Source organism: Lissotriton helveticus, chromosome 12, assembly GCF_964261635.1.
Source record: "Lissotriton helveticus chromosome 12, aLisHel1.1, whole genome shotgun sequence".
NCBI classification, from domain to species: Eukaryota; Metazoa; Chordata; class Amphibia; order Caudata; family Salamandridae; genus Lissotriton; species Lissotriton helveticus.
In genome coordinates, this window is record NC_136073.1 from 493,639,651 (window position 1) to 493,711,739 (window position 72,089).

Here is a 72,089-nt window from a genome sequence, read left to right on the forward strand (position 1 = left end):
CCCCCGAGAAAAGCAAAGCTTACAAAATTACAGCGAAAGGGACATTTCGTATAAGATACCGGCAAATCCAGAATACCCTGGCAGAACTTGAACTAAAGACAGAATAGTGGACCACCTTTTGCCTAAAATTAATAATCAAAGGGAGTACAGTGAGATAAAAAAGGTATCAGAGGGACGGCTTCCCAACATTATTAAAAATGGATAAAGAACAAAGATAAGATGTATAAACAGACCAGGATGAAAATTTGATCGTTCACGCAAGAAAAACCATGAAATCCTGTAGTATGTGAACAGGAGGTCTATACCACCGGCAACCAACCAGTGCCAAATGTAGGAGAGACTCATTAATATAGTCTTGACAAAGATGGTAACACATCAATAAAAACCATCGAAACGCGTCAACGCCCGTCTGCACGATCAAGGGATTAAAAACCTAGCCTGTAGACAAAGAATTATATATGTCCAGGACTGTGTTTATGCTAAATCTCAAAAACGTGCAAAATTTATTGACAAATTTTATGTCTTTGTATGTCTCTCCTTTCTCTGTATCTCCTAGTTTAACAAATGCTAAATGCAAATTGATTATATTGTTTTATTTTTGTTTTCAATTTATGTGTAGTAGAAATTGTATTTTATGAATTTGTCTATGAGATTTTAATATAGGCTCGCAATGAGTTGTTTTTAACACAAAACTGTATTTGTATGAATATTTTTATAACAATAAATAATGAACTACATTACTGTTGTACAAGTGTATTAGATAGTGAAGGGATCTATTAGGCCTAAATTGGGTTGGCCGAGATAACCACCTTGGGTTGTTTTATGTAAGAACGGTTTGCCAAAGGAAAAACTTTCTTCACTGTTCAAGTACCCTATTCCCCTGGTTGTAAGGGGGTCTCTCTCTAATTTGAAACAACCTCTCCAACATGCATGTCTGTTTCCGGATAACAGGTTGGAAGTTTGTTGAAATGTCTATATCCCTTTCTTTGTTTTGGTATCACCTTTAACACCCAGTCTATGTAAATCAAAAATGAGGACTCAGATGCACTAACACACACGAGTGATCCTGCACTGTGTATACTAATCCGCTGGCGCTTTCACACTATACAGACATACCATTTAGCTGTGACAGAACCTTCTGGTGACAGTTACAACATACCTTCAATCAGTTACACGAAAGCATTTTCTCCCTATTTACATAGCGGTCATTTAAGTAACCACCAGAGTGTCGAGCTACTCTTTACGTGACCCCTATATTTCGAGCATAGTTACTCTCTGTTCAACACATCGTATGCTACTCACAGTACCCTAGGGGCAGTCAATTGGCCCAAATGTTTGAGTTTTTTAAGGAGTATTTACACAGGACTACAATTCCCACCACCCTTATTCCAAGTGCCACGTTCTTCGCGCAGTGGAACTCTTTTATTTATGTATGGTAACCTTCCGCGCACCAAGGTCACACATCGGAGACTGAAGAGCAATTCGGATGCGCGCAGTACGGTTGCATTAATAAGCGTAGAAATTACACAACAGGTATGTTAGTTATCTAGGAGGCAGCGGTCTTGCTACTCTGCCGGCCATTATTTTGTAGTACAGAGCAGTAATACGGCATTCTTATCACTTGCAGGAGTACCGTGGTCTATATATTCCACGGTCAGATTTGTATTTAGATTGTATCCGGATCGATTGAACTTAGACGTACAGCATGAACAAGGTACGCAGGAGCTAAATTACATGCATGCACGTTATATTTCGGTCTTTTGAATGGCACAGTAGCATCTCATCGTTATTTCTTACAGCTGAACAGAGTGTCTTTATTAATTCTCCCTCTGCACCGACCATTGCATTGAATATCAGAAGACACTTAAGCTACTCTCCGCAAGGTGCGTGACCCTTTGCAATTATACTCATGATTATGAGCCTGTGATACGTTTTGTTTGTTTTTGGGAAAATATTACATTATTACACTTTGGTCTTCACCCATCGACCAGTCTCAGTAGGAGTCAATGTATCTCACTAAGACGTGACTGTTATCTATTTAAGGCCTACGACCACGTTGTTGTAAGACTGGCTATTTGTTTAGTACAATTCTGGTGACTTTGGGACCGCCACTAATACTCAGGTACTATCGGGTATTTTTGTGATTAGTTACAAGCATCTTCCATCATTCATGATGGTTAATCAATGAAAGATAGCACAACACCATTAGGAATAGTTACCTCTCTATTAAGGAATCAGTACCTACTGGTAACCATGCGATTTACTTTTCGTTAGGCGTTCACCGCTTTGTGCAGCAACGCTGGTATTGTGCAGTTCATACACAGCAGTGCATGGGAGGAGGTTTTTAGCACTATGCAGGCACATGCACATATATTCCTAGATTGGCGTCTCAGTTCTCACTGGTGGCAAGTTGTCTTGTTCCTTCTATCTATTTTACAATTGTGCGCACAGTTCAATCACTCTATCTTTGATCTTTGATCTGATTAATCTGCCTGATCTAGTGCTCCGTGATACACACTTACAATGCATGGATTCCCCCGCTAGTTTCTAGTTTTGTATTACTACTGTACAGACAGATACATATCTATTAATTTTATGTTTTAGGAAACCGCCCCTGACGAAGGGAAACTTAATTCCCGAAATGCATTGGGCTCCGGATTCTATGAAATTAATAATTACATGATTATTTTACTTTGTGTACTGATGTAATTTCTGGTATCATCGGAAATATGTTTATGTTATAATGACAAGATAACAAGATATACAAATGTATAAACTTATATGGACATATGGTTAGCGAGAATACATGTATGTTTACAAATATGTACTATATATGCAGAAACAATGATGTAATTGTTGGACTTACGTAAATTGTGTTTTGAAACAAAAGTAAAAAGTTAATACAGTTATTTATCAAGTGGAATATAGTTTTCCAGGGAACAGTGCACACTGCTTATAGGCCGGTGCCTGCAACTTTTTCATTAAAAACTTATTCTCCCATAATGTATTGTGTTTACATTAGACATTCATAATGTTGCTTCCTCTCTCCCAATGCATTTCGGCTTTATAAGCCTTCGTCAGGGGAATTTCTAGAGAACAATGTTATTTCCTTTAAACCTGGCTGTATACGCAGCCCTTCGTACCTGTGCCTAGGGAGACAGCCTAAGTGATCTTGGGACTGCTACTTCATTGATAATCATTTACACTCCAGAGTAAGGAGTGATTACCTGGAGCACGGCCCATTGGTAAATAGAAAAAAAACACTAGCCGTGCACGATCCATACTGTATTGTGATGTCTCATTCCTAGAGTCACAGTGGAAGAAATGTCTAAAATTTGAGAGGACATTAATAACCAACTTCATAAACACTCCAAAGAAGTCAACGAAAGGAAAATAGGAAAATATCAAAGAGATACTATTGATTACAAAGTAGAGGAAGTATACACATGGGCGGACATTTATATAAAAAAAAAGGCAAAGTAAACCCTACACAACTAACACAGACACATCATCAACGGATAGTGATGCCTCTACAAGAAATGTACAACGGAATAAGAATACCCAAGGACAATAAAACAATGCAAGTACATTATCCACTGTTCCTTCTTTAGGAGTAGGCTGCGAAGAAGGGGAAGACCCCGGCGGGGAAAGAGAAAAAGAAAAGGAGAAAGAAAAAGGATCCCCCCAAACGAGGGACGTCACTGCAAAGAAGGACAAAACCAAGAAATGAATCCAGATAATAAATTAGTTATCAACATTTCTGACTGCCATTTTAATGAAGAACAAATACGGGTATTACAGAAGGGAACATCATTCGTACCTACGGCTCACACAAACTCGTTGGATCTAAATGTTAGTCTCTTTAAATTAATGAGAAAACTAAGATTGCGCCATTTTTTTGACAATGTCATAACAGAACAAAGGACAGAAAAAGAAGATCAGCTAAACGGATTAAGACCAACTAGTACTTATATGGCCCTGATAAGTCATAACACTCTAGATTTGTTTGAACAGCTAGTAAAACAAGATTTATCCAAACTAAACGTTCACAAGAAAAACAAATAAAGAAATCTCACGGCCAAAGAATTTGGGATTTTACCATCTATTGCTAACAATAAAGAAGTAATCTGTCACAAAGCAGACAAATAGGGAGCCCTAGTATTATTAAACACCTCATATTATGTGGAACAAGTGAAAAGTCATCTTGAGGATGATAACATTTATATGAAATTGGATTTTAATCCAACCATGGAAATCAAAACTACATTGGAAAGGATCATTCAGAAAATAAAATATGAAGGTCTCAATAATGAGAAGGTTAAGAAATACCTTATTCAGAACAATCCCATAAGTCCAAGTTCTTATATGGGACCCAAAGTTCACAAGGACCCTCTCAGACCGCCATGTCGACCTATCGTAGCAACTAGAAGAAGTCTGCATGAACCAGTGGGGACGTTTTTGGACAGACACCTGCAACCTTAGTGATGAAGATGAGATCGTTCCTTAAAGACACTACAGATTTCCTCAACAAACTCAACACCATTACCATTACAGAAGACACCCAACAGTATTATGCACGATTGATGTCAAGTTGCTGTATACATCAATCCCCCACCAACAAGGCATTGAAGCAGTAGAAAAGGCATTACTACATACAGAATACAAGGACAAAATGAAAGTATTCTTGATGGAGTTACTAGAATTCAGATTGATGCATAGCTACTTCAAATGGGACAACAACTGGTACTTACAAAAGAGTGGAACATCTATGGGCAATTATGCGGCACCAACATACGTGAATATCTTTATGAGTGATTTTGAAGAAAAACATATTCTAGACAATGTAGCATGGAAAGAACAAACACTACTATATTTATGCTTCATAGATGATATTTTAATAATATGGAGAGGACCAAAAGACACATTAACAACTCAAATCACACAATTGAACACTATAGACGAGAGGATTCAATTCACCTTTGACATTCAGGAATGCATCATCAACTTTTTGGATGTAGAGATCACTAAATAAACAACAGGTTTTGAAACAAATCTCTATAGGAAACCAACAGACAGAATCATCATCTTAATGTATGAAAGTTTTCACCCTCAACCACTCAAACAGCACCTGCCCTATTCTCAACTATTAAGGGTTAAAAGGGTTGTCTCTGAACCCAACAAGCAAATAGAAAAACTGAGCAAATGTTAACTCGCTTCAAACAACGAGGATATCCAGATGATTTACTGAAACAAGCCACCAACCGAATAGTCAATAAAACAAGAGGAGAACTCCTGACAACTCAGCTTAAGATCAAGTTTGACAGGATAACCTGTGTGAGCAAGTATTGAAGCATGAGCCAACACTACAAGAAAGTAATCAAAAAACATTGGAGACTACTAAAAATGGAACCAGACTTCAAAAACATCTTTGACCAAGAACCACTGTTCGTACACACTAGATCTAAAAACATGGGAGAAATGTTAAGACATCCAACTAGAAACATTGACACAAAACAATATAGTCATACCACTCCCTGTTGGAACTGTAATAACTGTCACAATATAATCAGAGGAGGTTTTATCACACACCCTATGAAAGGACACATAATTCGTTTACAAGTTAATGCCACATGTGACACAACTAACATCATTTACATGCTCAAATGCCCATGTGGGAAAACATACGTAGGTCAAACCGAACGTAAACTGAAAACCAGACTTAATGAACACAAAAGTAACATAAAAACAAAAGTCATGAAGTCCACGAAAACATCTCATTTTATAGAGGCTCAACATCACATAAGCCAACTAAAAGCATGTTTTCCAGAAATAGAAGAAAGGACTGAAGGAGTTGACCATAGGAATACCTTCCTGAAAAGAGAGATCTATTGGATTTATCATCTGAACACTTTGAAGCCTCACAGTTTGAATGAAAGGGTAGAATTTTTATGTTATTTGTAAACTGAAGCATTTTGCAATATGGATTGATTTCTAGATTAGGAAGTACCAATCGGACTACTGGCATGAATTAATGAGGTCAAATAGTAATGTGGTTACTTATATCAACATATACTTAACTTATGTTTTATTTCACAAGTTTCATGGTTTAACGTTCAATGCTATAGTAGCGCATCAATATGTATTTCACCGTTATGAACTATCTCTGCGAACATGAGAAATGATACCGTCACTTTTATTTCATTGAAATCGAGCGTTTTTTCACCTTCATAACTTTATTGACTAACGAAATCAGAAAGTTATTCTAACACACACGTCAGACTCACTCGTACGTAATGACACATGCTTACGTTTTAAAGTAACAATCAACACGATAGCCGGCACATATGACTAACGAAAGAGAGACACATCCTCCAGTTCGGGATTCCGGTAAGCCATAAATCTAACCTGTTTCTATCGTCCGGTTCTAAGCATGGTTGTCGTTAAGCCTAGCACTTATTAACCATCGAACTCCAAGTGTGCTAAGCGTTTATTAACTATTGCACGTACATAGTCTATAGCACCGTTTGTAACTCAGACGCACATTCACATTATAGATGGCCGCATTTTAACTGACGATTAACACACAGGGAGCACAGAGCTAACATAGTGTGCACATTAGAAACAACGGTCTAACTTTCTTACTGCGAGGAAGGACAACACTAGATTAACTTTTTCCTTTACCTCACTTGACCATGTGGTGGTGATTAATAATTGGTGGTTCAACTTTGCAAGATAGTGAACATGTTAAGTTTGATTTGTTCTGTAGACATTCCCCTGACGAAGGCTTGTGAAGCCGAAATGCATTGGGAGGGAGGAAGCAACATTATGAACGTCTAATGTAAACACAATGCATTACGGGAAAAGACGTTTTTACTCATATATGGAGAAATATGGTGTGAATAAAACACGTTGAATGAGTAAAACAAAGCCATTGGATGAGTAAAGAAGTATTATTTCCTTTAAACTTGGCTGTATACACAGCACTTCGTACCTGTGCCTAGGGAGACAGCCTAAGTGATCTTGGGACTGCTACTTAATTGAACTTTCTGATGTACTCATGCCATGTTTCCTTTTTGGGTGGGAGGGTGGGTGGGGCTGCTCTACTCATGTAGCAGGTGAGGAGGGGTATGCGACTCAAAAGCGCAATAACTGTTTAGTCGTATCTCTCGGACCTCCCAATTCAGTCATTTGCATATCCCTGTTCACAATGCAGGCTGCATTACAGCCTGCATTGAGAACATGCCCACCCCCAGATGCTCAAGAACAATCACAACACTGCTTTGCAGCATCGTGATTGGCTTAGAGGTGGGAGCCTGGCTGCCTACTTCCTGTTCCTGGAAGCAGACTCAGGAGAGCAGGAGCACAGAAGACGAGGGACCCAGCCTCGAGGTAAGAATTTTTTTACAATATATTTCAATCCCAGCTCACCCCTGCGTCTCCTCCCCCTCCAGTGTCCTTTCTCATGTTACCCACCTCCAAGCTGTCCAGTCTCCCTGCAGCACTACATAATGGCGGCCACTGTGCGGCCATGCGCAGCGGGTGTACCATTGGTGTGCCAAAGCCAAGCCCGCCTGCTGCCGTCCGCCCCTGGACCGCACCGAGCACTAACGATCCTTCCTCTCGGACACTCAACCACTATGTTGCCCCAATCTTCCTCGTCATCATCCCTGGATGCCACACCACCTGCCATCTAGCAACACTGTAGAATTCTCTTGTACCCGGCACCTGTCGAAACTGCACATGCACCTTCTGCCACATCAACACACCAGCTCCTCCTGCTGCCCAGCCGACCAACAGCTCAGCAGACCGGCTCAACTGCATCCTCCTCAATGTGTTGTCCCTCCGCAAACATGCAACACAAATCTGGGACTTACCCGACTTTACCTCTTCAGACATTGCCTTCTTCATGTAAACCTGGACCAACCTCTGCTCTGGAACGGATATCGCCATCACCATTCACAACTACTACAAATTCCCCCTCAGGGACCTCCCTGAGCGGCCAGGATGAGTGTTAAACTTGGCAGCATTGGCGTGGGTCTCCCTTCCATTTTTTGCTGTTGCCTCATGTATTTTTGCTGGTGTCAGATGCTTTGGGCACTGTGCCACTGCTGTCCAGTGCCACAGTGCGAGTGCTCCCTACTGTAAATTGATGTACTGATTAGTGGTTCCATGATTGGATGTTTGGTTAACTTGTCATACCCTAGTACAGTGCACTGAGTGTGCCCAGGGCAGGTAAATCCAAATGCTGCTAGTGGGCTTGCAGCACTGGTTGTGCCACCCACAGAAGCGGCCTTGTAAAACGTGTCTAACGTCTGCCATTGCAGAGACTGCGTGCAGTCTGATACTGTCATGATGACTGGGCAAGTGCACCCACTTACCAGTCCCTAAACCTTCCCTTTTCCTCATATTAATCACCCCTATGGTAGGCCCAAGTGCAGGGTGCATTGTAAGTATAAGGAAGGACAAGCCCTGATGTGTGTGGCATGTCCTAATAGTGAATTACAGCCATTTTCGTTTTTCACTATTTCAAGGCTACCTGTTCTCCATAGGCCAGAATGGGCTGCTGGATTGTTACATGTTTATAATCCTAGCAGATTCAGAGAACATGGTAGAAATTCGAGTTTAGTATGCCTGGACTCAGAACAATAAAATACATCTTTTGGTGAAGTTTATTTTAATATTCTGTGTTTGCAAATATCACTTTTAGAAAGTAGGTGTTTGCTTACCTAACCATTTAAGCCTGCCTCTGTGAGGTTGTGTATTCCCTTGTCTGGGTTTGTGTGTGACAGGGCTGGGGAATTCCAGGAGACAGGCTGAGGCTGCCTGGTGGTGAATAGGGAGAACTGCATCCAGATGGGAGGGAGGAGTTGCACCTGGGACCTGAATAGGGCTGGGCCTTCCCGCTACAATGCTGGCTCCACCCCCTGTGGTGCGTCTGATGTCTCTACCCTGCACACTGAAAGAAGAGGAGGAAGACGGTCAACAAATTGCTCCAGGACTGTATTTGCCTTCCACAATGCTGGCTCCACCTCCTGTGGGGCGTCTGATGTGCCTGCCCTGTGCTGTGAAAGGGAAGGAGAAGTCTGGTAAACAGAGTGCTTCAGAACTGGCTTGAACTGAGCACAGGCCCCTCTCACCTCAGAGAACAAAGGATTTTGGGGTATAAGTCTTAGGACCCTGATCCCATGAAATTAGATCACTCTGGACTTACAAGACAAAACCTCTGCTGAGGAGAAGGAACCTGAAGAAACTGAGGAGAGACTACTCCCAAGCTGAAGTGCTGCTAGGGGGATTGACCTGCAGTGGTTGCCTGACTGCCAAAGAGAAGAGAAAGAACGTTGGACTTTTCTTTCAACTTGTGCAAAGATCTCCAAGGGCTTGGAAGTGAGCTTGCCCCCTGACCAAAGTCCCAGGACCAGTGGACTTCACCAGCCTTTGTGAATTGCTGCTGGAAACAAGTGGCTACAGAGGCGGGGAGCTGTGACCGACTCTCACGACCGGCCCGGTTTCCTGTAGGCACCGCACCAAGCAACGTCCGCCTTGAACAACGCAAGCTCTGCGCTCACCGACTCCATCTTCAACGAACCGTAGCCTGCACCGCGACTGGAAGAACACCGCGACGTGCAACGCCTCGCTACACCGAATTGAACTGGTCTGATCGAAGCTGTCACTGCTGCTGTTTTCGAGTCCTGTGACCGCACCGGATTTGGGCACCGCCTCGTACGCTTTGCGACGCACTGCCCGACTCGCACCGCTGTCCGGACTGATAAACGCCAGATCCCGAACTCCGGCTCGTTCGCTGCACCGTAAAGCTGGAAGCACCTCAACGAGCAACGTCCGCCTTGAACAACGCAAGCTCTGAGCTCACAGACTCCGTCAACAAGCCGTAGCCTGCACCGCAACTGGAAGGACACTGTGAGCTGCAATGCTTTCGTTTTCTACACCGCAAGGAACCCCGGAACTGGGTCGCACATCTGTGCCGGCCGCCTCAAGGAAAAGGTACTGTGACTGAGTCTGTCGACATTTGAGGGGGCCCGGACCGCCGTGGTCCGCTGGATTTGTTAGACTCTGTGTTCTTTTCAGCAACGCTGTAGCCGGACAAGGCTACCGACTCGCACAGAACCTTGAATTAAGCCTTTTTAAACCTGAACTCTTGCAACTTAATAGTACTGTGGATTCTTTTTTATCGTTTATTGGTCTTGTGATAACTCTATATAAAGTATACTTATTTTTAGGTCTCGTGACCTACAATGCGCGCAAGCGCATTGAGGGAGCGAGAATTCAAGTGCTCAAAATCCTCGTGAAACCACAGGCTTTTTGCTGCGGTTTTCATGAAGTTCACGTGGCCACAGGCACGCGCTTTTGGGCCATAAACTTGCATTTCTCCTCCCCCTCCCCAGCCAGCTTCCCCCAGGCCGTAGCAGCACTCCTCCCACTGCACTCGGCCCCTGCTGCTTCACACCGTGTCGCATTTCTCCTCCCCCTCCTCTTCTCTGCCTTCCCTCCGTCTTTGGATTGTTGGCACCGAGCTGCTCCGCTGCCACACAGATGCTTAGTGTTCGGCTGATCTAATTAAGCTGTGCAGGTTGGGATTGTAGTTTGCATCAGCAGCGTCCGGTGCGAACTCTTAGATAAGAAAGCGCCACTTTCTGCATCATGTGTGTTAGCTCTGGCTCCTTGAGAAACCAGCGGCCATTTGTCACTGCCAGATTAAAAATAGACCCAACTCTCAGCCTTGCACGATTTATATTTAAAATGGCACGCATAACTCTGCGGGTTAATTACATTGCCGCAGCATTGTATGAAACTGCACAGGGCGGGCTTGTTACTCAATCATCTCCCAGGATTCGTTTTGCCAACAGCCACTTCATGCACGCCCCACTCCCCCTACTCCTCCCTCAAAGCAAGACTTTTCCCAAAGCCACTTCACGCGCTCCGCAGGTCATAAACCGGCCCATCTGCTCGTGAATCAGCCCCCCTCCCAGTGCTGCCTGTCCTTCTTCAAAGGCAGCTTGTAACCCGAGCTGCCTTCTGCCATTGCATTCTGAATTCTTTTTAAACACTCAATCATGCCACCACCCCGTCTTGTGCGCTGGTCGCCCTTCATGTTTTATGCACTTTTGTTTTAATTTCCCCCCCTTACTTTTGTACCACCACTTCAAAGTTGTCAGAATGCTGACTCGAATCCAGTTCCCCTGCATCAAAGTCGCCCGCTCCAGCCATTATGCCAGAGCCTCTTCATTGCCCAGTTCTGCCTGATCAACCCCCCACCCCCTCCCAAATCACAGGCATAACGGGATCAGCATTTTCGTGAAGGTCACTTTATCCACTGTACAAGGAGGAAGCTCTTCAGATGGGCGGAGTTGTGAATAGTTCAACTCATTGCCCGCGGACCACTGATCAGCTGTCTACTCCTCATGACCAGGGAACCGTGCTTAATGTTTCAGCTTAGCGCCCGTTTTTATGTAAACACAGGTAATACAAACAATGGCAGCTGTAGCATTATTTTCACAGCAGGCACCCGCTCCCATAACTCGTTTTTTAAAATTTACATTAAATCATGGCTGCAGGAGTCTTCTTGTGCGCCGCTGAACCAAGTCGTTTTTTTAATACAAAATCATGGTAGCACCGTCTTGTACGCTGGTCGCCTTTCATGTTTTATGCACTTTGTTTTAATTTCCCCCCTTACTTTTGTACCACCACTTCAAAGTTGTCAGAAGGCTGACTCGAATCCAGTTCCCCTGCATCAAAGTCGCCCGCTCCAGCCATTATGCCAGAGCCTCTTCATTGCCCAGTTCTGCCTGATCAACCCCCCACCCCCTCCCAAATCACAGGCATAACGGGATCAGCATTTTCGTGAAGGTCACTTTATCCACTGTATAAGGAGGGAGCGAGAATTCAAGTGCTCAAAATCCTCGTGAAACCACGGGCTTTTTGCTGCGGTTTTCATGAAGTTCACGTGGCCACAGGCACGCGCTTTTGGGCCATAAACTTGCATTTCTCCTCCCCCTCCCCAGCCAGCTTCCCCCAGGCCGTAGCAGCACTCCTCCCACTGCAATAGGCCCCTGCTGCTTCACACCGTGTCGCATTTCTCCTCCCCCCTCCCCTTCTCTGCCTTCCCTCCGTCTTTGGATTGTTGGCACCGAGCTGCTCCGCTGCCACACAGATGCTTAGTGTTCGGCTGATCTAATTAAGCTGTGCAGGTTGGGATTGTAGTTTGCATCAGCAGCGTCCGGTGCGAACTCTTAGATAAGAAAGCGCCACTTTCTGCATCATGTATGTTAGCTCTGGCTCCTTGAGAAACCAGCGGCCATTTGTCACTGCCAGATTAAAAATAGACCCAACTCTCAGCCTTGCACAATTTATATTTAAAAAGGCACGCATAACTCTGCGGGTTAATTACATTGCCGCAGCATTGTATGAAACTGCACAGGGCGGGCTTGTTACTCAATCATCTCCCAGGATTTGTTTTGCCAACAGCCACTTCATGCACGCCCCAGTCCCCCTACTCCTCCCTCAATGCAAGACATTTCCCAAAGCCACTTCACGCGCTACGCAGGTCATAAACCGGCCCATCTGCTCGTGAATCAGCCCCCCTCCCAGTGCTGCCTGTCCTTCTTCAAAGGCAGCTTGTAACCCGAGCTGCCTTCTGCCATTGCATTCTGAACTCTTTTTAAACACTCAATCATGCCACCACCCCGTCTTGTGCGCTGGTCGCCCTTCATGTTTTATGCACTTTTGTTTTAATTTCCCCCCCTTACTTTTGTACCACCACTTCAAAGTTGTCAGAATGCTGACTCGAATCCAGTTCCCCTGCATCAAAGTCGCCCGCTCCAGCCATTACGCCAGAGCCTCTTCATTGCCCAGTTCTGCCTGATCAAACCCCCACCCCCTCCCAAATCACAGGCATAACAGGATCAGCATTTTCGTGAAGGTCACTTTATCCACTGTACAAGGAGAAAGCTCTTCAGATGGGCGGAGTTGTGAATAGTTCAACTCATTGCCCGCGGACCACTGATCAGCTGTCTACTCCTCATGACCAGGGAACCGTGCTTAATGTTTCAGCTTAGCGCCCGTTTTTATGTAAACACAGGTAATACAAACAATGGCAGCTGTAGCATTATTTTCACAGCAGGCACCCGCTCCCATAACTCGTTTTTTTTAAATTTACATTAAATCATGGCTGCAGGAGTCTTCTTGTGCGCCGCTGAACCAAGTCGTTTTTTTAATACACAATCATGGTAGCACCGTCTTGTGCGCTGGTCGCCTTTCATGTTTTATGCACTTTGTTTTAATTTCCCCCCCTTACTTTTGTACCACCACTTCAAAGTTGTCAGAAGGCTGACTGGAATCCAGTTCCCCTGCTTCAAAGTCGCCCGCTCCAGCCATTACGCCAGAGCCTCTTCATTGCCCAGTTCTGCCTGATCAACCCCCCACCCCCTCCCAAATCCCAGGCATAACGGGATCAGCATTTTCGTGAAGGTCACTTTATCCACTATATAAGGAGGAAGCTCTTCAGATGGACGGAGTTGTGAATAGTCCACAATACCTTGGATGTTGCCCCAGTGCTTAGTTTGTAAAATATTAAGCGCCCGGACTCTGACCAATTTTGATGTATACATTATTCCTAAACAACTGTTCTACTCATCTCTAAATTAGATGAGCAGTGCCACCACATGGTAGACTGTTCTAAGTATGGTGTTGACCATTAGATGCCAGTGCCGAGAGCACCGATGTTCCCGCTGATTAAACAAAAGAGCTCATGTTACAGAGGTCAACACTGGCACCACGTGAGGCTCTGCTTTGTTTCCAGTTTTTTACTGCACAAACCCGATCGAAGTCATTTCGCTGGAAACACACACTACATTAAATTGCTCATATTAACAATGGCCAGTTCATAAAATTCAACTACAGTTTATAGTTGAGCACAAGCAGTGGTTTGGTATAGGTTGTCTGGCGCCACTTAGAGAGTCTCACAGTTGATTAAATCTAACGGTTGTATCTGACGGTGCTAAAAGGTAGAAGGAACCACTTTAATCCTTCCAAATGCGGCTTACGCCTCAAACAAACAACAATACTCCTTAGCACACGTATGTCAAAGTTATGTTAAATATACAGGTGTTTCCACATTCTGATACAATCATAATACGTAGTTTTCATTGGTACATCAGTTTGTGTTTATTCCTGTTCACTGGAAATTTTCCACACAGCCGACACGTGTTTCGTCGTAAATGGGAATGTAACCCACGACTTTCTCAAGGCTGCAGAATTTACAAAAACAAAAGAAATATAGACATATTGCCATATGTATGTGTATTCATAGTCATTATTTCTAATTATAATAATTCTTCTTTTTACCATTTTAGGTTTATACATGTGGCCCTCACCGTGATAAGGTATAATAATCTCTATTATTAGTGAGCAAGCACGAAAAACATGTTGTACATCATTTCCTCTCATTTAAAAGACGTTATCCACACCTTGATAAGTTTTCATAGTATACAGTTGAAGTTCAACATTGTTCTAAGTTGAGAGTTGCAATATAGTCAAACAGGATTCAATTATTATATAACACAGAATGTACCTCTGTTTTTTGCAGAGGTCTATGAACCGGTATTTTCAACTGTGTCTTTATCATTAGTAGATGAGGTCACTTATTGTAACTTGTTGACCCCTGTCTTATATTACGTTAATTTAGACAAATGATTCAAAATTAAAAGTCTAGTCCTCCACACAGGTAGCTTCAAGTGTCAGATTAGTATTCCTCTTACCTTTCGCCATTAAATTCCTTACACGTAAACGACTCCCCGTTCACACTCAGCGTGTCCGCTCGACTGTCGTCTCTCAAACCCACCGCGTTTTTATTACAAACACTTCCGTGTTCTAGGAGTGTTCGTGATAGGTCAATGTGAACCACGTGATCCACGCATCACTGTTGTGTTACCAATTGGCCTAAAAAGGGCACGTGAGCACTGTTTAGGTGTTCATGTTTTGTTAGGACACAAACACAATCGCCATCTTGTAGTATTTATCATGTATTTAAGTATCGATCTGTTTTATATACTCTTGTCCCATTTAGTCAGAAATATCGAATTAAAGTGGCACATGATCTAAAAACTCGGGATGTAGTTCTTTATCATCGTATAGCATATTCGGTTATATTATTGGTTCTTTTTATTTACTGGTAATAATTCTATACACGGTCTAGTTCTGGAAATGTTGATATCTGAAAACATCGTTATTTCTTTTATTTTATGATATTAGCTAAGTGCCGTTATTATTGTTTCTTATTATTTAAAAGCACCATCTACAGTGTGTGTTTGAAATGGGTTTTCCGTTTCATATATAAGTGTTACAGTCACCATCCATAATTTTTCTTAGAGAGAATAGTTTTAGGGTCGATATTATTTTAATTTTAAGTAAGATAAATGGTTTATCAAAACCTATGGTTATCTTTATTTTGCGCCTAAGGTATGAGTCGCATAGAGAAGTTTCATCCTTTAGTATAGCTATTCCAGATAGACCGTGAGTGCCACTAATATAGCATGACTTATGGCAACGTTGTGTATTTCATTAAGGTGAAATCAGTGAGTGATAAATAAATCTGGGATTTATTAAAATCGCCCTTACTGACAATACAATCCGAATGGATAAAATAATACCATTTAGTCCACGCAGTATCTAAGATAAATTACGAATCAATAAGAGCTCTAACAATAACGTTCCTTTCAGCCTGCCAGTACAACTGATACTTGGAGCCAGGTGGATAATATATGCTGAATATTAGACAGCAGAAGACCCCAGTAGAACCTCCTTGCGGGTTAGAAATATCACCGCATACTAAGTAAGTCTGCCGCTTTAAATATTTACTAAAACATATCTGTGCGATAAATGATAAACCGAAATAATGGGAAATACTCAAAAACTTCTTACTTACTACTTCTACAGCCAAACGAAAACAGATCTGGAAATAGGTATTTATGAATATGCATCATTGACAAATTATAATACTAGCGATGCATGACCCATTTGCACTTAAAATGAATTTGAGCACTATAGACCAATATATTTTATAAAAATCGTGACACGTGGTGCTGGTTTAGGATGTATTGAGATTGAAATATGCACTATGATCACATTGAACACGATATCATATCACACCTTAATAAGACTATCTGAGTACTGGATCTCTCCATTTCATACAGGTTCATAGACCTCTGCAAAAAACAGAGGTACATTCTGTGTTATATAATAATTGAATCCTGTTTGACTATATTGCAACTCTCAACTTAGAACAATGTTGAACTTCAACTGTATACTATGAAAACTTATCAAGGTGTGGATAACGTCTTTTAAATGAGAGGAAATGATGTACAACATGTTTTTCGTGCTTGCTCACTAATAATAGAGATTATTATACCTTATCACGGTGAGGGCCACATGTATAAACCTAAAATGGTAAAAAGAAGAATTATTATAATTAGAAATAATGACTATGAATACACATACATATGGCAATATGTCTATATTTCTTTTGTTTTTGTAAATTCTGCAGCCTTGAGAAAGTCGTGGGTTACATTCCCATTTACGACGAAACACGTTTCGGCTGTGTGGAAAATTTCCAGTGAACAGGAATAAACACAAACTGATGTACCAATGAAAACTACGTATTATGATTGTATCAGAATGTGGAAACACCTGTATATTTAACATAACAACTACAGTTTATATATTGCTGACTTTTCAGCAATTCACAATATTTGCAGCCTTTTCATTGTAAGTGGTTTCTGCCAGGCGTTCTCAGAAATACTCACATTTGTGTCACTCTGTACTTGTATACACTTCTGCTAAAATTTGATGTAACATGCATTTGTAAATGTTTCTGTACTAAAACGTATTTTTTCCCTTTAGAGAAATGGCCACTCCTACGCCTCTGCCACTTGTTAGGATGTTCCCTCCCCACTCGCCGCCTCAAAATAGATTCATTACTGCCTTTCACATTGCTCTAGCTAAACCTTTTTCTATATGAGTATCATCCTGCAAAAACATTCAGGACTAGCAAACGGGTGCCTGGTGACCAACTTTTAAAGTTGAGCCCATAAAACAGCCCACGCTAAAAGATTTGCTTTGAAGCAATTGCAATCTACTGGCGGGAATTTAAGTTAGTAAATGCCACTGGTGAGATTTCTGCTTTAGTGCCAACTCTCGATGCTGAGATGGTTTGTTTCTCTCTCCTGCTAATTCCGGATTCCCTCGTGGAAATTTCATTCACCCTCCAACTCCAAATCCACCCTCCAACTCCAAATCCACCCTCCAACTCCAAATCCACCCTCCAACTCCAAATCCACCCTCCAACTCCAAATCTACCCTCTAACTCCAAATCCACCCTCCAACTCCAAATCCACCCTCCAACTCCAAATCCACCCTTCAACTCCAAATCCACCCTCCAACTCCAAATCCACCCTCCAACTCCACCCTCCAACTCCACCCTCCAACTCCAAATCCGCCCTCCAACTCTAACTCCACCCTCCAACTCCAACTCCACCCTCCAACTCCAACTCCACCCTCCAACTCCAAATCCACCCTCCAACTCCAAATCCACCCTTCAACTCCACCCTCCAACTCCACCCTCCAACACCAACTCCACCCTCCAGCTCCACCCTCCAACACCAACTCCACCCTCCAACTCTACCTCCACCCTCCAACTCCACCCTCCAACACCAACTCAACCCTCCAACTCCACCCTCCAACACCAACTCCACCCTCCAACTCCAACTCCACCCTCCAAATCCACCCTCCTACTCCAAATCCACCCTCCAACTCCAAATCCACCCTCCAACTCCACCCTCCAACTCCACCCTCCAAATCCACCCTTGCCAATAGGTCTCGCAGTAGGAAAGTTGGAGCTATTACAATTGCAAATAACAATGCCTTTTATTTTTGTTTTCATTTTAAAAACATAAAGGGCTTTGTTATTTGCAATTGTAATAGCTCCAACTTTCCAACTGCGAGACCTATTGGCAACGCCAGTGCTTGTTTTATATAAAACGTGTGTGGTGTCTATTTGTAGTGTTGTCACCGGGTTACTGTATGTGGTCACAACTGCTTAACTTACATCACCTCTGAAATAAGCCTTGACTGCTCGTGCCAGGCCACCTAGAGGGTGAGCAGGAGTTATTTTGAGAGAGTAATTCCCTTGCCCTGTATAGAGGAGAGGGTCTCTGCTTGTCACAAGTACCTACCTGTGCCAAACAGAGACCCCTAATTCTAAGAATGAGGCATTGCCATTGTCTGAAAAAGCACACTCTGACTGACCACACACTCTAATGACCCAACTGTGACCATGGAACACCTCTACTTCCAGACCTGGACCAACCCCAACACCACCCTCAACAACAGGCCCCCTGGGCAATGAACCCCCATTCACTGATGCCATTGTATACCTCATCACACCCCAGGCTCTCCAATCCACCAACTACATCCTACTCTGAGACCTCACGTTCCATCTGGACAACCCCAGTGACCAGAACACCACTCGGGAACCTCACCAACATTGGACTCAAGCAGCTAGTCAGCTAGTCACCGCACGAACACACATAGCCGGAAACACGCTCAAGCCCGTCTTCTCCACCAGCGGGAACTTCAACTACAGCCACACCACAAGATTCTCATGTACCGACCATCATTGTTTACATCATGCCTTCTTCACACCCGCCATCATTGCCTCCGCCATCGCAGCTGAATCAAGGCTACCAAAGAACTTCCCGTCAACTCCCTCAGCACCACCACTCCTCCAGCGCTTACAGATGCCAACACAGCAGCGCGCACCAATGGATCTGCAGTTGCGCCGACACCCTGGCACCCCTCAAGAAAAGACCAGTCAAACAACACTTCAAAAAGGCCAACTGGTTCACTCCCTCCCTCCACTACTCCAGCCCCATCTGCACACATCTTGAGAAGAGATGGAGCCACAACATCAATCAACCCTGCAACACAGTCACCCTTGCACCATAGCGGAAGGGTGCCTGTGTTGGCGCATGGCAGCCATTGTGCGCCAAAGTAGGGGAAAAAGACGGGGGCTTACTCATGAGCCCCTTCTGACAGTTTCACCCCACTGGTGCATCATTTTCTTGACATACTTGCAGTGATTCTTCCACTACATTGTGCCGTATTTGCAAAGTGAAGCATCTAGGCATATGTGAGACCTTGTGAAGCCCTGTGCCACATTATACCTGCATCAGGTATGATGTATGCAGGGTAGGTGTTCCCAAGCAACAAAGCCTCACAGGAGTGGTGCAGTAAAATCCATCGCCACAGCATCAGTACCTTACACCCGCCTCATGGCAGGCGTAAGGGTGATGCAGTGCCACAGGGATAGGCTGACCCCATGCATTGCTAGAGTTGCATCATGCTTGTGACACAACTGCAGCAGTGCATGACTTTAGAGCTGACAGACACGTCAGGATTCGAGACATACTTGCCATTAATTGCGACATGGAGCGCTGTACTTTGAAGACAAGCTATGTTCTGGTCTTAAAAAACTGCCTCTAACTGGAGTTAGAGGCTGTTTTTATAGTTTTGCACCATACAAGGAATTCCTTGTAAATATCGCAAAGTGGGGTTAGCTGCAGTTTTTGCCAGAGAACACCCACCTTGCATCTCATTTTTCTTCGGTCCTGCTAACAGAAGTGGCGATCCTAAAAATCCACGTTTACGCCAGAAAACTGCTGCTAACTGCGGTTAGTGGCAACTTGTAAATACGGTGATGAAAAAAAAGCTGCCGTAACGTCCAAAAATTAACGTTACAATGGTTGTTAACTCCTTGTACATATGCCCCCAGTTTCAAGTGCAAACAGTATACCCAGGACATGTTTGGTATATTGCTTATGAAATAGATACTGTTCCTGTATTGCACTCCAATAAAATCGAAAGTAAACTCGTGCTTATTTAATTTTTGGTGTGCAAGCCAGGGCGTGTACCAGTACACAAAGAAATTGTTCAAACACAGCTGTTCTTAATTATGAGAGGTGTTCCATGGTGTGCACACCTATGTGTAGTCACCTATTATTCGGCGTTTACGAATTTCAACAGAAAGAAATTAATTCATTGTACACAAAATTAATTTCCAATTAATTGATTTTAAACGTATGAATCGTTTTCAATGACTTACTTCATCTCAGTCATTTGATGTAGTGTAGTTCCTATATTCCCAATAGGCTATGCGCATTGGAATAATATATCCTATAGATTTCACATAGGACTTATGTCTACTAGGTCTCTATCGAATATATGAAACTTAATTGTGAGTGCCAGCTAGCTCAGAGGTCACTAGAACCTTTCTTGAATAAATGAGAAATGATTAGTTTCTGACATCCGCATAAACATGACAACTTTGTTTCCCCAAGAATAAACTTATCTTCAGAGTTGTGGAAACAATAGATAGATATTTTATTCAGTCAATCGTGCATGCTTCGTTTCATCAGAGGTGCAGAGAAATAGCGAGACGGGCATTTTCAATAAAAGGATTTATTGAACAGTCTTCTTTCTCATGCAAGTAAAGTGAACTGCTACAATCATAAGACAGGCTGCAAAGTATAGTGCATACAGCGAGAAGAGTATTGTAAAATAATACTGTAAAAGCATTGTATGGTTTCTAAACCATAGATGAATACATACATAAATAACAAAGGCTAAAAGTACTCAACTGGTGCTTCTAAAATATGCCTACCCCGATGTACCTAACCTAAGTCTAGTACGAGGGAAGAAGTAAGTGTGGTGTAGCATAGGTTAAGTTTCTTTACCAAGAATCTGTCCAAGATTTCTCTTTAGGGTCTAATCAGCTCCAAACCTTAGTTTAAAATGAAGGAGGTCTGGTATCTCTGTCTCGGGACTCGATTTCCCAACACCCCGCGAGGGGAGCTTGGAAACACTGGAGCTGGATTCTCAGCGAGAGACAGCTTCTCGATCAGTGCGTCAGCTGGAGGGTCGGCTTCTTTCGGCACTTGCTGTAGCGAGCTGCATTGGGCAAGTAGATAGTGGAGCTGCTCCGAACCACCATGTATTTGCCAGAGCAAGTGAAGGCATATTTATACCTTGAAGGTGCCTAGTTTGACGTAAAGTCGGGCATAATAACGTCATCAAAGAACCCCAAGGGAAAGGTAGTTCTTTGAAAACTCCATGAGTTCTTGGACAAATCAATATTCAAGCAAGGGGATGAACCTGACTGATTAAGCCAATTTTCCGGGAAATCGTTATGGCTTTCTGGTACAAGTGGAAGTAGCCATGCCTGTATTTGGACTGCATGGGCTATGTCTAAATATGGGTATGATTTCTTTGCCTATATTAGGGCAATGTGAATTGTACCTATTTAAGGGCATGAATGGAAAAATTTCGCTCGGATCCTAAAACGCCATACAACTAAGTATGGGTGAAATTTGCGAATTAGCGGTTCACAAATTTGTGCGAATACGTGCTCGCACTCCGCAAAATTTGCGAATCTGTGCGAATTTGCGGATTTTTTATTTTTGCGTGTTCGCGTGTTTTTTTTTCAGTGCAGCTACCACAAAGTTACCCATGCGGTCGTACATGGGCGCGGCCATCTTGTTTTCAGTGTTCGCGTTGCGTATTTCCATTTACGGGCGCTAGTTGCATGCTCGCATTGGGTATTTCCTACGTGCGGGGTGCAATTACGTGATCACGTCCGTTTAGTTGTGCTCGCGGGGAAAATATTGCGCAAACGTACCCACGTGGTCGCAATGGGCGCGGCCATCTTGTTTTTCATTCATTGCTATGGTTCTGGGCATGCTTTTTCTATCCTGCTTTAATCTTTGCAATCCTTTGTTTGTTTGAACTTTTTTTAAATCTTTTTTACTCATTATCTGTCCCTCTATTTTTCTACATCTATATTTTGTGTTTTTTTCAACTTTTTGTTACTTTAATAACTACTTTTTTGTTTAGCTCTTTTCTTTTATTTACTTTTTTTCCCTATTCTTTTCTTCTTTCACCCAGGACCATGGCAAAAGGAGCCGGCAAGTCTAAGGGGAAGGGTCCTGCACCACGTAGCCGGCTCCCTTGCGGGCTTTTAAGGGGGGAGGAAGTAACTGTCCAGCAGATCTTTAGCGCGGTGGAGGTGGCTGCACTGGTTTTCTTCGTCCAGCGCCACCTCCCCAAGACCGTCGTGGCAGGCCCGGTACAAGGTACGGGCTCCGGAAGCATCGCCAGCTATGGGGGAAGGTGTGCCAGGCCATGTACCAGGAGTCTGGGGTCCGGCACACCTACAACCAGGCTACGCACCGGTGGTCTGACATCCTGGACCGGGAACACGACCTGCTTGACCTGCTTGGCGTGGAGATCCCTGTGCTTGGTGAGTATTACTAGTTATTTAATCACTACTTTGTTTTCTCCTGGTCTGTGTTATTATGATATTGCAAATATTGTTTTTCCGAAGAGCAAGAATGCTGCCAATTACATTGTAGGTAAAATATGTTTGAAAGGCTTCTGTGATTGCAGGTGCTCGCCTGCTCACTGGCGGTGCTACTATGCTTACTTGTTTTCAATATTGTGCTCATTTGGCCTGGGTGATTATGTATGAGTGTACTTTAAAGAAATGCGTAATGCTAGACACTAGAGATTACATTGCAGGCAAATTATGTTTCAAAAGCTTCTGTGATTGCAGGTGCTTGCCTGCTTACTGGCGGTGCTACTATGCTTACTTGTTTTCAATTTTGTGCTCATTTGGCCTCGGTGATTTTGTATGAGTGTACTCTTCAGAAGTACGTAATGCTAGACACTAGAGATTACATTGCAGGTAAATTATGTTTCAAAAGCTTCTGTGATTGCAGGTGCTCGCCTGCTCACTGGCGGAGGCGATTCTATTATGCTTACTTGTTTTCAATTTTGTGCTCATTTGGCCTGAGTGATAATGTATGAGTGTACTTTACAGAACTGCGTAATGCTAGACACTAGAGACTAAAGTCCAGTCCTTCCTTTGTACTCCTGCCACTAAGAAGAGATAGTGGTGGTGGATTGATAGTTTGTGTATATTATGACTGGTTATTTAGTAGGAAACTTTTTAGTGGTCTGCAATCATGATGGACTGTGTCTGTCACTTCGCGTGCTGCGGAGTGCTGCCTGCCAGTCCTAGTAGAACCTTTTTGTAGTTAGTTTGGTGAGTTACATAACTTTCCAAGTAGACGGTCCGTGAATCCCGCAATACTAATATCCTAGTAGACCACATCAGATAGGTCAATAAATTTAGTGCAATTATTTTCTATTTCCACTGAATAATTTGTTATTGTTTTTTTGAAATGTTTGATTTGGTTAAAAACAATCATCCATGTTTGTGTCTTTCTTTCATGTTGTACATCAGCTTCCCCCAGGGGCAAGAGGACAGAGGAGGAGGTAGCGGCACAGGCGGAGCAGGAACAACAGGAAGGCAAGGATATGTCTGCCGAGGGCTCCTCTGCTGGCTCCAGTAAGTATTCCTGTTAATATTAATAATTATACTTCCCTATCTTTTACAGCACCTATTTATTCCAAACGTTCCTCATAATTCTATTTTTTCCTAAATCGTCATTGATCTTCTTGTAGACTGTTTCTAAATTCTTATCCTGCCTTTACTATGACTCTCTGTGCTACTACTAGATTATTATTAGTCTGTCTGTGTAGCTAGCTAAGCTTGCACAGTTGGCAAAAGGTGTACTGTTAAACAAAACTCCTATTCAGCAATAGCTCTAGGCACTGAGTGCAGTCGTCTGGGTTGTCCATAATGTCTATTGAAGTCTTCTAAATGTTTATGCTTTGACAATTCCCAACAATAAAATGTCAATGGCCATCAAGAATAAGATACTAGTTTACAGTTCAGTTCAAGCAAGCTTTATTCGACGAAAGTCATAAAAGCATAAAAATATAAAAATACAGATCATGGTTAAAAAGGTTAAAATTAGAATTTTAAAATAAATTCATAAGATGCATCATAAGTTCAAAATACTAAGGTACATAGTTTGCCTCCTGACTTAAAAACAGACAGACACAAGATAATGTATCCCAATTCCAGTTTGCTTCTAATGACCCAAGCCCACCCCATAAATTTAGCCACTGCTATGCAGGTGGTAAGGTAATTGCTAGTACGAATTATTCTAGCTGCTGCCATGCCACTACTGGTTCCCAATAGCTTACAGACAGGTCGTAACCACTTCCAGCGAGGGCCTGCCTACACTGGACATTCAAAGAGTATACGGTTAATCGATTCCAGAACAGCAGGGCAACCCGGACAGGCAACCTTATCTCCCCTGGCCCATCTAGAAGTAAATGCTCTTACTGGTAAGCTGCCTACTCTAAGTTGTAAAAACAGCTTACGGTCCAGGGGTTTGGTGATACTATCCCAGAAATCTTCAAAAATGACCGTATCTTTGAAGCCCAAAAAAGTCCCTGTCAATGAAAGGGGGTAACGTTCCTGTATGCTTTTGAGGTCACAGCCTCCCAGTACAGGCCCTTGAGGACCTTTTTAGAAGGGAACCTGGCGTTAGATGGATCTTCCCAGAGTGCCTTTAATCCTAGTTCTACTAGTATTTTACCAATCCTGGATAGCCATACAATTTTGTGGTGGATGTCGCTCTTAATTACATCCTTAAGCCCAGCGGCATAGGTTCTCAGTTCAGGTGTTGTCCATAACCGCCTCCAGTATAAAACTGGTCGGAATGCAGCTAAGTGGGTAATAGGTCTCATGCCCATATCAAGATATAAAGGACACATAGGGGTACTCTGTGGCAATTTTACAAGATTCCTCAAAAATCTGTTCTCCGATGCTGATAGTTTCCCCAGATTTTCGAATCCCCATATCTCTACTCCGTATAAGGCTGAACTGATCACCTTGCCATTGTAAATGGAGAGGGCAGGGGCGATTGGTTTAGTTTGGGTCCAAGCATGTTCCATACTTAAAGCTCCAGCAAGCTGGCGGTGCTTGAGGGTACCCAGTCAACCTGCTGTTTCCAGGATAGTTCTTGCTGAATACATACCCCTAAGTAAGTAAATGCTAGAACTTTCTCAAGAGGCAGTTTGTTCATAAATATGTTACCCTTAAAAGATTTGTGTTGATTAAAGGTCATGTATTTTGATTTTGAGGCATTCACTTCCAAACCACGAGTGGTACAAAAGCTTTCAAAGATTCCTAACGCCTTTTGGAGTCCACTCGGGGTTTTGGCTACGATTAGACAGTCGTCGGCGAACATTAGGATAGGTACTTTGGCTCCTGCTGGAGTTGGGGCATCAACATTAGCTACAATCAGTAGGTTAGCCACTTCATTTAAATATAAAGAGAATAGGGTTGGCGCAAGGACACAGCCTTACCGCACCCCTCTTTCCACAGGAAACTGGCTGGTGATGCTTCCTGGGCTACCCCATCTAATCTGGGCAAAGTTACTTTCATGCAATCTAATAATTAGTGAGAGGAGGGCGCCGGGCATACCCATTTCATGCTGGACTCGACATAGAGTTGCCCGGGGAACAAGATCGAAGGCTGCCCTAAGATCTATAAAGGCAGCATAAATACTGCACCCTCCTAACAGGACAGTCTTCCAGTACAACATTGCGAATTGTAGAACTTGGTCAACCGTACTGATTGAAGATCGAAATCCTGCTTGTAGGTGGGATAGAATATTCTCCTCTTGTTCCCACGACTGTATCTTGTTTAAAATCAGCCTGCCAAAGATCTTCTGCATGGTATCAATCAGGCTGATTGGGCGGTAATTACCGGGTAAGGACTTGTCCCCTTTCTTAAATATCGGGATTATTTTCGCCCCTTGCCATGTAGTAGGGATGGGAGCTCCTTTAGCTATCATGTTTGCCAGCAAGAGTATGTAATCTCCCCAGGGATCTCTATCGTGTAGGAATATATCAGCTGGTATTCCATCTATACCTGGGGCTCTACCGGGGACTACCATATCTAGTACACGACGCACATCGTCAAGATTAAATGTGTCGTCAGTGAAAAATGTGGTAGGAACTTCCTGAGGCAGTCTTGGTTCCATTCCCCTAGCATATTGCGGCTTAGAATAGGATACCCATTCCTCTTGAGGCACCCAGTTTTGAGGCTTGTCCCATTTTCTCTCACTTCCCCATTTGAGTACATCCCAGAACTTCCTAGAGTCTTTTTGCATACCCGCAACTTTTAGCTCTTGACACCTTTGTTCATCCCAAGCTCTCTTAGATTTATAAACTGTACTCTTGTATGCTGCCCTTGCAGCACGGACACCATTACTTAATTCACTTTTAATAGCACTGCCCAGATCTATCCTGGCTTGCCTACACTCACGGGTGTACCAGCGTGGCACGTGGCTAGTACAGTTATTATTAGGCTTGCTTGGCTTAACAAATAAACTTTTTAAATCTCCAAAGAATGATTCATGTATCTTTGTAGTTGATTCCAAAGCCGAGGCCAGATCCCCTTTGGTTACTTGGTCCTCCATTTCGCACGTAGCTTGCTTTAATTTATTTAAAATAAAATCTGAATGCTCTTGGCATTCCAGTACTTTGGCACCTTTAACGTGGCGCATGTCGTTTGTGATGACTATTTCGTTAGAGGGCTCCACAGTTGTCCCCCGAGGTTCAGTAGCTGACAACCAGTAATGTAAGGACAGTGATAGGGGGTTGTGATCGCTCCCCAACCTATCTATGACCGACATGTCTTCCAGGTGTTGCCATAAACTTAGACTTAACAAGATGTAATCCATTCTTCTTGTTCGTGGGCCACTTTTGAATGTGGTGACACCTAGCTTATCTTGCGGTGTCCTACCATTGGTAGCACGCAACCCCTTGCTCAAGCATAGTGAGTTGATCTGAATAGTTATTTCAGACCACCTTTTTACAGGCTCTAATTCGAGTTTAGGTACACCCCATTGACTGTCTTCCTCATCAGAGATATTCCACTCGCCTCCTAAAAGGGGCTCAAAGGTTGAATTAAAATCACCACCTAGGACGATATGGGATTGCTGTGAATGTCGTTTGAGATGTTCTTCTAAAACGATTAGGACTTCCGATATTTCCCCCCCAGTGCTCCTTGCATAGAGGTTATAAATGTCAACCGGTTCATAGTTACCATGTTTAAGGGTAAGAATCGGTACACAAATGCCCGAGGGGCACGAAAAACCATATACTTTAAAAGTGGAATGCGAATTACTAGCAGGTAAGTAACAGTTCTAATAGGCTTTGGAATCGCTAGGACTGGACTAGGGAATCGTTAGATTACTACTAGGAGACCCAGGGGACTCGGGTGCAGAGTGTGCACTCTCACGCGGGATGCGGGACAAAGTCTATGGAGGCTAGTAAAGGCAAAGTTAGTGTTCACGGGCGAACCCGACCTGGTAGGAAGAAAACGACAGTGGATCCTGACCCTAGGATAGTGAGGCTATGCTGGGACACCGAAGTGCCGAAGTTACCTAGCCCAGGGGCTGCAGCTGCATAGGTCTGAAAAGACGTCGGGGATCTCGTTGCCGGACCAGGAGCCTGGAAGGAAGAAGTTGCTGGCAGGCGACCAGTGAAGAAAAGTTCGATGGATCCAAGCCTGGATCAAGGAAGAAGAAAACCTGAAAGCAGAGGGGACCAAGTTCTTGAATCACTAGCCAGTGATTAAGTGGGCACCAGGATGGCACCGGGCGAAGTCACCGCAGTCAGGTGAGTGGGCGCTGCTGGGCTCTGCAGTCTCTCGGACCAGGAGGCGTTGTCGGCGACCAGGATGGAGGTGCGAGCTGTCCCACGAAGGTTCTTGCTGTCGACGTCGCTGGACCCAGGATTGGGCAACAAGTCTTGGCAAATGCAAGGCCCACGCGGTGGACCTAAAATGGCGTCTTGAGTGGACCAGGAGGGTCCAGGTTACTTCTCCGATGGAGGGAAGCAAGGGCCAGTCTGGAGCAACCAGACCAGCAGCAGAAATGTCGTCGGGCGTCGTCAGGAAGGCCACAAGCCAGCGGGCTAGTAGCCAAACAACGCGGTGAGCAGCAAAAAGCAGAAGGGCCCCACGCAGATCGTGGAGATGCTGGGGGGCTGCTCTTCGGTGCTGGAGCTGCTCAGGGTGGGGGCTTCTCGGACCCCAAAGCACTCACCAGGAATTCACTCGGCGGGCTTGCTGGGAAGAAGTCGTGCAGTCTTGCAGATGGCCGGTCCCTTGAGGTCTCGTCGCACCCACGGTTCTCAGCTGGGCTGTAGAGGTGGGTAGAGGTCAGAGGTGCCAGGGAAGCCGGTTCTCGTCGAGCTGGGCAGTCGGATTCCGGAGGAAGGACTTGCAGCAGACAGCAGTGTTCTTAGATGGTGCCTGCGGGTGCAGGGTGACTACTCCTTAGTCACAAGGGAGAAATCTTAGGAAGAAGTCTTGAGTTCCTTTCGCAGAAAGTAGTTTCAGGATTCAAAGATGATCTCTTTTGGAAGGGGGCCAGTCTCTACCTTTATCCTGTAAAAAGGGGCTGGCACGCGACTAAGTCCTGCCCTATGGGTGGGTCTAGGAGGGGGGTGGTTACACCCACTTCCTTGGCGGGCTTTTCCCCAGCACAGGGTCTGGAGTGACCCTGGAACTGGTTCCAGCCAGCCTATGCACAGTGAGCACCGGGGTGCCACGTGCAGTCACCTTCCTCTAAAGCCCTGCCTACCTACAATACACAAAACCCTGTCTGGGACGGTGCTGGCACCGCCCCTGGCAGGAAACCCTTTGTCCTTATCTCCTGCTCTGGGAGGACTCCCAGCAGCAGGAGGGCAGACTTGTGTCTCGGTGGCAGCATCCATTTTGTGGATGCTAAGGCTCTGTCTGACTTTAACCGGGGTTAGGGGTTACATGCATGTCGTGTCCCTCTAGAAGGGTGGAATGCTAACCCCGTCGCCAGAATTGGCGAGGGGTTAGTATTCCAATTCGTATGACACCTTACTCGACATGTTTTGATAAAGCGATACCAGAGTTGGCATATAACCGCGAGGATTATAATGCACTTAAGAGTATATGGTATGCGATATCATGGAAACGGCTAAGGGATAGATCCCGAAAGCCGCAGACAGGCTCAGCTCATGCCAGAGCACCATCTCACACGATTCCAAGCACTCTGCCTTCAGGATTGTTAAGGCCTGCCATAGGAGTGACTGATAGGAGATCTGTGTGTCCATTTTAGGGTTAGATATAGGTATACTATATCTAAAGCAAAGGGTGATTACACCACCTTGCCCCAGCTGTCAAGCAGCCAGTTGTGTCAGATTTGGATGGCCAGCCAGGGGTGGCATAATACATGCTGCAGCCCCTGGTAGGCCCTGGGTACACCTATGCCCTGGGTACCTAAGGTACACTGTACAGGGACTGATAAGGTGGCTCAGTATCCAATTTAGATATGTACCTAAGGTACATGGAATCCATTTTACAGAGAGAGCAGTAGGCCTGGGGCCCTGAATAGCAGGGTCCCAGGTCAACTAAGTCAGAAAACCAGCAAACACCAGGCAAAAAGTTGGGGGCAACCATAGTCAGGGATCAACCTTCCTACATAACCCCCCCCCAAACGAAAGGAGATAAGGCTATCCTTGTCCAGGTAAGCCTATATTGCCTAAGTGGCCATTTAAGGAAGTACCAGCACTGGCATGGTTACCCCCTATGTCATGGTCCACTAAGCAATCCCTCACCCTAAGGGTGTCTGAGGGTCTCCACCATAGGGAATCTCTACCTGTGGTGTGTTTTGTCAAAGAAAAAGGCTGGTGCTGAAATGGGGTACTGAAGTGAGTCTCCACTAACTTTGGGCTCAGCTTCCTCCAATCATTATCCACCATAGAGGCCTTTCTTTCCAAGACTGAGTTGTTTTGGGCTCTCAGGGTCAACCTCTGGCTACCTACAGCTGGAGGTTGGGTCCCTCTGTTTGGCTTACTGGAGGGACAGGTCAGGTTTGGGGCCCTCAGGTCCCAAGTTTGGCTGTGCCCAACAGTGTCCATCTGTGGGAGGTCCCTAACTAATTTTAAGGGGGATCCCTCAGGAGTATGTTTTATTTTCACTTGGCTAGGACTACTAGCTTCAGTGCCCTTAATCTGTTGATTGAGAAATTCTTTTGGACAGGGGGCCCCTTGGGGTCCACCACTGGCCTCCCTGACCTCTACAGCCCTGGGCTGACTGAGGCAGGGTAGAGAGGGGCAGGTTACCTGCTCCAGACTGGGTCCCATCTTGGAAGGGTCCACTGACATCAGGGGTTCTGCCAGGCTAGGCCTGACTACCTCTGTGGCAGTTTCTTCACAAGGGGTCAGATCAGTTCCCTGAGGAGGCTGATCTTTTCCTAAAGTCTGGTGGGAGGGAGATTTCTCTTCCTCCTCAATGCTCTCTGTCTGAGTGGAGTGATCCATAGTTTCAGGCTTCACAACACTATCATCTGTCTGAGTTTGAGCTGTGGCCATCACAACTCTCCCAACCTTTTCAGGAGGGGGCTCAGTTTGGGTGTGAGCTGTTACCATTACAGCCTTGACAACCTGTTCTGGGAAGGAAGTTGTCTGAGATTGGGTTGTGACTGGCACAACCCTCCTGACCTGTTCAGGGAGGACATCTTGGACTGGGGCGGTGGCTATCACTGCCCCACTAACCTTACCATGGAAGTTTACCATTTTAGAATGGGTTTCTTGCTCTACTTCAGCCCAGGCTGAGAGCTCTAAATCATTCCCCAGTAGGCAATCTACAGGCAAGTTTGGTGACACTGCCACTCTCTTGTGGCCAGTGACACCTCCCCAGCTGAGATTGACCACTGCCATGGGATGATCTCTCTGTACTCCATCAATATTGGTCACCTGGTATGTGGCACCAGGTAAAAGTTGCCTTGAGGGGACTAGACTCTCAGTCACCATAGTGATGCTAGCCCCTGTATCTCTATAGGCCTCAACTTTTATACCATTGATGAGGGGCTCCTGTCTGTACTTGCCCAAAGTGTTGGGACAAGTTGTGAAGTTGGCAAACCCCATGCCAGTCTCACAGACAAGAGTATCTAAGTTTGGGGACCTGGTTAGGCCAGAGTCCCCAGGAACTCCCAAAGTAAATGCACCCAAATTCTTGGGGGCACTCCCACCACCTGGGGGATTACTACTAGTAGTAACAGGAGGTTTGGGAATGTTACTTGGGGGTATGTTTTCCTTATTGTTATTCTTTGGGCAACTGCTGTCAGTTTTTAAGTGACCCACCTGTTTACAGGGATAACAATAAGGTTTCTTCTGGTTGTTGGAAGGATTCTGGGACCCACCCCCCTCAGAGGATTTTTGGGGCCCTGATGTGGTTTGATCTGTAGATTTATTCCCACCCTTCTCTTGAGGCTTGGTTGATTCCTTTTTCTGGTCACCACCTTGGTTCTTGGGCCTAATCCTGGTTCTGACCCATTTGTCTGCCCTCTTACCCAATTCTTGTGAAGAGGTCAGATCAGAGTCTACCAGGTGCTGGTGTAATAACTGGTTCTGACAATTATTTAAGACTTGCTCTCTCATAATTAGATTATACAATCCCTTGAAATCAGTAACCTTACTACCCAGTAGCCAGCCTTCCAAAGCCTTAGTGGCACAATCAACAAAGTCAGACCAGTCCTGAGACTGAGTTTTCTGGGTGTCTCTGAACAGCAACCTGTACTGCTCAGTGGTTAAACCAAACCCATCAACCAGTGCATTTTTCAGGACCTGGTAATTGTTAGCATCCTCAACTCTAGTAGTGAGGAGCTTATCTCTACCTTTACCATCAAAGGAGAGCCACAGTATAGCTGCCCACTGACTCTGGGGAATGCCCTGCACAGTGCAGGCCCTCTCCAAAGCAGCCATCCATTTCTGGATGTCATCCCCTTGCTTAAAGGGGGGCACTATTTTAGTCAGGTGTTTAGTATCTAAACCCTTCTCTCTATCTCTTGGGAGATTGCTGCCACCAGTGGGAGCTAGCCCACTCATCTGCTGCTCTCTTGCCAGGGCAAGCTTCTCTTTGGCCAGGGCAATTTCTTCCCTTTCAATCCTCAGTTCAGCTTGTCTCATCCTAGCCTCATGCTCCCTTCTCTGTGGGGAAGTAAATCTCCTCTGTGGAGGATTTCTTCTCCCCTGAGAAGAGGCATTAGAGTGCAGAGATCTATTGGAGTCCCTAGAAAGAGATCTATCTCTCCTAACTCCAAGGTTAGGCCCACTTCGGGTTAGTACTGGGGGTCCCCCAGATCCTAGCCCAAGTAAGTCTAAGTTGGTCCTAGTTAGCCTTCTGACTACCTCAAGACCCTTGTCTACCTCATCCCCAGAGAGTACCTCCTGATCCTCCTCCTCAACTGCTGAATCAGTGTTGGGGAGATCTGGATCCCCAGAGGTTCCCTCTAAGGCTGGCATGTTCTCATGTAACTGAGAAAGCTTTCTGGCATCATATGTCTCTAAGAGACCTATCAGAAAGGGAATGGTGGGGTTAGACCCCTGCTTCAGTTTTCTGGAGACACAGATTTGTCTCATCTCCTGGAAACTGAGAGCTGCATATCTTGAAGTGACCTGTGGAGGGTCAACACTGACCAGGGGAGTCTCAGTAGATTCTCCCTGGGTAGACATGCTTTTCTAGTGAGGTGTAAGTGGTGCACTTACCTACACTATATGTTTGCCTACTGATCCCTTGCTAGAGTTGTAGTTTAGGGTGTGCTAGGCCCTAGGAGCTACAACAGCTGGTTCAGTAGAACTCAGAGTATTCTAAGCTAAGTTATATGTACCTTTAGTACTTATGTGATCTTTCACAAGATATTCTTAGGGCATGTGTGGTAAAACAACAGCAAGCTCAAATCCCAACCGCTGCTCACCAATGTGAGAAGTTGGCCTGATGTGCAGTGCTCACTATTCTAGTGATCACTATATATCAGTCCAAACAACCCTTATTGATGATTGGTTGTAAGTCAACCTTATAGACCAGCTATCCTAGTAGCATGGATACGAGCAGTCTAAGGCTAAGACTCTAGAGGGCGTGTTAAGCCAGCTGTTTTACCATCACATTACCCCTTGAACACCCAGTGAAAGGACACCACACAAGTGTTATGAAAATAAACAGTGTATTTATTAGAATCACAACAACCCTGTACTCTTTATGAGGACAGGGTGCTAGGCACACAACAAAACTCTTACGAAAATACTTAAGTTAGCACGTTATACACAAATGCCCGAGGGGCACGAAAAACCATATACTTTAAAAGTGGAATGCGAATTACTAGCAGGTAAGTAACAGTTCTAATAGGCTTTGGAATCGCTAGGACTGGACTAGGGAATCGTTAGATTACTACTAGGAGACCCAGGGGACTCGGGTGCAGAGTGTGCACTCTCACGCGGGATGCGGGACAAAGTCTATGGAGGCTAGTAAAGGCAAAGTTAGTGTTCACAGGTGAACCCGACCTGGTAGGAAGAAAACGACAGTGGATCCTGACCCTAGGATAGTGAGGCTATGCTGGGACACCGAAGTGCCGAAGTTACCTAGCCCAGGGGCTGCAGCTGCATAGGTCTGAAAAGACGTCGGGGATCTCGTTGCCGGACCAGGAGCCTGGAAGGAAGAAGTTGCTGGCAGGCGACCAGTGAAGAAAAGTTCGATGGATCCAAGCCTGGATCAAGGAAGAAGAAAACCTGAAAGCAGAGGGGACCAAGTTCTTGAATCACTAGCCAGTGATTAAGTGGGCACCAGGATGGCACCGGGCGAAGTCACCGCAGTCAGGTGAGTGGGCGCTGCTGGGCTCTGCAGTCTCTCGGACCAGGAGGCGTTGTCGGCGACCAGGATGGAGGTGCGAGCTGTCCCACGAAGGTTCTTGCTGTCGACGTCGCTGGACCCAGGATTGGGCAACAAGTCTTGGCAAATGCAAGGCCCACGCGGTGGACCTAAAATGGCGTCTTGAGTGGACCAGGAGGGTCCAGGTTACTTCTCCGATGGAGGGAAGCAAGGGCCAGTCTGGAGCAACCAGACCAGCAGCAGAAATGTCGTCGGAGTCGTCAGGAAGGCCACAAGCCAGCGGGCTAGTAGCCAAACAACGCGGTGAGCAGCAAAAAGCAGAAGGGCCCCACGCAGATCGTGGAGATGCTGGGGGGCTGCTCTTCGGTGCTGGAGCTGCTCAGGGTGGGGGCTTCTTGGACCCCAAAGCACTCACCAGGAATTCACTCGGCGGGCTTGCTGGGAAGAAGTCGTGCAGTCTTGCAGATGGCCGGTCCCTTGAGGTCTCGTCGCACCCACGGTTCTCAGCTGGGCTGTAGAGGTGGGTAGAGGTCAGAGGTGCCAGGGAAGCCGGTTCTCGTCGAGCTGGGCAGTCGGATTCCGGAGGAAGGACTTGCAGCAGACCGCAGTGTTCTTAGATGGTGCCTGCGGGTGCAGGGTGACTACTCCTTAGTCACAAGGGAGAAATCTTAGGAAGAAGTCTTGAGTTCCTTTCGCAGAAAGTAGTTTCAGGATTCAAAGATGATCTCTTTTGGAAGGGGGCCAGTCTCTACCTTTATCCTGTAAAAAGGGGCTGGCACGCGACTAAGTCCTGCCCTATGGGTGGGACTAGGAGGGGGGTGGTTACACCCACTTCCTTGGCGGGCTTTTCCCCAGCACAGGGTCTGGAGTGACCCTGGAACTGGTTCCAGCCAGCCTATGCACAGTGAGCACCGGGGTGCCACGTGCAGTCACCTTCCTCTAAAGCCCTGCCTACCTACAATACACAAAACCCTGTCTGGGACGGTGCTGGCACCGCCCCTGGCAGGAAACCCTTTGTCCTTATCTCCTGCTCTGGGAGGACTCCCAGCAGCAGGAGGGCAGACTTGTGTCTCGGTGGCAGCATCCATTTTGTGGATGCTAAGGCTCTGTCTGACTTTAACCGGGGTTAGGGGTTACATGCATGTCGTGTCCCTCTAGAAGGGTGGAATGCTAACCCCGTCGCCAGAATTGGCGAGGGGTTAGTATTCCAATTCGTATGACACCTTACTCGACATGTTTTGATAAAGCGATACCAGAGTTGGCATATAACCGCGAGGATTATAATGCACTTAAGAGTATATGGTATGCGATATCATGGAAACGGCTAAGGGATAGATCCCGAAAGCCGCAGACAGGCTCAGCTCATGCCAGAGCACCATCTCACACGATTCCAAGCACTCTGCCTTCAGGATTGTTAAGGCCTGCCATAGGAGTGACTGATAGGAGATCTGTGTGTCCATTTTAGGGTTAGATATAGGTATACTATATCTAAAGCAAAGGGTGATTACACCACCTTGCCCCAGCTGTCAAGCAGCCAGTTGTGTCAGATTTGGATGGCCAGCCAGGGGTGGCATAATACATGCTGCAGCCCCTGGTAGGCCCTGGGTACACCTATGCCCTGGGTACCTAAGGTACACTGTACAGGGACTGATAAGGTGGCTCAGTATCCAATTTAGATATGTACCTAAGGTACATGGAATCCATTTTACAGAGAGAGCAGTAGGCCTGGGGCCCTGAATAGCAGGGTCCCAGGTCAACTAAGTCAGAAAACCAGCAAACACCAGGCAAAAAGTTGGGGGCAACCATAGTCAGGGATCAACCTTCCTACACCTATGATTCGAATGAATAATTTTTACACTAACATTTGTTCTTGTTTGATCCATATAGATAGGCCTCCCGATGGTCGCCCTCTTGCTCCCTTTACAGCAGGTATGCTATAATTCAAGAACCCAGGGAAGAATAGAGGTTCTAATAACCAAGTTTCCTGAAATAAACAGATGTCATACAGGTTTATAAACGAGGCCCAATCGGGTGATTCGACCCTCAATTTCAAGCCTGCGATATTCCAAGATAGTAGTAGACTTGGTTTTGGAGTGATGTTTCGAGAAGTAGCTTGTAAGCTAACATGAGTATTTAATAAATTGGTAGGGGCATCATCGGTTAGCCTTGGGATATCTGCTGTTAGGGTTGTACCCAGATTTGAATCTAAGGGCAAGCTTTGTTTTTCCATAATGCATCCCACTTCAGCATCTACTACGGGTAGTCAATCATTTTGATTTAGCCCGGAACTAGCTAGTTCCCTCCCATTCGCTAGCTTGTCTAAAGGGTTATTCTGCATGGGAGAGGATCTGAGTTGAATCTTGGAATAATCTGGGGAGCAAGTTCTGAACTCCAACAGGATCAGATTTTCTGCCAAATAGCGGTTTTTAAGGACTAACTCAATACAATCAGTTCTTTCCCCTAAAATAGTAATCCTTTTAGCTGTGTGGATATCCTCTCTAATTATCGAACGGCAGCCCCTGACATGCCTAATCCAGTGGATTGCCTTGTTCGTGAGAAAATCGCTACATTCCAGGCCTTTGTTCTGACTCAGTTTAGGGACATTCACCATATATACTTTTATAGAGTTATTCAAGAAGACATTCGGTTGGGGGACACGCACAGTCGTTGGAGTTTATACCTGGCTTGGGTTCGAGTGACTTTCAGAAATGCGCTGGTTTTTAAAACCTGCGCCCATTCTAGAACCCTCACTACTTGCTCCTGAATGGCCCCCCCAGCTGATGTGTTAGCTTGTCTACCCCAGGGGGATGAGGATTACAAGTTTGTGGGTTACCACTCCCAACTCTACTCACTTTACTGCGTGTGATGCCAAGATGTTTGAGTGCTTCTAATCCTTTGACAAGTGAGACTCTAGAATCAACCACCACTTTACTCTGATCTCTACTTAGACCATTATCTTTCGTATTTGGTATAGAAATTGGGCAAAGAACCTGACCCAGACTAAGATTGGTTATTATGGTTGAAAGGCTCTCAATTTTGTCATACAAGCCCTCAACTAATTTGTACAGCTCCTTCACCACAAGGGTGAGGGGAATAATGTCTTCTCGTGTTACCATAGAGGAGCCACGAACACCTGCTTTCGTGAATTCCCCTTCTCCCGAAGGGGCTTCTAACGCAGGTGTTTCGTCGCCTAGTGGGGTGTTTCATTTGTCTTTGGGTGCCAAAATATCAAACCTATTGCTACAAACAAGGATAGTTGTGTCCAACACGGGGGATATCTTAGGAACGGGGTGGTTGGCTAGAGTATTATCAGAGACAACACAATCTTTGGTCCTTTGGGCGTAACCTGCCTTTAAGTTGCCTCCATCACAGTTTCTAACCTGAAACATTTCTGGGATCAGATGTACTCCCTTCCGGAGCTTTCCCCCTGCGACATCCCCGCTACTATCTACTCCCTCACTACCCCTTGCACATACAGGTGAATTATCGGTTAACAGTAATTCGCAATCCTCAATCAGTTCATCAATGCGGTCCATTACGCAGTTCCCCCCTGCATGGGCTACCGGCTTCTTCTGCTTGGTCTTTCTGGCCTTCTTCCCGACAACCTCGCTCCAATCCTCAGTGTTTTTCCGTTTCCCCATAGTAAATGGTGCTTTGTATTATAAGCTTGATATTACCAAAAGTACAGTACCTTTTGGGGGCGGTTGTCAGAGGGGTTAACCCAGCCCAGGCTCCTCCTGCCTCCGACGGCCACAGACGGCCCACCCTTTGCCCGTGCTTAGCCCTGCATCGCCCACGCGTGTCCCGCGACGTGGGGGCTCTCAGCGAATCTTAAGCGCCTCCGGGTGCGGTGCAGGCGTGGGCATGGGCGTCTTCCTGTCCCTGAGGACTCTGGGACATGTAGTCCCCCCCTCTCTGCAGCCGCACCGGGGTGTTGAAGGCGTCGGCGGCGGGGGGAGACCAGCGCGTGTGGCAACAAGCCTGGAGGACAACAGAAGCAGGAGATGCGATGAGGAGCCTCCCCAACCATGCAGTAAGTGATAAAAATTGAGGTACTAGTTTACTTTTTGATTGGATAGGAGGACATACTACTACTGTTGTAGGGACTATTCTGCACATACAGAACTATGGACAAGAAATAGGGCATTGGTTATAAATTATAATAGGCGCAGTTAGACTTTCCATATACCTCAGTCATAACAGAAGTTGAACCCCCAATCTCCTTACTGACTAGCTAGTGTGTCAGAGACTCATTATTCAGCTCCCGAATGCTGCGATGATCCCCAATGTTTATACAACCCAGAACATAAGACTATGGAGTCAGAGTCCCAACCTCTCAGAGTCACGGACTCATGCTTGCAAATTGCAAACCCTTTCGCTCACTCACTCATGACCAAAAACCACTATGTAAGTTTTAAAGCTTTATTAAAAGTAAAATAGCTCTGTGTGTACTTTGTAAAAATTAAAATTGTGCATTATATAAAAACATTTATTAAAATCAATGTCAAATAACAAACGGTGAATGACTGAAAAGTGGCTGATTTCACACACTAATTGTGGGGGAGCCCTCACCTGGTTGGAACTTAAAGTCTTGGTGGGGATGAATCGTTGACGACTCCGCCTAACATATGATGATGATCTTGCTCTCGTTCGTAGAAGGGAAGCTTCTGTCTGTTATGAGAAAAATGGCGCGTGTTAAAAAGCAAGCATTCATCAGTTGTGTCAAAAAGTGTAGCATCACATGTTATGGCTAAGCATAAATAAAAACACCCTTCCCTGTAGAAAGGGAAATGTTTAGTTTAGACTAGAGAGTCACAAGTTATTAAATTTGTTTATGTAGTACTAGTGATTTTTTTTATTCCTAGACAAAATAGGGAGTGGTGTATATGGCATCTAAAAATATTAAATGTATTTTCTAGGCGTAACACCATCGGCACAGCAATCCACCAGTGCCAGGGCCAGCGCGGAGGTGGGAACTCCAGGGGCGGATGCGGTACCACAGCCAGCAGGAACTGCTGTGGGGGATGCCACGGTAGTGGCGGGCAATGGTAAGCTATTATATTCCTTACTTATTGATATTGCAGAGTGGGCTCTCTGCAGGGGTGTATATGTTGTACAGTACAATTACACTTTACTGTTAAGAAGACTTACAAATTTAGAACTAAGTTTTTGTCAACCAGGTAGAAGACAGTCTCCCTTGACTTCTCATTAGCATTAGCGGCGGGAGTTGACCAGTAACCAATGGCCTCCTCTAAATTTGACTTCAACTCAGCTGTGAAAGTTTTATCGAAAAGCCAAGTCAGATCAGAGCTGATCTTGATGGATGGGATGAACGAAAAGGGAAAGAAGGGTGTAAGGAAGGACGAACGAGTTAAAATTAATGACTGGCAAAGAATGATACGTGTTTTTGAATGCTGCCCTAGGTGGCTGGGAATCTGATGCATGGCCGGTTGAAGGCTGAAGCAAGGATGGGTGGAAGGAGAAACAAAAGAAGACTGCCTGGGTGGGTGAAACAAAAACTGTATGTGTGCGTAATATATTATTTGGTTCAAATTCAAATGCATGGCTGGTGGTTTACAAAATAAAATAAAAAGGTTGTTTTTCGGTGAAAAAAGTAAGGTTTGTCCAGTTGAGACATTATGAAGAGTGATTGACATTTACTTTGAATGGATGGATGCCGGGATGGTATCTTCCTCATAGATAGCATAGGTGTATGTAGACAGAGTAGATGGTCACTGGATGAAGAGTGTTACTTTGAAGACCATGTAACACCGCACCTCCGTGCCAGAGTAGCAAAGCCGAGGAAAGAAGTTGTAATTTTTCAGAATACTACCATGACTAGTAACAGTAGTTTGCAAGCACAGCATATATCCGGCGATTATGGGGAGTCGAGGACCACTCACTACCTCTCATAATAATTTTTTTACAACTCTGTCATTGACATTGATGTGTGGCCTATCGGTGTTCAGTCAATCAAAAACAGAGCACCTAAAGTCATCCCATATGTAAGCAAATATCTTGTGAAGGGATAGATGATCATATTATCTTATTCATTTTCCTTTTGTAGGAGTCAGGGGCAGGCCAGGGTGAAAGTTAAATTAATTGAGCAGTAGCCCTGTAACAGAGTATGGCCAGTGCCACCCGTAATAGAAAAGTAAGATCTTCACCACCTGCATGTACTGGACTGGTAACAGTAACGCAAGTCTGTGTCATCATGGCTTGCGTCTGTTTTTCTCGGGTGCAAGTTGACTGCGCTGGCATTATGCCGGCTTCCACAAGTTTACGTACCAATTTCGCTAAACAAGAGAAAAGAAGAAGAAGACTGGTGTACTGTCTGAGTCTAATGTAGTGAGTCCATATAGTGCTAGTAGAATTCCTGAAACTCCCACTAATGTTAAAGCAGAGGCAGACGAAGTTGGAGGTTAGATAGATACATGCCACAAATGTTATGTACTGTGCTTGGAAGTTGCTAGTGCTACTGTAACACAACTTTCTGCTGAATTATTTTGTGTTAATCTTAAGGAGCATTGGTTACAGTATGTTTTTCTTTCTTCATATAGATGCTCCTTCCAAACTAACTAGGAAGGAGTTGGCTAGAAGGGCCCGGCAACGGAAGCTGGAGGCAATTGCCGCCGAATATCAGCGGCTGGTGTCCCAGGAGGAGGAGGACATGCAGTCACAGTCGACAACATCCACGACAGCTGCATCCTCCTCCGCTGCCCCTGGGTCATACGGTCAGCGCAAGCCTTCAGCGGTACTGAGCCGTGGACCGGCAGCCACCCGCCGCCGCCGCGCAGCAAAAAAATCAGCTGCCCCCCACAGTACCTGCAGTTGCAAGGCTAGTGTGCACCGCTTGACCCTCAGAATGTCCAACCTTGAGCAGGACGTGGCGAGGCAGAAAGCCCTGCTCAAGGACTTCCGGAGAGATCTGCGTGACCCCCTGGCCACAGGACACCGCCGGCGGAAGTAGAGGAGAGACAGTCCCTTGCCCCTTTTTTAAAGACTTTTGGGGGGTGGGAATTGGGCGCTCGGGTTTTTGGACTTTGGGGACTTTGATTTCATGGACATTCGTTGGGGTTAGGGAGGGGGGGGTTGGTCGGGTCTTCTTGTGGGATAGGTTTTTTTTGTTAGGGGTCAAATAATCATTTATTTCATCTTAAACATAGCATACACGCTTTTTTACTGTTTTGTTTGGGAGGAAGGGGGGGTTAACTGTACGTTTGTTTTCCTGAAACTTAACTGGCTGGTTGATTCAAATTGTCTAATCGCCCAAATTTGTACAAAAGTGCCACTGACAGAGTTAATGAATTCAATTGGCCTACTACTTTACTAATACTACCGTCAGTCTCTCCTCTACTCCTACTCCATTATTCTTCCTCCCCCACAATGCTTATCTTACCTGTGATTCGTGTTTGAGAATAGGGCTAGGCACAGGGCTGGATGCATGGCAAATGGCGATTAAGGTTGGCTATGGAATCTTTGACGGATGCAATGTCATCGTTGTGGTGGTAGTAGTAGTGGTACACACTGGCAGTAGCAGCATATGAAAAAAAAGGAAATGAAACATTGAGTAGCCTGAGCGTTGCATTGGAATAGTGTGATAGATAGTAATGTACACAAGAACAGTACCATAAATTGTAGCCTAAGCAATGCTAAAGTATTCAAAATATAAGTACTAGTTGCGAGGAGTATGGCTACTGCAAGAAATAGTGCTGAAGGTGAAGGAGCAGCGTAAGCATTCGTCACGTGTAGGAGGAGGATGTTATTGATGATCAATCCACCTCATGGCACACATGAAATTCTGATTTGATTTGCAAATACTCATGGGTGTGTGTCAAGCAGAATACGAATAAGAATATATCCTCGGATTCCTTCACCAGCCTTGAAATTGATTTTCTGTTGCTTTGACCTTATCCTCCCCAGCAAGTGTGTGGAATTATTGTTGTCATTTAGTCACACCTCAATGAAAACCACACAGCCCGGGGGAAGAGGGTTAGGGTTTGAAAATTGGATGGGAATGGGGTTTTTGGGAAAGTTTTGTGGAGAGAGGGAAAAAAGCACAGCATAGACAAACACCAAATGAAGAAAAACAAATGTTGGATACAAAGATATCCATAAATATTTTAAGGGACATAAAAGAAGTGCGCTGCATGCATGAAGTTGTTTGCTAAATGGATGGTTAGGTTACTGAAAAGTAGTACTTACTACAACTTACTAACTATGAATAAACAATTTGACAGTACAGGGCTGCAGTAATTACGCAATTTCACTTGCCTATCTGCCCTCAGAGAGAATAAACACTTATTAGTACATTAAATTAGTTTTAAAAATAGCAAAGACACTTATAGCTGTAGGGATGAATTTGAAGCAGAGAGCAAACGCACAGAGTCACACTCATAGAAGTTTGCAACAATAACAATTTTTAAAAGATAAGGAGAAGTGAAGAGGATACTGTAACTGTATGTTGTAGTTGTCCTGTTCAATTTGGGAAGTTGCATTAATTCAGCCATTCCTCTTACTCGCGTTACTCCTCCATTCCATCTGACGCTTCGTTGATCAATCTTGGTGACCAGACACACTGTCTACTGCCTGCCTGGCGGATGCGGGATTGCGGACTGCTAATGGTAAGCCTGAGTTAATGTTTTTACCATCACAACAGGGTAAAAGCCGGCCTGTAATTGTTGAGGGAAAAACAGGAAGTGATATTAAAACACCACGGAGAAAAATATAAGGTACGTGTGTAGTGCAAAAACTAACACTTTAAGTTTCAAAGGCAACAGTATTACATACAACAAGCATACTTTCTAAAGTGTGTACTCTGAGTCTCCTTTTCAAGGATAGAAATTAGCACACAGCAGGCCAGGGCCACGCAGACGGTCAAGGCAGGCACCACTGAGTGAACCAACCTGATGTAGCATATCTCTTTGACACTGACAGACAAAGCATATCTAATTGTATACAGCAACCCACATAGCCGCAATTTTACATGAATTGCTGTCTGGACTCTGGCATAACAACACTACACTGGCTCGACCGCTCCATACCACGAATAGACAGACATGTAGTTCTGCTGTGGTTGTTGTTGACTGTTTACCTGTTTGCCACTCATGAAATGGCCATAGTTCTTCCGTAAACCGACGATGATAATCCAGCATCCATCCCAGTGAGTGACTATAAAGAATAAAGATAATATGTAACTTTGATCATCAAGACTCATCATCATCATGATATTGGCAAACTCAATGTTGTTCATGCAGTCACAGTCTACACACAGTGAGTCCGAGGATATTTTCCATATTAAAGAATGCAACGTAGTGGCCCCTGCAGTAGAAGTACAATTTGAATTAAACAAGGTAAGAACAGAGTAGACTTGAGTTAGATTTAATGTGTAAAAGATTAAATAATAACAGAACACATATGATTCATTTCATGCACAACAAACAAACAGCAATTGCTTTCAACAGAGCCAGACAACCAGTGTTGTCCACTGCATGCCATCTCATTATTCATTACCTGTTCCACTTTTTGTCTGCATCTTGTTCTTAAAGTTAAGACCCACAGGGCAGCCTCTCGTGTCAATTTCCGAAGTAACAGTCAGCATCAGCAATCAGCTTATAATCAGTAATTCCAGTCTCACTTCTTTTGAGGGGACTCATCTACGAAGCAACAGTTTCTTGATTCTGCGTAATCCAGCCATCTGCCTTGAGGGAAATGGATAGGGGGAGTCTGGAGGAGGAGGATAGAGGAGCATGACTGAGTTGTGAAATTGTGAACTTCAGGAATGCAGAAAGCGGCACCTTCAATAAGGAAATAAGACGAAGACAGTGCTGGTGATGGATTTGTTGTGATTAGAGTTTTCTTTTGGTAAAAGTTACAAAGCAAAGAAAGACACACAGGAATAAAAGTGAATAAGGACAACAGAAAAAAAGGAAGTCAGAATTTCAGACCTTTGTGTCAGGTAAATAGAGCTCGTCCTCAAACTCTGTGACTTGCAACGGGAGTAGGTCAGCTGACAGAGAAGAACTTCCGTCACCTAAGTCTGTGTCCTCCTCTTCTTCCTGCGTGGATTCACGTATTTTGTAATCTGGTGGTATGAAGTGCTGATTCATCTTGTTAATTGTTAACCTCTCCACATTTTTGGGTGAGAGGTGGGTCCTTTTTGAAGTTACAATGGTACCAGCAGCACTCAAAACACGTTCAGAAGACACGCTTGCGAGTGGGCAAGACAAATTTTAGAGCCAGCTTGGTGATCAGTGGCCATTGACCCCTTTTCCCATACCAATACATCAATGGGTTGTGATCAATGTAGACCTCTGTTGGGTCATCCAGATAGGCCTGCACCATCCACTCAAGGTCATCCAGGCCTGCTCCACTTTGTGTACCATCTGTGGCCTTTGCATCAGCAATGGAACGAGCAAACCCTTGATGAGTTATCCAATCCGCTTCTGACAATATTATGGCTGGGCCTGGTGCTGGTGAGGATGATGATGATGATACGGTTGCTGCTGTCGGTAATGGCTCTGAGGGAAAGTGACTGCCTTCGGCCACAGAACTGGACCTTGACGCAGGATGGCCTGCTGATTCAGTAGCACTTCTGCCGGTTCCTTCAATTTCCTGCCGCTCTTTTTTTAACCGAGTGGCTGACAGAGCTAGCCAATGTTTGTACTTTGAAACATCTGCTTCTTTAAAAAGAATGAATGTATTGCTGGCCAGTGCCTTTTTGTACCGTGGATCCAGAATAGTGGCACAAATGTAATGTTGATCACAATGTATTCCATTAAGCCTTGCATTGTCAAGTAGGCGGGTTAATAAGCTCTCCGCCAACTGATATGCCCCTTGCTTGTCAGTATCATCTTTGAAAGTTGAAGACACCACCTTCAGTTGGTACTCTAGCATGCGTAACAATGGGATAGCTTTGCCCAAAGTACAGTCTCCCCTGCTGACTTCATGCGTGAAGACCTCAAAAGGACGAAGCATGTCTGTCAGGCTTTTAACTAGGTCCCATTCCTCCACCTCTAGCCTCATGTCTTTCATAGAAGAACCCAATGCAAAGACATACTCATTGATGACCAAACACTGCTCAAACAGACGCTCAAGCATGTAGAAGGTTGAGTTCCAACGTGTTGCCACCTCCTGGATGAGTCCTCTGACTGGCAACTCTACGGTCACGTTGAATGATCCTCAGCTGCTTCCGGGCCTTAAAAGAATGGTTGAAATGTGTGCAGATTCTTCGGCAGGTGGTCAGTAACTTGCTGACTTTGTTTTCTTTTTTCAAGAAATCTTGAACAACAATGTTAATACTGTGCGCCAAACACGGCACTCTGAAATAGCCACCATCATTCATGGCCCTAACTATGTTACTGCCATTATCCATGGAAACATAACCAATCATGCACTTTCTTGGATGCAGCCATTGAAAGACCTTACTGTTAAACTCCTCCAAAATGTTTACTGCAGTATGAGGTTTCTCCATGGCAGATAAGTCACAAAAAATCTCTAGGGCAGAGATCAGGAGCCTAGCTGTTAACTCTTGTCCTATTCACAACACTCACTGGGGTTGGAATAGTGCATACAATGAGAGAAAAAGAGAAAATGCTCTTTTTCTTAGTGTCCCCTCACTCACCAGGGTTGCCCCATGGTGACATGCTTCATCATGGGGGCCCTCCCAGCCCTCTACCGACTGGGGCGTGCTACGACTTGCGAGTTACGTAGGAGCACTTAAATATTGACTATGTGTGGTGCAGAAGTAGTGATGTGATGGAGTGGAGTATGTGTGAATAGTTAAAATTACCTGCCTAGAAAGCTACAAACAATTTTATTCTGGCTCCTAGGTGGTACAGTTAAAACCGGGGTAGAATGATTAGGGTGCCTAAATCCCAATGTATTCAGGTGTACCTATCAATTCCTATCTGTCAACTAGTTTCGTGCATCCCCCTAGCACTTCCTCAGGACTACATAGGGACCAGCCCTGTGTTCGCCACTCCTAATAGATGCTCCAATGAAATAAAGAAAGAAACAAAAAAATGATAAATGCTGCAAGTAACAAAGCATGCATCTGGTACCTACGTAACAAATTTAATCACGTGGTTCCTGTAAGAAAAAGCATAACATAATGGTTGCGGGGTATCAATACCCCCAGTGTGCGCACCAACACTACACATAAAGCACACAAACTGTACAGACAGTATATGTTGTTTTCCATAATGTCCCGACAAACGTGCGTATTTTAAAGGCGTTTCTCTGTGAAGAAAAACATGATTAGCACCCCGTGTTAAAAACAGTCACAGCACACACAATTACATACTGTAGGTTACATACATGAAACAGGGCCTAACTGTGCCCCATGGTCTCGAAGGGTTAAGTATCCCATCTATCTGATAAAAGGAAAACAAATGCTGTGTTAGTCGTCAGGGCGTTGCAGTACTGCCTGGAAAATAAATGCTGCGTGTTAACCGGGTAGAGCTCCGGAAGGAAACTTATCCTGGGAATCCCTGTCCCTCGATCATCATAGTGTACTTACTTATTTTCCAGGATACCTCTGAATTTTACACCTACTCTCTGCACCTCCAGACCGAATGTTAATGGTCCGGTGCCGGCAGGCTGTTTGTATAGAGTTGTTTCCGCGTTGTCATTGCGGGAGAATAGAGCGTCACAGGCAACCTTCCACTTTGGCGGCCATATTGAAGGTAGCGAAGTTCCGTTTTTGAGTAAGAAATGGTAGATAGTCTATGTTTTAATCTACAGCGCCAAATTTACAATGCACCGCTCCTCCTAGTGCATTCAAAAATGTAATGGAGGAAAATCACGGAAAATATTTCAAATGTGTATTTTGACACTGTGTGACATTGTGATACAGGCGGCCATGTTGGGTGTATAATCCCTCTAATGCTGGAATAGAGGTTATTTAGACTGCACTGTCACTACGGCATAATTAGGTACTGTGGTTTTTCACCATGGTGTGGGTAGTTTATTTGTTATGCATAAAGTATGGTTTGTTTATGCCAAAGGGTACAGGCGATCGTGTGTGTCATCTCAAATGGTCATCATGCCCTGATTGTGAAAAGTGGGATTACCTAAACCCAGATCAGGAGTGGGTCAGAGTACCTACTTATGAAAGAATTAATGACTGCCTATGGTTGTAATGCTCACGGAAATGCTTTCTCATTATTTGAATTGTCCCCAGGGGATGTCATCATTCAAGCCATCAATGTGAGAACGAAGTTTAAAAACCCAACGTTGCTCTTTTTCAAATAGTTTTTTCTCCATATTCGTGTGTGTCTGCATAGATTCCAATACCACCCATTGCATGTTATTAGGGGTGTGGCCCTTCTCCAACAAATGAGTAGTCATTTTTGTATTAGAATGTTTACACCTAAAGTTGCTGCGGTGTTCAACTATGCGTGTGCTGACCTTCCTGGTGGTCATCCCGATATAATGCAGATTGCACGTGCAGGTGATCATGTACACCACACCTGGCTGTTACAATTCGAGAAGGATCTCAGGTCCCAAACTATTCCCATTGTTGCACACCACATGTTTCGTTGCTGTGGTCAAGTGGCAAACACTGCAACTCGTGCATGGATAGTGTCCCAATGGTGGTGGGTGCAAGAGGCGTATTAGACCCACTGTTTCTTTAGGGCATGTGTAGACCAGTAAGTCCTTCAGGTTCTTCCCTTTTCTGTGGCTAAACATTGGTTGCGTCAGATTGAGACCACCACTGTTGAGAGTATTCCAATGTTTTTTCACAATCTTAGTTACTTTATCAGAGGCTACATTGTAGGTTGTAATGCAAATCGATCTCCTCTTTGCATATTTTTCTGTCAGGTCCATGGGTTTAGGCTCCAGCTGGGCATCCCTGTTGTTGTTGGATGCTCTCTTTTTTGCCTTCGATATTATGTGTTGGGGGTAACTCCTCTGTAGTAATTTGGTACTCAGTTCTTTTGCTTGTGTCTCATAATCCTGTTTCTCAGAGCAGTTACGTCTTAGGTGTAAAAACTGCCCGAAAGGTAAATTTTCCCTCAGCTGTCTGGGGTGAAAGCTGTCAAACTTTAACAAGCAGTTCCTAGCCGTGGGTTTAAAATGCGTGGTAGTTATCAGTTTCCAATCCCTGGCTTGTATGTTTGAGTCCAGGAATACCAGTTTGGATCTACTCTGTGTAGATGTAAATCTTAGGAACCTGTCTTGTGAGTTTAGCCAGACAAGGAATAGGTCGAATTCCCTCTCATCACCTTCCCAGATGAGGAGGACGTCATCAATATAACGTTTCCACATATGAATGTGCCCTGTGTGGGGGTTGGTAGGGTTCAGGATTCTCTTTCTCTCCAGTTGGTGTACATACAACCCCGCCACACTCGGCGCAAAGGTACTTCCCATGCTGGTTCCATGCTTTTGACAATACAATGTGTGCTGAAATAGGAAATAGTTCTCAGTGAGTGCTAGTCGGCAACATTCCAAAACGACATGTCTGGGTGTTTTGTATTGCCATGTACTTTCAAACAGGACCTCCTCTAGGATTTCTAGAGTTTCCTTGTGGGGGTGACTGGTGTACAAGCTCTCCACATCGAGTCCGACCAATATTTGTGTGGTAGGGTCGAAGTCGAGGTCTTTTATTAAGCACAGTACCGCTTTGGTATCTTGCAGGTATGTATCTGTTTCCTGTATCAATGGTCACAGGAAAGCATCAGCAAACTTGGATAAAGGCTCCAATATAGAACCTATTCTAGAGACAATAGGTCTCCCAGGTGGATTCTCCACTCTTTTGTGGATCTTGGGGATTGTGTAAAAGTAAGGGATCCTCGGGTGTTTGTTGTCAAGGAAGTCCGCCTCTTTTTTGGACAGCCAGTCATTGATTAGTGATTCCTCTACCATACTGGGTATCTCAATTCTGAGATGCTCAGTTGGATCCTCAATTATAATTTCGTAGTTTCGCTGATCTGCTAACAGGCGGAGACATTCGGTATCATAGTCTGCTGAGTTTTGTACCACTATGGCGCCGCCTTTGTCAGCCAGCTTAATTGTAAGGCTGGTATCATTAGATAATTGCTGTATGGCCTCCTTTTCAGTTCTACTGGTATTGTGAAAGGTTCTCATCAACCTTGGGTCTCACTCAGACATATCCTTCAGGACAGCTTTTTCAAAGGCCAAGAGTTCTACTGGTAAGCTTGCTGTCGGGGGAGTGAAAGTGGATTTTTTCTTCAACCCTGTATCATTCCTACTTCCATCTGGTTGAGGTTTGTCTTTGAAAAATACCTCCAATTTTATACTGCGGGTGAACTCCTTCAATTCGCAGCACAACTTGAATTTTTCCAATGTGGCAGTTGGTACAAAACCCAACCCTTTCTCCAAAACATTCATTTGGTTCTGAGTCAAGACCTTATCTGAGAGGTTAACAACCAGACTTACTGATTGCTGGTTGATGGCATGGTTACCGGACCCTGGCTCCGTGTATGGCTCCTGCCCGTATCTAATGGTTGCGCCCATTGTACCTGCTGGCCTCTCGTTTTTCCTCTTCCTGGCATCTTGCCTCTCACTACAAAAGGCTGCTGCTGGATGCCTGATGCCTGTGAGTTATCCCAGTAAGGGAAAGGTTGTTGTGGATAGGGCTGGTAAAATGGTGCGGGACCGTAGAAATACTGTGGTGGAGGCCCTTGAAAAGGTGACCATCCAAAGGTACCTCTACTCCTCATCCTACCACCTCTAGCTCGCCTATTCTTGGTCTGGTTGCGAATGTAGCTAGAGTCCGAAGAGTCAGATCCAGTGTCTGATCCCCCGCTATCGGTGTTATAGCCAGGGTTCCTTCCTGAGGGGATGTAGTCCTCTTTAATATATGGGTATACCTTCTTGTGTGTGAAACCCTTTTTATCTTTATGAAACTTCACATACTTGGTGTCCTTTAGTGAGATTTCAAACTCATTCATGGTTTTATTAAGTTCTTCAAGTCTTTTTTTGAGCTCTGCCGTGGTCTGGTATGTCTTCAATTTAACCTCAAGGTCATGAATTTCAGTTTTTAAACCCTCAGCTAGGCACTTCTACTTCTTGTTCATCGTCATCACCCATAAGTGAAAGCCTTGAAGGCACCTTCCTTTTAGGCTTAGCTACCTTTGTCGGCTCATGGCGTGCCTCCCTCTTAGACTGCATTGGTGGGTTCCAATCAAGATCTAGATCATCAGAAGGAAGGGGGCTTGAAGAAGAACTTGTACTAGCGCTCCTTGACCTTTTTCTTGCTGGGGATCTGGAAGACAATGGATCATCAGGAGGAGTGGCTTGCTCGGATGATACCTCTGCTTGAATCTCGATTTCCTGATGTGCCCCTACTTCTGGAGGATCAAGCATTGTGGGCAGTTGTGCCTCTCCATGCGCCTCTACTTGCGCCTCTCCATGCGCCTCTCCATGCGCCTCTCCATGCGCCACTCCTTGCGCCACTCCTTGTGCCTCTCCTTGCGCCTCTCCATGCGCCTCTCCTTGCGCCTCTCCTTGTTGCACCTGTGGTTGTCGTTGCGGCTGTGGTTGAACACTCGTCAGATGAGTTACACCCTGCGTTGATTGGATGCTTCTTTCTGGCGATGAGTCAACGCCAACATCACTGGTCGATGGTGATTGAGCAAATAAAGTAGCTGCCTCTGAGGCACTAATGGCCTTGGGCCTAACTTGGCGTGGTGGCACTGAGACCAATGAAGCTGAGGTGCTGCTCCCAGCTTGGTCCCCGGCGGACACCGCTGCTGCAGGCGTAGTTTTTTTTTCCCCAAAAAAGTGTCTGTGGGCACACCAGTCTCCTTGGTAAGTGGCGCCACTTGCTTCTTCTGCTCCTTCTTACTGGCAGTGGCACTGGCAACTTTCTTGGTAGAGGAGCTACGGCCACCTTTCTTTGGGCCCATCTTCTTGAGATGTCAGAACAGCAGGCCGCAGTTGCACGAGTTGCAGAGTTGTCTGTGGCCACATGTGACGTCACATGACGTTGTGCTGCACACACCGCAGCAGGACATCTTGGCAGTTTGGGCTGGACTGTTCCCATGAGGCACAGGGTCAGACTGATTTGCATATAGCCATGTCTGAACTGGGGTGGCAGAGTGGGCTAAAGAACAGTGATGGATTAAGCCCAGATCTTTTGACTGGGTGTGAGTGTTTGATTGATTCAGATGCTCCGTCCATCACCACCCCCTTTTGTACCGCTTTTGGCCGACATAAGTGTGGCAGGGTATGCTCAGACGTGAGTCCCTTGCTCACTTTGCCACTGGATTCAAGCAAGCCGGGCTGAAGACGGCTGGAATGCCAGAAACCGGTCCTCGGAAGCTTGTTTCCGGTCTAGGGAAGACATGGCTTGGCAGTTCGGGCTGGACTGTTCCCATGAGGCACAGGGTCAGACTGATTTGCATAAAGCCATGTCTGAACTGGGGTGGAAGAGTGGGCTAAAGAACGGTGATGGATTAAGCCCAGATCTTTTGACTGGGTGTGAGTGTTTGATTGATTCAGATGCTCCGTCCATCACCACCACCCCCATTTGTACCGCAGGACTTCTTCCTGGCACTGATGATGAATGATGAGGATGATTCGTGGTTCTCTTTGTGCACCTAAAAGTAAAGGAAGCCAGAGGATATTCAGTTAAATAAATGTTGCATATGTTGTGCTTCAATTAATATTTGCAACTGGGCATTTATTATTATTACAACACACCCAAAAAAGGAAAGACCAAAAATAAAAATTGCAATTATTTGTAATCAAAAATGGATGTTTACATTAATAGAAGAGAGACCACACAGAGAGAGTTGTTTCAAGCACCACTGAGTACCCCTGGGCATAATGGATGAAAGGAGGCAGACTGGGTGCAGGCCTATGGCACAAAGCACACTGCCTGGCTTCAAATGGCCCCTTGACCCCCACCCACATGGCCAGGCCCTGCCTGGACCAGGCCTCAAAATGGCCCCCACCCACATGGCCAGGCCCCAACAACACCCCAAAAAATCAAAAAACACAAAAAAACACCACAATCCAATGCCAAACGTATGCCATAAATGATGTTTAAATTCAAGACACCCAACAGAAAGACTTGGTCCATGCACCACTGACTACCCCGGGGCATAATGGATGAAAGCAAGGCAGACTGGGTGGAGGCCTATGGCACAAAGCACACTACCTGGCTTCAAAATGGCCCCTTGACCCCCACCCACATGGCCAGGCCCTGCCTGGACCAGGCCTCAAAATGGCCCCCACCCACATGGCCAGGCCCTGGACCAGGCCCCAACAACACCCAAAAAATTGAAATACACACAAAAATCTCCCCAATCCAATGCCATCCATGCCCTAAATGGTGTTTAAATTCAAGAGACCCCACAGACAGCCTTGATCCATGCACCGCTGAGTACCCCTGGGCATAATGGATGAATGCAAGGCAGTCTGGGTGCAGGCCTATGGCACAAAGCACATTACCTGGCTTCAAAATGGCCCCTTGACCCCCACCCACATAGCCAGGCTCTGCCTGGACCAGGCCTCAAAATGGCCCCCACCCACATGGCCAGGCCCCAACAACATCCCAAAAAATTGAAAAACACACAAAAATCACCACAATCAAATGCCATCCATGCCCTAAAAGATGTTTAAATTCAAGACACCCCACAGAAAGGCTTGGTCCATGCACCACTGACTACCCCTGGGCATAATGGATAAAAGCAAGGCAGACTGGGTGCAGGCCTATGGCACAAGCACACTGCCTGGCATCAAAGCGGCCCCTTGCCCCCACCCACATGGCGAGGCCCTGCCTGGCCCAGGCCTCAAAATGGCCCCCACCCACATGGCCAGGCCCCAACAACACCCCCAAAAATCGAAAAACACACAAAAATCACCACCATCCAATGCCATCCATGCCCTAAATGATGTGTAAATTCAAGACACCCCACAGAAAGACTTGGTACATGCACCACTGAATACCCCTGGGCATAATGGATGAAAGTAAGGCAGACTGAGTGCAGGCCTATGGCACAAAGCACACTGCCTGGCTTCAAACTGGCCCCTTGACCACCACCCACATGGCCAGGCCCTGCCTGGACCAGGCCTCAAAATGGCCCCCATCCACATGGCCAGGCCCCAGCAACACCCCAAAAAAGTGAAAAACACACAAAAAAAACCACAATCCAATGCCATCCATGCCCTAAATGATGTTTAAATTCAAGACACCCCACAGAAAGACTTGGTCCATGCACCACTGACTACCCGTGGGCCTACTGGCTAGTGTTACTTTACAAGCACCCCAAAATAAAATAAAAAATTCCACATATAACAGTGAGCTATTCAATTCCATGACATGAATGATATTTGAGTTCAAAAAAACTCACAGAAACAGTTGTATCATGCACCCATGACTAACCCTGGGCCTACTGGATACTGTGGCTACCCACAATATATATTTTTTAAAGTAGTGAAAAAGTTTAAAAATTGTAGTTGCAGCAAATGCAATGCCCCAAACAAACAGCACCAATTTACTTGTAAAATCTCAAATCCTAAAGTAATCCAAAAGTGATCCAAACAAAAAGTCCTCAAATACAAATGTCCAGCAGCAGCCACAAAAAGTAATCCTCCAGCTCCAGATCCAAATGAAAAGTGACCAGGACATGGACAAAGCACTGGGAGGAGCCTGCTGGACAGGAACAGGAAGTTGGAGACTCTGGGGCACTTCCTTCCTCCCACCCCCCAAAAATGAACTCCTTGCACAAAGAAGTGTAGCCAAATGTCAATCTGAGGAGTTATTCTGATCCAAATCATAATTTTCAGAAGGTCTATGCTGCCTGCGGTGGATTTCTTGTGCAGAATTGCAATTTTTGCAAGTTCGGGAAAGCGAGCTGTTCAAATCTCCCGCCGGAAGTCAGCTGCGTGTCGCATCTACGTGTTCGCAATTGCTCTCACGATGCGTGATTGCGGGCCCTTATGACGTGGTCGCGTTCTCAAACTCTCGCAGTGCAAGATGGTGGGCTGCTATGACAAACTCGCGGTCGAAAAGTCACGGAGCCAGATCCAAAATGGCGCAGCGTTCGCAAACCGGGAGGAAAACAACTCCGCAAACTCAGAATCAAGGTAAGTCAACGCCGCGCGCGCGAGATTGTATTTTTGAAGCGCCACCAAGCAAAAAATCCACAAACTTGCGAATTGCGAATTCTTTGACAATTTCGCGCGATTCGCGGACCGCGAAATTGTCAAAAATTTGCAAATTCTTCTAGCGGAACAGATTTTCAGCCCACGCTTACATACAACATTGAGACATGCTATCATAGCTTCATTGCTTTGGAGAAAGGTCATGAACTATCAGACATAGTATTTATTTTCGCGGTCCACACATGTCGATGACCCTTGTCAATGACCCCAGTGCATTTTGGACCAAAGTGGTCCTTTGTTAGAGAGATACCTCTGTAAATAAAACCATATTATACACTAATTAATAGAAACTTGTGAAAAGGCACCTTAAAAATAGAACGAGACTACTAGCTACAGAGCTTGTCGTGCATTACAGACCGTGACACTTACCCAGAACAACAATTGTCTAGAAACAAACCTGGGTGAACCTGCAAGTAAAAAACAAATTCCAGTCCCTTAACCACTCCCAAAAATAAATGCATAAGTGTGAAACCACAAGGAACTAACATTGAAGAAAATCTTATAAAAAGCAATATCCTAATTATTATGCCAATTCTTTTGGAAAAATATACTTGCAAACTGCACAAAATAATTCACAAAGTTAATCAAATGTTCACCAAATTTCGAGCAGCAACACATATAGAAAACATAAAGTGGTGTGTTTCCAGACGGCAAATTCTGTGAATTTGAAAGCAGTGCCATTTTTATTTAGGACCCGAGTCTCAGTAATCCTGTGTTCAACATCTGTTTGAAAATAACGGAAAAATAGAACAGCCTAACCTCTCTGTGTGTAATCAGCTCTCTTTCTTTCATTCTTTTCTTCATACTGTTCTGAAGGGTCATAAGACGATTCGACTGGAGCTCAGCAGTCAAGTTACTAAGGGCACCCGCAGTTTCATCTACGGTGGATTCAACCACCCTCGTCAATTGCCTTATGTTCCTGCTGTTAACCATGGGTCCCCAAAACGGCAGAAAACCCTTAGAGAAATCTCCAAATTCTTGTCCTGCAGTGTCTTCTTTACTGAAGACACCTCTAACTATCCTTGTCTTGTGGTAATCTGCCGCAGCTGTGTAGGTGGGAGGCAACAGGAACGAAACAAAACATGTGCCCGAAAAGTCAGGGGGCAACCATGTATAGGCTCTATCATGGCAGATGAAATAGGTACCCTTAGCTGCTAAGAACGAAGGGGAAGTCTGAGATGCAAAAACATATGTCTCAAAGCAGACGCTCTTCCCTAACTGAGCTCTGGGATTCTTGCCATTACCTTGCAGACATAGGTGACCCTGGTGGGGTACAATCCATATCGGGGAGGATCTCTTTGCTCGCTGGTTCTCACTTAGAGTAACTCCATATCCTGTCACGTTCCATCCAATATATGCTAGTGTCTCATCTCTCGGGATAGTCTCATAGGAAGTATCTTCCCTAATCATATCTACTATACCCTTAACTAGAGCACTATTCTTAGGATTATCTTTCACAGAACGTAGGGGGTCGACTTCATGTGCGTAGATGAACATTGTTCTGTATGCCCACACAGAACCATTATGGCTGAAAGGCAGGACCAGATAAGGGATACCTTTATCCGTTGTGTGAGGCATAAGGCCACACACCCAACAGTTAGTCATGTTCATTACTAATTGGTGTTGGTGCAAAAGCTGAACAAAGGAGTTATTAATAAACTCTAACCTCCTAACGGACTCATGCTCAGGAAAGGGTGGAAAGAATGTGAGGAAACAGTAGGAGGAGGCGCGGACTGTGTAGTGGGTGCAAATGTCACTCGAAAAGAAAATAACACATATCCTATTAAAAACATCATTATACTTAACAACATAAAAATGCATAATATCAAAAAACGTTTCTTGGTCATCATTCTACATATTTTAGTTTTAAAGTTCATCTCTATGGCAGGTTTCTCCATCTCGAAAAACTCCATCCTCTCTAAATGCTGCTCGCGATGGTAGGGTGTTCTATGCTAAGGAATGCTTCTGTTAGTCCAGGGCAACTCCCTTAGACCAACCAGAACTGTCGACCTAACGTCTTCAGTTGCACTCCAAAGACTTGGGCAACCGCGACCCTACAGCTGAACCCGGATGGTGGTTCGAAAAGCAAAAATAAAAAAGTTTCTCAGATGAGAGAGCTGCACTTTCAAAAATAGCAAAGGAAAGAAATATTTATTAGTTCATAGCTCCCGGCCTCAGGTTATAGCGTCTTTTTCCAGGTAATGTCTGGTCTTGGACCAGCAGTTCAGGCTCTGCAGTTTCCAATTGAATTGACGGTGGCACAGCTCCTTGCAAAAGATTGTCACTTTCTCGTTCAGAAATTGTTCCTTTTACACGTGCATCGCTGAAAGGCAGAAAACGAGGCACAGTTTCAGTCTCAGAGTCAGCTATACCCTCCTGGACCCACCGGTCGTTCGGCAGAGGCAAAGGGACCCTCTTGCAGTGTACGCCATGGATCCAGTTCTTTTTGCCTTCCACTCGCACGGCGGATCTCGTTCACAGCAGGACTAGGTGGGGGCCGGTCGAACGGGGCTGATCATTCTTTGTCCGCTGGAAATTCTTCACCAAAACCCAGGATCCAGGATCGATAGGATGTCCTGGAGCTTCAGAGACCTGAGGCAGAGTATCGTGAACCTGTTGGTGTAAAACACGCAATATAGCCGTCAATTCATACAAATAGTTAAGCAGTACAGGGTGTTCGATCTCACTGAATTTTGTCGGCCTTGGCACTCCCCATATGTTGGCCGGACGGCCGAACACTATTTCATGAGGACTAAGTCCCACTCGCGAATGCACAGTCATTCTTGTTGATAGGAGTGCTAAGGGAAGAGCGTCCGGCCATTTAAGACCAGAGCTCGCTTGGATTTTGGCCAATTTTAGTTTTAATGTGCCATTGTAGCACTCTACTAGTCCAGCTGATTGGGGGTGATTTGTAGCGTGGAATTTCTGTTGGATGCCTAGCCCTTCACATACTTTCTTCATCACTCGTCCTACAAATTCACTCCCATTGTCACTCCAGACTATTCTCGACATTCCAAATCTAGGGAAAAATTCTTTGACAAGGGCTTTAGCTGTGGACAAGGCAGTGTTGTCCTTTAAGGGATATGCTTCTACCCATCTTGAAAAGGCACAAACAACAACGAGTACGTATTTCAAATTGTTGCACCTTTCCATGTGGATGAAATCTAGCTGCAAAACCTCGAACGGGTACGTTGGAGGCGCAAAATGACCAGCTGGAGTTGGGGTTCCCCTACCAGGATTGTATTTTAAGCACACCATGCAATTCTTGACTACATTCTCTGCGCATTTTGGGATTCTAGCATTTTGCCATACTGGAGCCAACAACTTACAAATCCCTTTCACACTGATGTGAGCCATCCCATGGGCCATTGTAACCACTGCAAGTACATACGCATCGGGTAACAACCATCTCTGATGCTCTGACAATTCAACTCAACAAACATTCGCATCCATTTTACCCGTACTTTCTCTCCACACATTCAACTCTTTCTCTGTAGCTTCAGCTTGGATAGACTTCACACTCTCTATCGTGTCTTCACACATTCCAACGTCACCAACACATCTTGCAGGGCCTGCAACATACATTCGACTCATCACATCCCTTGCTGTTTCTTTTGCGACTTCATCAGCAAATGCATTTCCACGACCAACATCATCAGTCACCTTCTTGTGTGCACTGCATTTTACAATCGCAACTTGCAGGGGCAACGTAAGTGACTCGAGAAGCTCATTCACCAACTGACCATGCTGTATCTTAGCTCCATGCCAAGTCAGGAACCCACGTTCTTTCCACAATCGTCCAAAACTATGGGCCACACCGAATGCATACTGGCTGTCAGTATATATGGTCACTTTCATTCCTTTTGATAACACACACGCTCTCGTAAGTGCAATCAACTCTGCTGCTTGAGCTGAATTATGTGGGATACGTGCAGCTTCAACAATCGTATGCAAAGTTGTAACAGCATATGCTGCAGTCGTATCTCCATTAGGAAGCTTGAAGCATGAACCATCCACCCATAAGGTACCATCACACTTCACAAGAGGAGTGTCCTGAAGATCTATTCTCCCTTTCGTTTTTTGTTCTGTTCTGAGAAAACAATTATGCTATTCAGAAGCATCTGTCTCTGTTACAATTGGCAACAACGTAGCTGGATTCAACGTGTTGCATCTCTTTATGTGCACATGACTCGCTAACAGTGTTAACTTGTAACCTGACAATCGAGCACTAGTTAAGTGCTGTGTCTTGGTCCTGTTTAACAACGTGTCCACTGCATGTGGAACCATCACAACCAATGTATTATTCATCACTAACCCAGCAGACTGCCGAATAGAAACAGCTGCTGCCGCTGTGGCTCTTAAACAACTCGGCAACGCTTTAGCTACCGGATCCAAAGTCGACGAAAAATACGCACATGGACGCTGCTTGTTTCCGAACAATTGTGTCAACACTGATAATGCACAACCTTCTTTCTCATGGACATACAATGTAAAGGGCTTACTGTAGTCGGGGGTACCCAACACAGGAGCCGAACATAATGCATTGCGCAATTCGGAAAAACTTTTCTGACACTCTTCAGACCATGGAAGGGGATTCGGCGTATCTTTACAGGTCAATGCCACCAAAGGTTTGGCCAGCAAGGAAAAATTCGGTATCCATTGTCTGCAATAAGATGTCATGCCCAAGAAAACACGCACTTCTCTCTGTGTCCTAGGCACACTCAATTTCGCTATTACCTGAATTCTTTCTGGGGTCAGTTTCCTTCCCTCCTTCGATAAGAGATGACCTAAGTAGGTCACTTCTTGTCGACAATATTGCAATTTGGAAAGAGACACTTTGTGATGTAAATCAGACAAATGACGCAACAATGACAACGTGGCTTCTTTACAGGTTTTCTCAGTATCTGCAGTAACAAGCAAATCATCAACGTACTGAATAAGTGTGGCGCCATCAGGTAAAACAATCGTATCAAGCTGTGTTTTTAAAGCTTGACTATATATTGATGGACTTTCACAGTAGCCCTGGGGAGCGCGTTTGAAGCGGAAGCTTCGACCTCCTATACTGAAGCCGAAAATATCCCTACTCTCCTCGGCAATCGAGATGCTGAAGAACGCATTCTTCAAATCAATCACCGAGAACCAAGTCGCGGAAGCTGGAATCATAGTCAATAGGGCAGTGATATCAGGAACGACTGGAAATTGTGGCACAACGATTTTGTTCACTTCTCTAAGATCAATCACAAATCTGTAAACGGGTGGCTTAGAAGGGTCAGTACGTTTCAAAACAGGCAGAACAGGACTATTGCAAACATTGCCTCTTGTCTCTTCAATTACATCTTTTTCAATCAAATCATAAATGATTGCTAGCAACGCTTTTTCACCTTCACTAGATATTTTATATTGGGGAATTCGTGGCATTTTAACATTGGCTTACAATGTCACAACATATGGCGGTATTTCCAAAAGACCCACATCATTAGGACCAGTAGCCCAAAGAATATCAGGAAGAAGCGACAACTCCGTCGGAAGTTTATCCTTTGACAAATACATTGGGGAGACCACTTTCCTACCTAGTGTAAGTTGCACTCCTGAAGGAGAACAATACAATGTTGCATACAATCTTTTCAACAGATCCAATCCTAACTATTTTTCACCACAACCTGTTGTCAGAATAAGGGGTGCTTCGAATTCACAAGGTCCAACAGAAAGGGACATAGGACTAGAAATCGGGTTCCTAACCGGGGCGCCAGAAAAACCTACTGAAACATTCATTTCGCCAGACAAAGGTGCGCCAGGGAGTTTAGAGTGTATAATGGAACTCTTTGTAGCACCAGTATCCAACAGAAAAGGCTCTGACACACCTGATGTAATCACCTCAACATAAGGTCCACTCTGATCTACTGGAACTGAAACAACTCCCTCTCTTTGTCTATGGCTGTCCTAGCAATCATTACCTTCTATATTCTCATCTTCTGCATAGTAGTCATCAGCATAGTACTGAGGCGTCCTACCAGACGCGTTATTCTGCTGATCAAAACTATTCATTGAGTTCTGTGGCGGAAAAGAACGCGTATTCTGGGGGAAATTTCCACGTCCTCTACCTCTAGGCGCTTGTGGAGTACCTCGACCTCGTGCGCTAGAAACACCATTCATACACTGTAATAAAGCAGGGCAGCTACTTTTAAAATGGCCCTCCTCTTTACAATATGCACACTGATTAGGGCCTACAGGAAAGTGTTGTTGAGGATATTCGGTCCTTTGCATGTTTTTCTGAAACTGCTGAGGCTGCTGGTAGTTACGCTCGTTACTACGAGGCGGATACGCCTGCTGTTAAAGAACCTTTGTTTTTAACTCTTTAGTTTTCCTATCTGCTCTATCCTTTTCATATTTATCTCTATTTTCATAATACTGCGCTGTAGCCAATATCTGTGCTGAAGAAGAAACGGCCCAAGAACTCTCTGAATCTTTTAATTTCTTACACAACTCGGGAAGCAAATTATGTACGAACTTGTCAACGAACAACCGTTGACCACCTTCTGTACTCATATCTTGACCACTGTGGTCGATAAATGTCTCCTCAAACCTGGTGAAGAAATCAGACACGGTCTCATCTTTCTTCTGCTTACACGCAGACAATTTGTCCCAATTCACCCGCATCGCAGGCATCAAAGTCTTCATGTAAGTAATTATCCTACCAGGGAGGTCTGCCACTAAAGGTTCGGGTTTAGCACCACCAACTTGTCTGCCATCAGCAACAGCAATATTAACCCATGTATCACCTAACTCCAGATCATGATCCGCATGATGAATCTTTCCCCATAAGGACTGTGGAACAACATTTCCAAACAACATGTCTATATCCGCTAAATTCATAATGCAAGAGCCTACAGTCTGTGACAATTCCTTGTAATACCCTGCAGGATTTTTACGGGGGTCAGGTAAAGTCTGCTTAAGAGCCAAAACTTCAGCTCGCTTCCAAGGAACATGTACAAAAGCACGCTGAAAATGTGCCGGCACAGCATCGATATTATGAGCGGCATCAGCCTGAACTGCTTCCTTCCATACCGGAGGAACCTCCCTCATTGGGTACTGTCGTACTTTCTTCCTAACAGAGAAGTCAGGTTCAAATAGTGACTGAAAAGGAGACTCACTCCTAAACGACAACAACGTCGCAACCGCTTTCCCAACATCAGAACCCACAATCGTGCCCTTTGCAAACTCGAACCGTACACGGCACAGCTCAGGTAGATTGCATTCTAAATCATTTTCCTCTAAATCCTCACAAAGAAAAGTACACATTTTCTCAAAAACGTATCTCTGTTTCGGTGCTTCCCATTGTCGGAAAACATCCATAACAGACTCTAACTCATATCTTGTGGGATCGATAACCCATTTACGCGCCATACGGTCAAACATTTCTCTTTTCTCGAAAATCGGGCAGTGGACTACGCTCCGAATCAGGGGTCACACCAGATGACCCAAAGAGGGGAAATATAAGACTAGCAACGGTGTCAGTCATTCTCTGTCGAACATAAGGAGAAGTCGATGAAAGAACAGGAGTAAAAGCAGAGTGAGGCAAGGTAGATGCAGATGCAGATGCAGTAACAGTAGGAATATCAGAAGAGGCAGTTGATGCAACAGGCAAAGTCGTAAGAAGTACAGGGTGAGCAGGTAGCAAAGTCAGCGGCCCTTGAGGAGGCTGAGCCGTAGCAGTAGGAGCCAGCTGAAAAGGAGCTGGCGGTTGTGGAAGAACCTGGGGCACAACAACCGGAGGTTGCACAACTAAAGGTTGCGGAGGTGCAGTAGCACTCTGCGCATAGGGGGGTGGCGAATTCAATAAGTGAGACATTAACGGATCTTTCTCAAGTTCTTTTGCTGTATCCTGCTGGAGAGGTGGCAAAACTGGATAGCATTTATCGATCGCCATTTTATGTTGCCTGTGCAACTGTTCACTCGTTCGTTCTTCCTCATCATCTTTATATTGCATAGCAGCTTGCATTATCAAGATACCCCTTTCTCTCTTATTTTTCTTTGCTAACTTAATTTCTTTCTGTTTGGCTTCCTTACGCCAGAGGCGGAAAGAGTCAAACATCGCCGGCCGGGCTTTCTTCTTAAAAAGTCTAACCTCTAGATTATCTAATATCTCTGTGTCAAAACTACCATATGGGGGCCATTTTAAAACACCATCCTTTCTGGTGTATCGGATCCATACTTCATTATATGTGATTGGGCCTACGCCATGCTTCCAATGGGAGTAACCGGACACGAGTCCTCCAATCGAAAATCCCTATTACAACCTCAACAAAACAAGTTTCCAAGTCTGCTAAGACCAGGCATCTTCGCTCTCTAGTCTAGCTTCAAACTTCAAAGGATTATCGATTATGATAGTCTTGTGAATACACGAGTCCCTTGGCTTTGGTACTTGCAAGTTCCAAATCAAAGATCCCAAGGGGATACCTAAACTAAGAACCAACTAAGGACTGGGAGACGCTCCACTTATACTTAACTAAGGTATCGATGACGTCACCAGAAGACTCGTCTATCGTATCGCTCTACCAATCATCAAGGGTCCAAAACAGGGCTATAGTCAGGGCAGCAGTCCTTCGTAGCCATTGGGAAGCGGGGAACCTCGCAGCAAAGACTTTCGGACCACGTCGACATGCAGGGGTCGATGAAGTGGCGGCCTTCCTCCAGAATTTTCACACGAAGCTCCTCACGAACCTCTGGCTTGGACCGGTACCGCTGATATCGCCCCACGTTGGGCGCCAACTGAAGTACTGGGTTTTTCGGAACCCAGCAGTGCCAGGGACACACCCTAAGACTTCGGGTCCTTCCTGTTTCAGACTACAGAAACTCAGAGTCTTCTAGGTGAAGTCAAAGATCGCGTTTATTGGCTGCAACCAAGTAACAGGCGTCCTAGAAGTACAACACGGTGTATATTCTCAGGAGACTGCTCAATCTTACAAAGCCAGCTTTCTCTTTTTATACAAAATATTATGCTTCAGGCAAACATTCCTTATTTTACAGTTGACCATTCACATATTTTCAATACAAAGAAAAAGCAGAGTCATGATGACAAGCCCATATTTCAGTTTGTTCAGCCCACAATCAATTACCCGGCAAGGCCCAGTATTTTCATCAGATATCGACGAAACCCCAATATAAACGGGCGCCTCCTCCTCGTAAAGTAAGTCATAAAGAAAGAAACAGAGGCAGGTGTGTGTAAGATTAGGAAGGGTTTGTGTGCGATGAAGGGTTTATGGCATGTTGTGCCTTGATACTATCTCGACCGGCCAGCCACTGGGAGAGGAACTGACTGAACAGGTTTGGCCTTGGGCAGTGGAGTCAGCTTACCCAGGTCGTGCAGGAGTCAGCGAAGGTGTATGTGTCCTTCAGACTCGGTTTTGGCCTTAGTTACCGGCCTATGTAAAGGGCAATCACAAAATGGCTGCCATTCACAAAATGGAACCCGAGGGTTCTGGGCGAAAATCCCGGAATACAGGGTGATGTCGTCACTCGAATATGACGAAAATGCTTGTGCATAGTCCACTAGTCATTCTCGGCCTGCTGATATCAAATTCGTCATGATACAAATATGTTTATGACACAGGTCCAAAATTTTCAGTACCACAAAACCTCTGCATGAAAATAACCTGATTTACACCTGAAGATCTCTCTCTCTCCTGCCTTTCTTTTAGAATGATGCTCCTTACACTCCATCCTCTGCATGCCTTAGTGCCTCTGAGATTGCCTTACCCTTTCAAATGGCTTCTGTCTTACTTTATACCAAGCTTCTGTGAACCAGACGCGGCTTCTCCACTAGGGTGGAGGAGCGTTGTCCACTGCTTTCTTGCAGTGTGAGAAGCAGAACCATAAAATGTTAATAATTTTGTTATTACCATTTTATGTGTGGTTGCTGTGGGTGGGTGGGCGGTGCTGCTCTGGGAGCACGGCAGGGGAGGAGTGGTGAGCCGGCCCCCTCCACAGTGCGCAAAGACTGTTTGGTCGGCCACCAGTCATGCGCACTCTGCCCTACTCCATGCAGGCTGCAAACGTAGCTTCCCCATAAACCCCTGACTGGTCGGCATCCCGACCAATCACACTGCTGCTTGCTGCATTGTGATTGGCTTAGGGGAGGTAGCCTGGCTGCCTGTTTCTGTTTCCTTTTCCTGCCAGAGGCAGGAGAGCAGGAGCAGAGAGGACGTGGGACTCAGCTGGCGGAAAGATAAGTTTAATTCTTATTTTTTATTATTAAATTAACAGCCCTGCAACCTCCCCACATGACCCCCCTCCTCGGGTGACCCCCCTGCCTCCCCGCCCGCGAGCTATGCCGGCCGCGACTGCTGTGAACTAGCCATACTACTCCTTACAAATCATAAACTCTCCTTCTGAGTTGCCATCCCTGCAATACCACAACCTTTCTAATCTGTCTACTCATACCCCTCCCATAAATCACAATTTCTCATGCTAACCTCTCCTTGCTATCTCACAATATCTAATCCCCTGCACCCTATTTCCGCTTCCATCTTTTTCCACTTACAATAATTCAACATATCACTTACACCTAACGCCTCTTATTGACTTTATGCATCAGCACTTGATTATTCGTCCTCATTAGAGCACAAGATTAGTTCAATAACCAACAAATCTACCACAATCATTAAAAAACACTGGACTAACCACTGTCTTTGGCCTGCAGAGTAGTGTGGTGCCTATGTACAATCAATCAATCGGTATTTGTACAGCACAGCATATCACCCCGACGGGTATCCTGTCACGGAGGGATGGAGAGCCTTTGTTGAAGAGCTACATCTTGAGTCCCTTCCTGAAGTCAGCGAGAGAGGGGGAGGTTCAGAGGTGGAGTGAGAGGTCATTCCAGGACTTGGCAGCAAGGTAGGAGAAAGAATGACTTCTGCTGTGGTTCCGCTGGATGAAGAGGGCGTATACTAGGGATGCAGATCGGAGATGTCTGGTCGGCTGATAGAAGGTCAGGCGGTCCGGTGTTGTGGAAAGCTTTGTAGGCATGGGTTAGCAGCTTGAACTAGCATCTCTTTTGGAAGGGGAGCAGTGGAGGGTTCTGAGGTGGCGGTGATGCTGGTCCATTTGGGGAGGTCGAGGCTGAGTCTGGCTAGGTGTTATGATTAGTCTGTAGTCATTTGAGGAGATAGCAGGGTGTTCCGGCGTAGAGAGCATTTCCATAATCAAGTTGGCTGGTGATGAGGGCTTGGGTCACTGATTCTCGGTGTTGACGGGAATCCAGCTAAAAATCATAAGAAGCATGCATAGTGTGTGGGAGAAGGAAGAGGCTACTGCGTTGACCTAGTGCTTCACAGAGAGATCGCTGTCCAGGTTGATGCCGAGGTTGCGAGCATGGTTGGTGGGGGTAGGTGAGGGTCTGAGTGGAGTGGGCCACCATGTGTCATCCCATAGGGAGGTGTTCTTCCTGGACATGAGCACTTCCGTCTTGTCTGTGGTCAGTTCAGGCAGTTGGATCTGATCCAGTCGGTGACATTGGTCATGCCATTCTGGAAGTTGACTCTGGTCGTGGCAGTGTCTTCTGTGAGAGAAAGGATGAATTAGGTGTTGTCAGCACATGAGATGATATTGAGTCTGTGGGAGTGGGCAATGTCAGCCAGTGCACTCATAGTAGTTGAATAGGGTGAGGCTGGACGAGGATACTTGCAGGACTCTGCAGATGATTCTCTTGGGTGCAGAGGTAAAAGTTGGTAGGTGGATTTTCTGGGTGCGTCCAGTGTGGTAATGAAGGTGTGGTGGGATAAGGTGTTGAAGGCTGCAGAGAAGTCGAGGTGGATCAGGGCTGCTGTCTCGGCAAAATCGAGGATGGATATAATGTTGTTGGTTGCAGCTTTTAAGGTGGTCTTGGTGCTTTGGTTGCCTCAGAAGCCGGACTGGGTGGCGTTGAGACAGTTGTTCCCATCCAGGTGGTCAGTGAGCTGGTGATTGATGGCTTTTGTCACTTACAGAATCACCACTAACCTGTTTTGGCTGGAACCTGCAATAACGAAGATGAGTTCCCCCTCCCTCTCTCCGAAGCAAGGACCAAGATTAAACTACTGCACTACACAAGGAATAGGCACTGGTGATTATAGCACTTCTGCGCGGTTCAAGCAAATGCCCCAGGAAGTTTGTAGTGCTCCTGTACTACACAAAGGAAAGGTATCCTCGAGTGTTTGAAGAACTCCTGCGCTAAACAAAGGAAACGTCACAAGCTCCCAAAAACTTTACCTGGAGTAAAGTTGACACCGACAGAGTTCAGTAAAAGACAGCCATCTTTCGTCTGTATGGGGGAGAAGTGCAGAAACAAGTATCCTCCAGCAAGGAGAGTAGCAGGCGTGGCCTCAAACAGGAACTGTAAGCCAAACAATGACTTACGAAAGCAAGGCATTTTTAATCGTCTCGCAAGGGAAGGTCCACAAATGCAGGTTCCCACCACTGAACGAAAATAGAATTTGTTCAGTCGGGAACCTCATGAAGGTATAGCGGTCTCTATCCGCTCAAATACTCAATGGAGTCTACAAGACATGGTTTATTTCAGGCTACTGTGTATGAAGCTTGGGATCTAACAGCTTTCTTCAGGACCTTGGCCAGTAAGGAGAGCAGCAAGGTGTGTTGGTAGATTTTGAGTTTGTTGGGACGCACAGAGTGTTTCTTCAGGATGGGTTTCACCTCCACGTGTTTCCATGCATCAAGGAAGGTGGCTTTGGTGATGGATGAGTTGAGGACGTGATGATTTCCTTCTGCCCTAGGTTGAAAACGTGGTGGGGGCAGGGGGCTGTTGGTGCTCTTGAGTGGATGGAGGTCATGATCGCTGTTGTGACTGGCGTGGTGAGCAGTGTCCATTCGGTGAGGTGGCAATGGGAGTTGTTGTATGTGTCAGGAGGTGGCTGAGGTCAGGTAGCTGTGGGCCACAATTCCTGTACATATCTGCTATCTTGTTTTGGAACTTGTCCACTAGGGAGTCGCAGAGGGCTTGAAAGGGTGAATCATGATCTCTGTTGCCGATGGGCAGGAGAATTCTCTGACAATGCTGAAGAGTTCTTTTGTGTGATTGGTTCTGGCTTTGATGCAGGTGGCTATGGTATCTTTTTTGGCATCCTTGAGGCTGTGGTATTATTTGCCGATGTCTAACTTGAAGGTGGAGAGGTTCGAGGGGTTCCTGCTGGGTGTGCCACTGTCTCTCCAGGTGCTTACACTCATGTATGAAGGCGCAGAGTTTGGAGGTGAACCTTCTGTGATGTTTGGTGGGCTTCCTGGTGATGATCGTTTTTTTGGGTACGATGCTGTCGGCGCAGCTGAAGATCAAGTTGGAGAAATCTTGGACCGCTACCTTCAGGTTGCTGGTTGCCCTAAGTGCTTCATAACCTCATCAGGTGTAGAAAGCAATATATAAATACAATTAAAATACAATTCAGTGCAATTACATGCTGAGCTGGCCATTGTAATTTCATTGCACCCTGTTTGGTACATTTCTGAGGATTTACCTTCTGATATTTAATATTAACAGTAATGGCAAAGCCTCCGACAATATTAGTTTGACCGCTCTTTTGGCACTGTTTTTGGGCCAGTTAAATCTTCTAGTGGTAATAATGATCATACCGCACAATCAACTTTGTATTTAAAGTCTTGCAGTTCTATTCATATCACAATAGAGCAGGTCATGAGAATAATGTTAAACAAAATCACACAGCAGCACCACTAGTGGACAAGATAACTGCACAAAATATTAGAAAAGCCGCAGCCAGTGGCAATGCTTACATTTGACCCACAGGTCACTAAGAGCACCTCAGGAGGTTGAAAGGCAGCAATCTTAAACTGGAATTTCTATACCTTTGCATAACCACACCTATGTGAATCACTCACCTATGGAGCACTCAGAAAAGAAACGACAGCCGTCTTAGAAAAGGCGAAAACTCACAGTTTAGTAACATATGAACTCAACGCAAGGAATTAAATCACCACCTGTATCCTTCCTCTTCCTTGACCCACAAATAATGGTGTCTTTTGACCTGCTATAACACCTGAAATGAGCATATGATGATTGCATCCAAATTAATTAATACAAATTATCCATGTCATCTGGCGTGAGAGCAATTAAGAATGGAAATAAACCCCAACTCTGCAGGTATCTCTCACACATTAATGGAGGAGGCTCATTCTTAACACTAGCAATTTTGATTTAATATATCTTGTTATTGCTAAGAAGCTCGAAGAAATGAACCTCAATTTGGGTACAATTAGGCCTGAAATAGGTCTTGTGCTTTACTAAGATGTTCTTGCCTGAAGTTCATGTTTTCTCCATTCCCACTAGTTATAAGACCAATTATGTCTATGAATCACAAAAAAAAAGAGATCAAAGCAAGTCAATTGTTCAGGTAATCAAACACACAAAGTTGACTGGAGGAATGCTTGCAAAAAGTATAAGCACAGGCAGGTGTTCAGGGTAGCATTTCAACCTATCATTATTTTGCTCATCATACCACCTTAGTTTGGACCCAGCCAAATGTAAATCAGACTTGACCCTGCTCCAACAAGAGCAGTTCAGCCGGAATTGCCAGGCCAGGTTTTCCCTGAACCGGAACACATGTAACCGAAGACCGGTTTCATCATGATTGAACTCATCAGTTTGGTGCAGCTTGGTTTCAGTGGCACAGTGAGCACAGGACCCATGTCTGCGCATAGCCGTGCTACCCAGGATGGTAAATCAAACACACAAAAAGTGATGGGAGGAATGCTTGCGATATGTCTAACCACTGGCACTTGCTTTGGGTAGCACTCCAACCCACCATTCTTTTGTCCACCATACCACCACAGTTCAGACCCAGCCATATGCAAATCAGTCTTGACCCAACTCTAATTGGAACAGTCCAGCTAGATTTGTATGAAGGTGAATGAACCGTTTGCTTGACATACATCGGACACAGAAAAGAATCCCAAAACAGAGTGGTTTTGAGGTTATGCTATAGGAAACTCACTACAAATTGGGGAATGTATCTAATCCCAGATAAGGCAGTCCCAAAGTGTGGGCAGTCGCATAGCAAAGAGAAAGCTTGCACAGTAATGACTGGATACCATCTGATATTTGTGTTAGAGAATAATTTCTCCCTTCAGGCAGTAAAGTTAGAGAAGTGAAGTTTGGGGGAAAAGAAACCTGAGGGCCAGGTGCAATAGCCGTAATGTTGCAGGGTGGCAGGGACATACAGGGAAACAAAAAGTAATCCATACAGGTGCCTCTGCTTAAATGCCTTTTTCAATGTCCCTGCTGCTTACTAAGGCCACCTTGCTGGCCCTTGGCAGCCAATGTTTTCTGACCCCTCTTGGAGGTTCAGTGCCCTGCCTACCAAGCCATGTTAGGCCCTATCTTGGTGCTGGGGCTTGCCATGACAGGGAAACTCTCTTGTTCACAGGTGGAGGCCTGCATTTAAACTCTTATGTGGCAGGACTTAAAAGTGGGCAGTTAGAGCAAAGGGTGAGCAAACACAACAATTACCCTAGACCATTTGGTATTTGTTTTAGAGAAGAAACAAGTCTCAGACCATAATTCTACACATTCCATTAACATGTATGAAAGAAAATCCAACATATTTCTGTTTACATATTGCACAACATTTAGATTACATTTAAACATGACATATTATGGGATTGACACCAAATTAGCCAGAGGATCTCCAAATTGATACTTCAATGGAGTCATGGTCGACCACTCTACTTACCATTACTGCATTGGCTAATTGACTTGAGCCAGGCTCTTGAGAAGTAACCTTTGCAGGATGAACTCACCCGCACCCTCAGAGGCAAGGAAGCATGGGCCAACATCTAATCAGTGCTCATAAAAATGCTTGCCACACAGAGAAATTACCCTGGCACCCTCTGGAAGACAGGCCCTGGCAACAGGGGCATACTTTGGTCCCCTGGGCAAGCACCAACTCCCAATATCCCCAGGTCAGTGCAATAGGGTACCTGGTGTTGTGTTCAATTTTAGATTCTGTATGCATTTTCCGATACATGCCCTTATATAGGTACATTTCACTTTGCCCTTATATAGGCATAGATATCCAGTCCTTATTTAGGCATAGTCCATGCTACCCAAAAACTGGCATGGTTACTTCCATCCGTTCATCTACGTCACAACGAGTTCTAGGAAAACCAGGCTCTTAAGCTGTTAGGGAATTCCCCTGGCTTGGATATTGATTTCTTCAAGAACTCCGTTATTATGCATGAACACCTATTCCTTAGGGGTTCATTCATGATGATAATATGCCAGACTTTACGTCAATACTGGCATTCCTAAAACACCTTCAAGGTATAAATATACATTCACTTGCTATGGCATAGCACAGTGTGGTTCGGTGCAGTTTGACTACCTAATTGCACGTCGCCGCCCGCTACAGCAAGTGCTTAAGGAAACCAACTCTCCAGCTGATGCACTGATCAGAAGCTGTCATCCTCCGGCTGAGAAATCCAGCTGCAGTGTTTCTGACTCCCCTTGCGGGGTGTTTTGGAAATCGAGTCCTGAGACAGAGATACCAACCTCTCTCATTTTAAGGTATGTCGCTGATTAGAACCTAGAGAAACCTTTGGCAATTCTTGGCAGAATGAAACCTATGCTAAGGCAGCGCGTACTTCTTCCCTCGTACTAGACCTAGGTTAGGTACACTGGGGTAGGTGTATTTTCAAAGTACCAGTTGAGAATTTTAGCCTGTGTTCTTTATGTATGTATTTTTATGTCATAGCAACAGACAATGCTATTACAGTACTTTTTTATTTTACTGTTTACGTTGTATGTATTATACTTCACATTCTGTCTAACGATTGTAGCAGTTCACCTCTCTTGCATGAAAAAGAAGACTGTTCAATAAATCCTTTTATTGACAAGCCCGTCTCTCTATTTCTGTGCAACTCTGTAGAAATGAAGCCTGCAAGATTGACTGAGTGAACTAGTTATCTATTGTTTCCACATCTCTGAAGATATTGTTCCGATACTAGGGGAGACAAAATTGTCATGTTTATGCGGTTGTCAGAAACGAATCCCTTCTTGTAAATTCGAGAAAGTTTCTAGTGACCTCTGAGTTAGCTGGCACACGCACAATTAAGTTTAATATACTCGATAGAGACATACTGACCTCAGTCCTATGTCACATCTATAGTGCAAATTATTCCAATGCGCAGAGCCTATTGGGAAAATAGGAACTACACTACACTGGGAGGGCTAAGAACAATATCTGTAGATCACATCCCGGGCCCGGCCCTACACACCACAGAACCACTGCCGGAATTGACATAAGAATTAAAGCCAAAACAATACAGAACGTGTCTTCTTTTTAGTTCATGATGCCAAGTTGTCTACCAGCCTTGTGGTCAAACCTAACTCCTCTCCTGCCACAGGTCTGGATGGCTGGCTGATGATTGAGGCCACACCTTTTAGTTGGCCTCCTATGCTGCACTGCGAAAGCTCTGAATGATTCAATAAACAACTTGTTTCCTTGAGCGTAAAGATGACTGCCTTCCCTGTGAAGTATGGTCTCACCCCTGACGTAATCATGAGGAGTTGCCTTTAGCAAAACAATGTTAAGAAGCCACTCCAAGTGACACGGCAAGTCCCTCACTGATTTAATGAAGTTCTGTTGTGGGATGACCAACCCTCCTTACCGCTTTCAGGATAAAATGATATCAGGCAGTCACGGACCTCTGGGACCTCTTTTTTAACCATGAGATCTCAACTATCAAGTTCTCCCCAACAGCGGCAAATCACTACCACTAATACGAAGAATGAAGAGTATAGAAGGCCGAAACCCACTGTCTGCAACTTTGTCAAAGACCTGACGCAAACCATCCAAACGAATTCCATATCTGCCAGCTCAATGAAGCTGCAAATTTTCCTCAGCTGCTTGACTGTGAAATCTGCATTGCTTAAATGATACTTCTGCTCTTCACACAAAGGAATGACTGAGAATTCATACACTAGTTGGAGCCATATGACCTAATGCAAAAGTCAAAAGGAAGAAAAACATTCCATTATTAAATCAGTCCAACATCATTCTCTGAATCATGTTGTAGTAATTGAAATTCCACCTCCCAATTCTCTTAACCATCTCAGTGCTAAGACTTTCTCCTGCTGCTGATGTTGCAGCACCTATCCTGAAAGAATGAGATCTGTAACCAGAACTGTCTGTGCCCACTACCTGAAGGGCTTTGTGCATTACCTGGGTTGCCTGTGTTGTGAACCAACATGGATGTG